This window comes from Aphis gossypii, chromosome X (assembly GCF_020184175.1).
Source record: "Aphis gossypii isolate Hap1 chromosome X, ASM2018417v2, whole genome shotgun sequence".
Classification (NCBI taxonomy): Eukaryota; Metazoa; Arthropoda; class Insecta; order Hemiptera; family Aphididae; genus Aphis; species Aphis gossypii.
Genome location: NC_065533.1, coordinates 18383007 through 18455095, shown reverse-complemented (window position 1 = coordinate 18455095; position 72089 = coordinate 18383007). Strand labels below are relative to the sequence as shown.

The 72089-nt window shown below is 26.4% G+C and overlaps 3 protein-coding genes, 1 long non-coding RNA gene and 1 pseudogene across 5 annotated transcripts; 3 read left to right on the top strand and 2 right to left on the bottom strand.

Moving 5' to 3' along the window:
• Positions 1 to 412: 412 nt before the first annotated feature.
• On the top strand, positions 413 to 5754 carry LOC126552406 (uncharacterized; annotated as a pseudogene).
• A 6866-nt stretch (positions 5755 to 12620) lies between these two features.
• On the bottom strand, positions 12621 to 17799 carry LOC114128043 (cytoplasmic dynein 1 light intermediate chain 2-like). The gene is made up of 10 exons (XM_027992453.2): positions 17566 to 17799; positions 17208 to 17281; positions 17035 to 17151; positions 16693 to 16923; positions 15740 to 15867; positions 15066 to 15295; positions 14798 to 14909; positions 14527 to 14736; positions 14347 to 14464; positions 12621 to 14269 (listed from the first exon to the last, which is right to left on the bottom strand). The coding sequence occupies exons 1-10, from the start codon at positions 17586 to 17588 to the stop codon at positions 14073 to 14075; spliced, it is 1440 nt and encodes a 479-aa protein (XP_027848254.1). The 5' UTR covers positions 17589 to 17799; the 3' UTR covers positions 12621 to 14072.
• A 4286-nt stretch (positions 17800 to 22085) lies between these two features.
• LOC114128040 (uncharacterized) lies at positions 22086 to 23966 on the top strand. The gene is made up of 4 exons (XR_003592723.2): positions 22086 to 22528; positions 22604 to 22668; positions 23013 to 23308; positions 23386 to 23966. It is a non-coding gene; the product is annotated as an uncharacterized LOC114128040 (long non-coding RNA).
• Positions 23384 to 28037, bottom strand: LOC114128039 (uncharacterized). The gene is made up of 9 exons (XM_050206761.1): positions 27777 to 28037; positions 27630 to 27710; positions 27274 to 27568; positions 26260 to 26572; positions 26076 to 26175; positions 25612 to 25961; positions 25286 to 25544; positions 24951 to 25118; positions 23384 to 24887 (listed from the first exon to the last, which is right to left on the bottom strand). Exons 1-9 carry the CDS (start codon positions 27837 to 27839, stop codon positions 24342 to 24344), a joined length of 2175 nt encoding a protein of 724 aa, XP_050062718.1. The 5' UTR covers positions 27840 to 28037; the 3' UTR covers positions 23384 to 24341.
• Positions 28038 to 37670: 9633 nt separating this feature from the next.
• On the top strand, positions 37671 to 71659 carry LOC114128042 (MFS-type transporter SLC18B1-like). 2 transcript variants are annotated; one of them, XM_027992452.2, is made up of 14 exons: positions 37671 to 37936; positions 55035 to 55595; positions 60981 to 61076; positions 61579 to 61652; positions 63887 to 64034; positions 64141 to 64209; positions 64313 to 64403; positions 64488 to 64642; positions 66092 to 66285; positions 67834 to 67929; positions 69137 to 69211; positions 69485 to 69578; positions 70661 to 70858; positions 70972 to 71659. In XM_027992452.2, the coding sequence occupies exons 1-13, from the start codon at positions 37880 to 37882 to the stop codon at positions 70847 to 70849; spliced, it is 1899 nt and encodes a 632-aa protein (XP_027848253.2). In that variant the 5' UTR covers positions 37671 to 37879; the 3' UTR covers positions 70850 to 70858; positions 70972 to 71659. The 2 variants fall into 2 exon arrangements, with proteins under 2 accessions (XP_027848253.2, XP_027848252.2); XM_027992451.2 differs by having other exon boundaries at positions 55032 to 55595.
• The last annotated feature ends 430 nt before the right edge of the window (positions 71660 to 72089 follow it).

The window sequence follows — 72089 nt, the reverse complement described above, 5'->3', positions numbered from 1 at the left end:
AAAATGTGCCGAATTTTAAGTAAACACAAAGATGGTATATTGTGTAACGACTTTATAAACGCTTTTTATGTAAGTATTTGATTAAAATGATTAAGTCATTTTTTGTTATTATTTGTTCATAAGAAATGTAAAGAAATTTTGTAATAGTTAAAATTACTTTAGTATTAGATAAAAGATAAAATAAATTATTTTTACTGATGTGAATAAATATTATAAGATTTAAACATCATGTTAAATTAAATATCATTATCTGAAGAGTCCAGCCAGATCATTGCCTCCAGGGTTACTTTGATAATGTATTCCATACCACTATTATATTGTTTTCTTAGTGAGCCCATTCACATTTTATATTCTAATGCATACTGGTTTTTTTCTCATTCATTCATTTTGCATACCCTACATTATATGCATTATGCATGGTGTACCTGAGTTGGACATCTCACAACTTGCTATGGGAGCTTCCTTACCACAGTATTCTGTGACAGAGTGAGCCAAGGCTGTTTAAGAAAAGTACATCTGCTACAGCTCCTCGTGAGATGCTAACTTATTTTTATTAAGCAATTAAGGGTAATCCTAATTAAAGTTTTGCTGCTATTTTATACAGATCTGCTTTAAAAGCAAACGTTTTGTCCATGTCATGTTTAGATATTCTGGTAGTTTTTCATTTTTTTATTGTAGAAGTATACAATATATTCTCTTAGGATTCAATATTGTTTAGGTAAGACTTTATAGTTTCTATTTTTATAGTCTCTGTCGTACGCCATGTCTACTTGAGCCATTTCTTGAATTGTACTCTATTTAATGGTATATTGTGAGAATATAATATATTAATGGGATTTTTAACAAGGATAGAATCTAAAAACATTTTTCTGTGTACTGCTCATTCCAAATATGGACTAAATATATATTGTATTAAATGTAGGTTATGGGTAATATTTAATAATTATTAATATCCATATCAAATTTCTATTCGTTGTTTCATTAGAATGATCATCTATACTAAATCCATCAACTAGGACTGTATGAAGTTGGCAGGTTTTATTATGTAATTGAAAGTCTTTTTGAATATTTCTTATAGCACATATTTCATTGATTATTAAACTTGAGGAGCTAATGGTTACTTAATTGATTATATTTATTTATTAGAAAATGGTTCTATTTAAACATGTCATATACATTTCTTTGCTAGTTAAAATTTATATATATAAATAGATATCTACATATTTTGTATCATTAATAGATATTTATTTTTGCTTATAAATTAATTTCATTAAATTTAACGATTAATAAATACATTCAAAGAATAATCTATTGGTTAATTATTTTACAGAATGAATATAACATTCATATTGATTTTTTAAATATGGATTCAGAAGTATCAGAGATATGGCATACAAATTACCATCTATATTTTATGTAAAAGTAACTGATGATGAGAATAATTGTGTTCTATTCGAAGCTGATAGACGAAGTGAACTAGAAGATATCTTAGAAGGTTAGTATGGTTAATGTGTGGGACGTGTGTATATTTTATGTGATTAAAATATAATATTAGCCGTTCAATGTTGTTGGTTATAGGCTATAGCTAACGATAAATATACCTAATATTAAAAATCAAAACATGATTTCATTCGCTTATTTGTATACTTAATTGGAAATGTATTGTTTATTTTCTTTATTATTTATAAAAAATGTATACCTATAAATAACATTTAAAACTCTATACTGGCAAAATTGCACTAGAAACCATATAAATACATAATTTAACAAAGTAAAATTTCTTGTGTAACTTAAGAAAAGTATGAAATAAACTTGTATTTTACTTTCAATGTTCTATGACTTACAAAATGAATATATATATATTTATATATGTGTGTGCATTTGCTAGGTCCTCTGTGCCCTAGTCATATACTTTCAGGCATGTCTCGTTTTGTATTTATGAGTGATATTTTAAATTTTGTCTGTAATTATAGGCAGCATCGTGTTGAATTGTATGTATTTCCTGGGCTTCAATGATCCAAAGGATAATATTTTGTCAGTGTTATATCGATAGTAGACTTACTATCAAACTCTACAATTACATTTTTTTTAATTTTATTATAATAGTTACATATAGTAGATATTTATTTTTATGGCTATTTTTTAGTGTAATCCAACAAACCAGTAAAGTTATTATATCCTATTAATTAACTTTCATCATTATTATCTAAGTATAATATACAAGATAATATACAAAATACATATTATGTAACAGTTTAAAATGTTAATTTAATTGTATCTCATCTTAATTGACTATCCAACCAACTTAACTATCTAATGATGCATCAAAATTTTTTCATTGTATTATAATACTGTGTGTTTAAAAATTATATTCAAGCCACCTCTGATGTAAAAAAATAATAATTAAAATAAATATGTTAATAAACAATTTTTTGTTTTCAGATCTATCACTGTATTATAAAAATATTCCGAAGACTATATTGTATAATCTTTCTCATTTCTTTAATAAGCATCGAAATGGTGTCAAATTCAATGAATTGATGTCTTTATACTGTGTAATATATTAAAATAAATAGTTTTTATTTACAACAAATATTTTAGTTTTATATTTTTTTTAGGCAGAATATGGCCGAGCTTATGAACCATTAAAGTATGGCTATTCTTCTGAAAAACACATGTTTGAATCTTTAGACAAAATGGTTGAAATAGAAAATAATCAGCTGTTTACAATAGATCCTTTTGCCTATGCAGAATGTTTTAAAAATAAAAATGTAGACGTAATAAACCACCAAGATAACAGTTCCATTGTATTATTAATGGTATGTAATAAAACAGCTTTTACCTTTTAAGATAATACATATTATTATGTTTTGTTTTATCTTTTCATAAAAAAAGTAAATCTTTTGATCTTCCAATAATTTTTATGTTTTGTTGAACAGTTATGAAAAATATTGAAAATAATAATTCAATTTTTATTTTAAATGATGTTTTAATCATTTTAATCAATATTTTGAACTTAAATAAATTTCAATAAATTGATTTTAAATGTATTTAATTTGTGTTGTAATTATAAAAATTTAATTTGAAGCTTTGCTAAATTGTTTTGTATTATGAACAGGCTGATGATTTTTTATTGCATTACACTGGAAAGGATATCTGCAATGGGAAATTTAGGTATTCTAAAATTAAGTTGAACGACCAAAAGGTAGCAAAAGTCATAGTTTCTGAAGTGTACAACCCAAGTTCATTTTATATTCAATTAGAAGCAGAAGTCAATAATCTGAATAAATTCATGGACACATTGCAGTTGGTTTATTATTTCATTGATTTGTAGTTATGTTGTTGTTCTTTATAGCTTTGTAACTTATATATTGTTAATTATTTGTTATAGAGAGTACTACGAAAAAAATGAAGAAAAATATGAAGTTATACCAAGGCTTATTCTTCCAGAATTGTCATGTGCCTCATGCTATGAAGATTCTAATCTGTGGCACAGGGCTATGGTTTTAAATATTGTTGATGAAGAAAATGTGAAAGTGACTAAGATTTTTATACGTTTATAGTTAATATTAATCTATAAGTTGATAACAATTTGTTTTAGTTTGCAAGTTAATATTTATATAAGAAGCTTATTTAGCTAACTTTAAACCATAGATCAAAAAATTCAAGTTTACACAATACACACTTATAATAAGTAATTAAATAAAGCATTGGATACAAATTATTAGGGAATGTGTGTTGAATACACCATATTTGTTAATAAAAGTAGGAAATATTAAATGGTCTAATACATTGTTCTTGTGTATAAGTGAACACTAGGACCATCCCGTTTTCAACCAATTTTCCACTTCTCGCTGTCAGCTGCACTGTTTCCAGTGTGTACCTCCATTTAAAGATTCCAAATATCGTAATGATAAATTAAATAGGACAGGTGACATAGAGCCCTCCTGTCTAAGACCTGACTTATTTATTTGCTTTTTTTCTAAAACCAAATTAAACATCTGGTATTTTTTAAGGTGGTTTTAGAGCATAGTATCTGGATATGTGTAATTAGTAATTGATTTATAATACTTTTAACTCTATATGAAACATGAAAAGTAAAATATAATGACAATACACCATCCATGAATATAATAAATTTTAAATAAAATATAACTAGTAGTAAATGGTTAGTACTACTAACTAAGTATTTCCATTTAAAATAATTTATTTGGCGTGGAAACTGGTTTTAAACTTTTGCAGAGTAATAGTTATAATTCTTTGAATACTTATTAAAGTTAATTTATTTAATCTTCTATACACTGTAATATTTTGTAAAAACGTTTGTTTAGGAATTACCGTAGCAACTATAGTCTTGATAGTACATACTCATACTAAAAAATTTCAGGAAGGAAAAAGTTCAGGATTTCAATAATATAATGAATCTACCATTCCATCTAGAATATCATAAATATTTTTTTTTTTTTACATAATATAATACATATTTTTATTGATATTTTATGTGTAAACACTATTTAAATTTTAAACTATTTTTAATTATAACCTACTGGTTCTTTTTTAATGTTGTTAAAAACCTATTGTTATTATAAACAAAATTCTTCATTTATTTGGCAAAAATATTCATGTTATTTTCATTTTTTTTTTAGTTATTATATGTTGATTATGGAACAATTAAAGTAGTATCAAAAACAAATGTAAGACTTTTAGCATCACAATTTGGAGCATACCTATTCCAGCAGTACATTGTGGTTTGTACAATTTTAGCGAATTGAATTATCCACGAGAGATAAGTGAATCTTTTGCTGAAATGACTGATGATCATGTGCTAGAAGCACAGTTTCATCACCCACATTTTGAAGTAATTTTTAAATAAACAAAGTGTTAATGAACTTTAATTTAATTTAATTTTTTAACAGGATGATTCTCAAAAAATGAATGTCACATTATTTTTTAATACTGAACACGACAAAATTAATATAAACAAAAAATGGTAAGTTATACAATTTTTAATTATTTTATTTCTATAAAGATTAATTATTTTGATATTGAATAAAATAATTATTTTAAACCCATTAATAATTTTGAAATGGGTTGTGGGTTATTATTATAATTTTGTCTTTTTGGCTATAACCATAAAACAATTCTTATATTTTCTAATAAAAAACCATTATTTTATTAATTTTCAATGTTACTTTTAGTTTTGAAGTAATCATGAATCAAATAACACAAATCCAGAATAAATTGGAAGAATGATTTGTAGAGTATTGCAAGGAAAACAATGGACTTTAGTTTAAAAAGAGAAAAGTAAAGCAACAAGAAAACAAAAAGTTCTTCGTTTCCCAGATACTTTTATTTTGATTTTAAATTATATTATTTACCTAATGTATAATTGCCACTTGAAGTGTAATTAAGTACAAACTATTATATATCTATTATTATAACATAAAGCGATTTTTTGAAAGTGTTTTTTATGTATGTTTATAATTCCATATACTATGCAAAATGTGATTTATTGTAACTGGTATTTTTAGTTGTTAAATTTTTTAAGAGGGCTTTGCACCTGCATGTGTTGTCTTCCTCTTATATATGTAAGACATATTAAAGTTTTGTTCACCAGTTTCAATAATATGCTTTTATTTTTGATATTTGAGTAAATTGACCTATTATAAAACTTTTAGTAAAGAAAATTATCTGTGATCTCTCAATGGTTTTTTAAGATATTTTATTTTTCAAGTGAGTTATGAGTATGATACATATTTAAAAATAATAACTCATTTAAAAATTAAAATATTATAAAAAAACCATTGAGAGAACACAAATAATGTTCTCAGCTAATATTTAAGACCTATTTTTTTTTTTTACCTATAATAGGTCAATTCACTCCAACATCAAAAACACGTTATTCTTGACGCTATTAAAACTGATGAACAAAAATGTACTATCTTATGTACTATGTGTGTAAGATGGAGACAACACATACAGGTGCTACGTCCTAAATAACTGTAATTAAAATTGATTTAATATTACTTTTGTACTTAGTTATTTTTATTGTGATATTAATTACAATAAAAATGTTCATAATGGTTTAGTTAATTAAATAAAACATTGTCATTATGGTACTACTGGTTTCAATTTTCTCATAAATTGTATTTGTACTATAAATTATATTATTTTATTATTTTTCAGTTGGCATATTAAATATATTAGAGTCACATAATTAGGTATTAAAATTTCAAAGTAACTGATATTCACAGAGATATTCATCTGACATAATGTTAATTATAAAAAATAAACCAATTTTTAAATTTATGTAACATTTATATTTTATTGAAATCAAAGTATAAGAAGTCTAGTTGAATGCATTATATTTTTATTACTGTTATATTCCATACAAATTGTAGTATTATTAATAATATAAAAATTCATACTAACATATTTACCAAAAGAAAAGCCAAAAGTATCTAGACAATTATAGATTTGTCTTGAATGCTAAAAAATGTCAATATAGTATATGAAAATAAATGTTAAGTATTCAATTTTAACTTGAATGCCTATAAACATTGTACTTATGTACCTACTCGTATACCTATATATAAATTTTTTGTATGTTGTACTTATGTTCGAATGGGTAGAACACAATTCCGTACGTTTTGTACCCAAGAGTTCAGTGCAATGTTGCCAGATTTGTCTATTTGACTTAGGCTGGGGCCACACATAGCGGTTGAGCCGCAGCGGCTGAACCGCCAAAAAATTTCGAAATTTTTGATTTTAAATGTAACCGCGGTCCGCGTTCGACCGTGTCATGTTGCGGTTCAACCGCTATAAGTGTGACTATACACGGCGTTTTCCGCCGCGTTTCGTACGCTGAGTATTCCGCGGCGTTTTCCGTCGAATTGAAAGTTTATATCGGAGTAGCTATACACGACGGACGTAATACGCCGCGTTCGGCCATAGTTATAGCATTTTATCTACGTTTCACGTATACTTAACTATAAGTAAGGGTCCAAACAAACGGTTATATTTTGCCAGCCGGCCACCTTGTTCTTCCAAGTACAGTATGCCGGAGCCGGCGCCCGGCGTACTAGGTGAACTTACTGATTCCAGCGAAAAATGGCACTGTCAATTTAAAAATTTTTTTTACACGAATTAACAATATTAAATGGCAACATTGCACAGACAATCGTACGTAATCGTGTTGTTTTTGGGGCCTTTTTGACAATCTATTGTTTGAACAAAATCGTACGAAATCGTGTTCCCAAAAAGGTAAAACGTACGGAATCGTGCTTTACCGGTTCGAATATGAAAAATACATAGGTTCAATTATTGACAAAATTATTAATTTTTCTCCACTTAAAACTATAGGAAAATGGTAATTCTCATAAATAAATGGTAGGTAACGGTACTGGTCTGTTATCGCCCTGCCAATTACGAACGCGGCGATTACCTATCGCTTTGTTTTATTAGTTTTAGGTAATTTTACGGTATTTATCGGTTATCGCGACTACCTAACAAAAAATTTAACCGCCCGAAGAAATATTAAAAATTCAGAAAAAAGTCAAAAATGTGACTGCGCGTGTAAGTAGGTCTGCGCTTAAGTAGGTCACAGGGTAAATTATGTCGTAGTATATGGGCAGTGATTACCCTGTGACCTACTTGAGGTGGCGTTGCATAGCAAGTCAAGGGATATTTTCGATTTGTGCGGAGCGTAGCGACGAGTGCCGAAACACGCGCAGTCATATTTTTTGTTAGGTAGTCGCGATAACCGATTAATATCGTAAAATTACCTAAACTAATAAATTAAAGCGATAGGTAATTGTTGTAGGTATAAATAAAATAATATGTTCGAAATCGCCGCATTCGTAATTGGCGGGGCGATAAAATTTTTCGTTCCCGTGGCGGGGCGATAACAGACCAGTACCCTAATAATATGTGTCGTAGTATTCATACTTAAACATATCTGTCAAACCGATGATTTAATAAAAATTTATTCTACTGGTACTTTATTTTAAATTTAAATTTTTATAAACAATAGTACAAAATAATTTGTAACCATAATATTTTGGTATTTTTTTGGAAACCTACCTATGTATTTTAACGTTTTAAAAATTATAGTGCCAAAAGTTTTTTCCGGAAATCATTAGTTTTCGAGTAATCGAAAAAAATATATATGCTTATTTTTAAATACATTTTCAAAGGGAATTAGGGGCCAGCAATGCCACTCGCTCGCTCGGACATTCAAAACGAAAATATCCCTCGATTTGCTATGCAAAACCGCCTAAGGTAGGTCACAGGACTAAAAAACGATGCCCATAATTTTGCTAACAACGACCAAAAATTTAACCAATTAATCGATAACGACGTAAAATACAAAAACTATGTATACCGCCACTATGCGTTTTGCGCATGCGCAAGACACCGAAAAATGAAAATCGTGAACTTATCGTGGTTATAACTATAAAACTAATGGGATTTCCGGAAAAAAACTTTTTGCACGATCATTTTTAAAACATTAAAATACATAGGATTCCAAAAAAAATATCGAAATTTCGAGGGATTGCTAAACTAGATTTATACCTAAAATATAAATATAAAATAAACAATAAATAAGTTCAAGTTATGGCCCTTCTGGTTCATTAACACAATATTATAATATGAGAGCAGCTATTAGAGCTGCAAGCTAAAATACCTAGTTGATATAAAATATAGAAAAAGATGGCTACTTTTGGTTCAATAAAATAAATGTAATAATAATATTATAATGATAAAAAGATAAATAAATAGGACTCACAGTTTTGTCGGAGCATTGCTGGCCAGCTGCTACCTACACACTCAATAAAATTCACACACAACAAAATATTTAATATAACTACAGTAAAATAAATAAAATAATAAGATGGCGACAAATTGTGACACAGAAAATAATATATCAATCAAATACGAACATGGCGATTCGTGCACACGTAAACATAAAAAAAGGCCGGTAAAACAAAAATACATGGCAATTAGCACCTCCGCAATGTATTATGAGAACATAAGTGATATAAAACAAAACTACAAAAGTATAAGCGGTGATTAGCGTCAGCGAGTCACAATTTAATTTAAAAAGACGACGATTTTCTTAAGTATTTAATATTAATCGCATCGGACTAACTCACGGCGACTGACGGGAAAGACAAGAGTAGGTACGGCGGCAGCGCGACTGTAATAATCAGTGCGCACCGGCAATCGGCATGCCGGTGGCGGCAGATAACACGCCGATTCGTATTTTTGTATATTATTATTATAGAACTCACAACTTACTGCTGACACAATTAAATACAAAAATAAAAACAATAATATAATCAATAATCATTGATTATAAAATATACAGATGAGCCGAGCTATAGGAATATTTGGAAACCGTATTTTTAGATTTATTTTATTCCAATAGACATCGCTGTTGTATTGATTGTACATTGTTATTTATAAACAAGTTATTTTCTGGCATTTTCTGGAATTCCGGCAATATCGGCACCACGGACTATGATAATATTATTTAGGTAACTAGGCCAGAGATCGGAACGGCGGATTGAATTCACGATAGGCACCGATTACGATTACGATTACGAATTATAGATTTTAAATATTTTTAACTATAAAAGTATATTAAATAATAAAAATACACAGAGGCGTTTTTGAAAAAGTTAAGCCCCAAGACAACGGAATTTGGATGCCCGCACCTTTATCCAAGAAAAAAATATTAATAATATAAGTACACGTAAACAATAAAGTCAATAAAAAAATTCAATAATTTTCAAAAATAACAAACGTAGGTAAACTTAAATTATTAATATTATGCGATGTATAAAAATAATAGTAAAAAATAATAATATATACACGTAAACCAAATAGTCGATAATTTTCAAAAATAACACGCATAAACAATTAGGTACTAATATTAGACGATGTAAAAAAGTAAAAATTAATAATATATACGTAAATCAAATAGTCAATAATTTTCAAAAATAACACGCGTGAACAATTAGGTAACAATATTAGGCGATGTATAAAAAATAAAAAAAATAATAATATAAGTACACGTAAACAATAAAGTCAATAAAAAAATTCAATAATTTTCAAAAATAATAATATTTATAGGTATTTTAAATGTGACTTAAAATTTTTAATTTTTCAATTTTTGCTAATTTTGATGTTGTTGCATAAAGTTTAGTTTTTTTAAATATTTTACAAATTAAAAGCTGTTCTATAATATATAATTTATGTTCAACACAATCGGCATTAATTTCAACCCATGCTTTAATTTTTTCATTAGTTTGTAATTTGTTGATTAAATTATGCCTGATTTTTTTTTATGTTTAACGTTGTCAAAATATTTTTCAAAAATATTTAAAATAGTATCGATTATAGAATTAAGCATTTTCGTTGGTGTCTTAAGGCCTGTGTTAAATGAAGAAGAAGAATTTTTATTTATAATTAGCATTTGATTCTTATCATTTAAATCTTTCTCTATAATCAATTCACCCTTACAATATTCACAATTAAATTTTTTTATACATTTAAATGCTAAATAGCCGGCGAAGTATGTCACTGAGCAATCTTCTAATGTAACTGGTATTGTATTTAAATCCTCTGGAACCGATATATCTGTATCATTTACACTGCATTCCGAATTTGTATCTGAAGATTGATCATTTTCATTATTTTCAATATTATTTATCTGTTTTCCCTCCAATAAAATTGATACTTCTTCGGTTGTTTGTTAATCAGTATTTTCAATATCATTTTCACAATTTGCTCCTTTAGAAGTACATAATGAAAATATACAAATACTTCTAAATAACGTTCTAATCGTTCTTGCTGTAGGATTCTTATTGTAGCCACCCTTTTGTCGCATAATACTAAATAAATTTTCTAGTACGTCCTGATTCAACCGATTAGTTAATATAAAACTGACTTCGTTGTTAATTGATTTTGCTTCCTCGAAAAAACTCAGAATGCCGGTTATTGTTTGAGTAATACCTTTGAAACAAGGAGGTTTAGTAATTTTGCCTTTTTTGTTTTTTTGTAGATTTATAAAATATGTTGCAGGCTTGCAGCATTATTTAAAAATGGTTTTTCAGTACCGGAATCAGATAGTCCACAATTGTATGGATTTGAGCTATACAATGTTTTGCTGTTTAAGCAGTCAAACAATTTATTTATAAAATCTACAAAATCGGCTGTGTTTTTTGCTGTCTGACTTTTTAATTCGTCGGTTTCAATGCATGTACGAATAGTAGACGCCATAATATGACTAAAAAATTGCACGGCTAATTTGACACTCATTTTTTGAAATGAACTTGGATAGATATGAGCTTCAGTAATTTTTAGGAGAGATTTACTTTTTATATTATTTTTATCTATTTCATACGTTTTTGTAATATCACTAAACGCTGCTACTGTCATATTATCCTTTTCAAAACTACAACCTATTAAATTATTTCTTTAACTTTTTATTAAGTGCGGGGAATCAAAAGTTGAAAATATTTTATTATTTTCAACAAAAAAATAAGGTTTATTTTCATCTACGCCTAACGATTTTAATACACTCTGATTATTTGTACCTTGGTCACACACTAATATTTTAAGATACAATCCGTTTTTAAATAATTCAGTTAAGACATCAATAATCAAATCTTTAAGTAATTTATGTTTTACTTCTGAATGAGCCAAAAAGTACGCGACTGGAAATTTCCATGGTGAAAACAATCCTCGAGCTATAAACACCATAACGCAATTAGCACTTTTATTTGTCCAAAATAATGTAATAATGTAAATAATAAAATAATTTATAATGTCCAAAGTTTTCAAAACCTTCAATAAAATCATAATTTTTTGAATACTCTAAAAATTCTTTAATGTACATTTCATCGAAACTTATACTTCACGTTTTTTCTTTATTTGTATATTTTATAATCAATGGTGAAAATCATTGAATAATTTAGTATTTAATGATTAAATGAAATATTAAATTTATATATATACTCGGACGTGTTGTCTCTGTCAGTAACTAATGCATATCCAGGGCCGTATTACCGCTTAGGCTGTATAGGCTAAATCTTAGGGTGGCAAATTTTAACGGTCGAAACGAAATAGTAAATTTTACCTATGTAAAATAAATGGTAAATTCATTTTAGCCTTTGGGCGGCAAAAACCTTAATCCAGCCCTGTGCGTATTAAAATATTAGGTATACATTTAGCAGTTATAATTTTGTGTGTTTATTTTAAACAGATTATTAAAGTGAAATTAACCTATGAAAAAACTTAAAAGAAAAACATTACCTATCTATGTTCTCTCATCAGTTTTTTTCGGTACTTTAATTTTTAGCTACATTTTGATTTGAATTCCCAAAAACATAAATTTAAAAAATATGACTCTATCGTAATTTAAAAACAAATTATACATAATTATGCATAAAATGCTTCCAACAATGTATCTACACACACTAGTACAACATCCTCTTAAACAGTTTAAATAAAGCCATTTATAACAAATCAAAAAAATTAATTTTTCAATTTTCTTGTATAGTTATTGCTATATTTAAAAGTTATAGAATACAATTCATTATAATATCAATATGGTTAGTTGTAGTTGTATTTATTTTTATATTACAATTGATTTATTCTATTAACAATGCAATACACTTGTGATTTTAAGTAGCATCAGATTATACATAAAACTATTAGATTTTATCTTGATCATAATTAAATAGTGTAATAAATGTGTACAAAAAGTATTACAATTATTCATATAAAAATTTTAAGTGCATGTCAACCACGATAACAAAATATAATATAGTACTAAATAATAAAAAAAAAAATACAAATTTTATAAAACTATATGTGTATACAAACATAGATCATAGATGCTAGTTAAGAAAATGTTATACCCGCATGTGTTGTCTCTGTCTTACTAACGTTCATCATAGCAAATTTGTGTTCAGCAGTATACATTTTGTGATGCTAGCTTTAATATTAGAGTAAATTTACCAATTATCAAATTCAAAGGTAAGAATATTCTTTCGGAAATGTTGTGTGCTTTAATTTATGAACATTTTAAAGTTGTAATATTTTACATACCTTTATCTCTTTTTAAAATGATAATATCCATAAAAGCATATGCCATTTCATAGATATTATTCTTACCTTTAAATTTAAGAATAGGTAAATTTACTCTAATATTAAAGCTTACATCAAAAATGTGTACTGCTGAATGCAAATTTTCTGTGATGTACATTACTAAGACAGAGATAAAACATGCAGGTTTAACGTCCTTTTAAAATTGAAAGCAATAGTCAAGGGGCATGTATTACGTATTCAAAACTATAATTAACTTTCAGAACTTGCAGTATATACACATATTATATTGATAATAAGTTATGTGATGCTGTATTCAAAACCCAACTTATAAGTTGATATGATAGGAGCAATTTGTTTTAAATATATTTAACCTTCATACATTTGTAAAAAAATTAATATTTAAATTGATATAAAAAATAGATCAATATAAATTAAATGTAACTTTTTAAATTATAATTTGCCTGCATATTAGAAAATTATTACCCACATAACCGTTACACTATAAAGACCACACAATTTTTTCAAAATTAAAAAATATTTTTTTGTTTGAATAAACCAAACAGAATAATACAATATTAACTTTAATAAATTTGAGATTTTAAAACAAGTAAGATAATAATAATCAAAATTCAATGTCACAATATTGTGCCTCATCATTCATATGCTGGGGACACTATGTCTCTTAATTTGTTTATCTAAGTTTGGTTCAAGTTACACAAGAATTTTGTAATACAAATGTATACCATGCAATAATATAATAACATTTAAAATAAAATTTAAACATATTAAAATAATAGTTAAAGGATTAATATAAAAAAATAAATAAATATAAATAAAATAAGTATTGTTTGTTCACACTAAGCTAAAAAAAAAATAAATAAATAAAATTGCACAAAACGTTAATGATTATTAGGTTATCACAAAAATAGGAAAAATAATTTATCGACCATAAATTAACATTCTGACGATGATTTTTCACCAAAAGTAGTTGAGATTTGTTCCTCAATTCTGTTTTCAGGCAGATTTGTTTCAGCAGAAGTTTCATGTGATAAATTCAATGTTCTCTTAGCCAATCTATTCAGTTCGGCTGCTGTGTCTGCATCATATTCAGTTTTCTCCAAAGATAGAGATTTTGAACCAGATAACTCGCCTATTATATACAATTAAAATAGTTTGGATTCTTATAATAATATAAAAAAAAATTTAGTAACAAAAATATGAAATTACTTGTCGTTTTGGTTAAAACAGGACTTTGAGTGGATTTTTTATGCAACAATGAATTGAAAAAGTTAGCCAAGACTCCTTCACCTGGGGTTGATGTGTTAGCTGATTTTATTGGATCAATCTATAATATAATAAACGGGTATAAAATAAAACCATTAAAAATTTTTTAAGGAGCTATCTGACCTTTTTTGTTGGAGAACCTTGCCCTTGACTGGTTAAAGATAGACGCCTATCACCTGACTTAGAAACACCTGTCAGTGATCTCATTACAGAGTCTTGTCTTGGTATACCAATGGCTGACTGTTGATTTGAACTCTGGTTCAGTAAACCTAATTGTTTGTTCAAAAATACTTGTTCATCTTCTGCTTGGATTTCATGGTCTTTGGCAAAAGCCTAAGAAAAATACATGGTTAATAAAACAAAATGTTTGTGTAAAATTCCATACAATACAAACCTTTCTTGTATTAACTTTTGTTATAACAGAGTTATAAAACTCATCAGGTCTTATGGTCTGCATGTTATCATAGAGAATACTTATCTTCTTCATACTATCCCATCCTGCTGGTCTGCAACAAAAAAACCAAGCACTATGCATGTTATAAAAGTTTATTAAATTCAGCATTCATCCCATGTCTTAAAATGGAATTATTAAAATTCATAACTTTTTTAAATTACAATTTAATAAATGCTTAAATTTTAAACAATCATAACAATAAACCTACATGAAAACTGCATCTTTTTCGACAATTAATGCTGGTGTTTTAAATGGGAAATTATAAATTTTATGAGTAAGGAATTTATATAATAAATCACAGTTTTTGTCTTCCTTGGCTGATGTATAAAATAGTGATGCACCATACTGTAAACAAAATTTGCGTACTGCTTGTTGTATAAAATCAAAATGTTCATCCTTGTAGTCATTTTCTTTTTCCAAAAAGCTTATGTAATCAGTCTATAACAAATAATAATAGATGTATCAGTTAACATTGGATATATAATAATTATTTTAAGAAGATGACATACCTGCATGTATTTTTTTATTGACACATATAATTAAAAAAAAAAAATAAATAAAAGAATCTATTTTACTCTTATTTCTTATACTAAAATTAATTGCCCTGTTATTAAATTAATAAAAAATAAGAATATTATCCATGGCCTCATGTAGATATTTTTTTAAAAGTAAGTTATGAGTATTTTAAAATCTGTATATTTTAAAGCATATCTATATGTGACCTTACATAATATTATTACCTTCAAATTGTATAAAAAACTATTTACGATATTAGTTAACAGTGTGAAAATTTTCTTTGTTATGCTAAAGTCTTGAATGTTTGCCGAACATTCTTTAAATAAAAATACTTATACTATCAATAATACCAATTAATATACATACCATCGTAACAACAACAATTATATTTAAACCTAAATTTCTTGTAAGTACTCCATCTCCAAGTGATGGTTCCCAATACCCATTTTTATCACCAACATTTTCTTCAATGTATTCGTTCCATTTCTTAATACCTATGAATAATAAAACAATGTTTAGTTAGGTAAAAGAATAATGTAAGAATAAAAGTGAATAGTTGCATAAAAATGTATCTAATATGTTATTATCATAATAAAATAAAGTAAACTTTTATACATTCACCAATTGATTTGTTTCCAACAGAAGTTTTGAATCCACATTATTCAATTAAGTGTATAAAAATTAAACAGTTTGTGTTTGTAATTATATCAATATATATCAATAAGGTGAAAATTACATTATAATTTATGTATACAGCCATATAAAATAGTACATTATTAAGTTGGAATATTTACAATATTTTAAAGTAAACAAAATGAATTATGTTCGAAATTTCCTACTTTATAAATAAAATGGTATAATACAACTTGTATTATATAAGTAGCATACAATGATTTTAAGTACTGTAAAGTATAATTTTAGTTTTAACCAGGAAATGTATTAACTTATTATTAATATAATATTATGATCAAATTTATTAGGTATCTTGCAACTTGATAATTATTATTAAGTATGTTAAATGTTTGTTTTTCTCTTTTTACTTTTCTAATAAATAAATAAAATAAAAAAAATAAATAAATAATAAAGCTAATGAATGTATTATGATCAAATGACAATTAATAAAAAATTAAAGATTAAATGAGCAACATAATATATCTGGTGACAAATATCATACAAGAATAATATAAATTTACAAGAACTGTAATTATTTTTGCTTAGAATACAAAAATGTAAATAAATAAATAAAATTCATCAATTTCAACAGTATAAATTAAGTTTTAAAAATTGTTTGTTATCTGAATTCAATAATTAATACTTACAATTGTGTCTATATTCTCGAAGTTCTTCACTAGGAATTGGTAGATTGTCAATGTAGTCTTGCAGTAATGTTGCCCAACTTTCTAGTTGATCCATTATATTCCAAGGTGTTTTCATAGAAACAACAAACATTATCAATGTGTTCTTAAAGTTCTTCTCTGACAAAGCAAATTTTAATAAAAACGAGTACTTAGGGTTGCCATCTTGTACCCATACATTTAATTTTGTATGATCTAGAAAAAATATTATTTCATATTGAATTCATAAATATAAATTTCCAATAAATAATTGGAGATCATATTTTTAAATATCTAGTTACATCATCACCTGATAATACTACTAACCTTCTTTATAATCATCGCGAATATCAATATACGCATATTCCAGTCCAATTCCCTTTGTCAGATCGTCAATACCCTGCAACTTTGCAACAAGAGTGGTTTTACCGCATTGGTTATCACCTAGAAAAAATAAATGTCAAACAGCCGAAAAAAATTATGATTCTACTATGATTTACCTATTATGATCATAGACTTGTCAGTTGGTAACCGGGTCCCGCCCTTTTCTTTTAATGAGATCAACATAGAGTTCCTGCAACAAAACATAGAATATTGAGTCTGTAAATTTGACTGTATATAACAATTAGTAAAGATCAACCAATCATTAAGATTTTATGAAACAATTATGATTGAAAGTTTACATCATAATAACATTCAAGTTTAAAATGTCATATATGGTTAACAAACTCAAACGGACGTTATTATAACCAAGCACCAATGTTTCACTGTTGCGATCATACGTTTAGTATTATAGTTGTAGCATATCATTGTGTTTATTTTTGTTGCTCGTGCAACATAATGGTAACGTTTACTCACCATAAGTTTTCTTCTTCTTGCATTTTACAGTAAAAAATGTAATGCTTGACGTTTCAACAGCTGAGTACTGTCAGCTCACAGAGTTATAAGTAATAATAATAAACTTACACTAATATTAACACGACACGAATTTAATTCAAGTCACTATAATTAAATAAAAAAATAAAAAATCTATTCTATCATTACATAATATAAAATATTATTACTAGAATTGTTGTTGTTTTTTTATTATTATTATTATAATTATGTTTTTGAGGTGATATCGTTGATGTGATTACGTTAAAATCTTATCACACTACAGTACGTGATAAGAATACCGTAGATTACGCTCTTTACGCTTCGTAATATTAATGAATGACCGGAGTACATGACAACTACTGTGCTGTGTATGATGTTGAAATCGAGACCTCGGTACCAGGATCCCATGGTCTAGTCGTTAGTCGTTTTTCAGTCAGACGTCGTCGTCGTCGTCCGTATCGGCTGCGGCTGCTTATTCGACGGCCATCGCGTCGCCACATACGTTCCTGTTACGTATGTTTCGATCTATCGCGGTTTAAACGGTATTGAAAAGTTTTTTTTTTTTACGTTTTCCGCGTTACCTATTCGACGTGCTTGTCAACCGTATGTCCGTATAATATACGATAAACATGACGTCTGTACATGCACTGAAGCTGCAAGTTGACAAGATTCATAGACAATATTATAAATAACAGATTATCTATATTGGCAAGTTGGATCGGTTTTTTTTTGTTTTCATATACCCGTAAATTATTGTATACCCGCTCGCCTGTGTGGATCTTGGAAGCGGACACCGACGGGTACAAAATCCCGTCACGGTATAGATCAATAAATCGATGTCCTGAATATAATATTATTTTAAAAATTAAAATGAAAAGGGTTGGTGAAAAAAACTCTTTTAGTTCCTGTAATAATTATTATAATTTTATTAAAAACACACACGCTAAATCAAATCGATGTACTTGGATCTATTCATGTAGGTACTATTAACTATATAGATGCATTTTATTCGCGAAGGAACTTACGTACCTATGCATTATGCATACCTAGTAGCAAATTTTTACTATAATATTATTACGGCACTGTCTTCACCACAGAGCGTTGACACGGTCAAAGGCGTAAGAGTAAATAAATTGATTTTGGTACTTGGTAGTAGGTATATTAAAATGTGTACCTATATTTATAATATATATATAGGTAGGTACATAAAGTATGCGTGAAGGTGAATGCACTTTAAAACCCAAAAGTTTTTATATGGCAAATTTTGAAAAAAAAATCAAAATCCACATTAAAAATAAACTATTAAATGTTGGTATAGGTTAAAAAGTTTTTTTTATTTATAAATAGTTTTTGCATTGTCCAAAAGCCGAATACTGTATATAGTACTAGTTCTTTTAAGTGAGCATCTGTAAAATTTTTCAAGATAGCTACTACTGATATACTTAAACGATTTTAAATATTTGTTATTACTCAAAAAGTATAAGTCATAAATACTTGAAAATTTCACCAGTTATTTATATTGACATTTTTTTTAACAAAATATAATTTTCAAAATATTTCGCTTATTTTAAGGCTATTAATAGTTATTTGAAATAATCGTTTTAGTTAAGTTTTTTTTTTATAAATATCTATAAAAGTTTTTTGGCTAAGTCAAAATACTTGAAAATGTAATACAAAGTTCCTCATAAGTCAGTTGTGTAGTGATTAAAAAAATATAAGAATACATAGGCACAATTTTTTTTTTTTTATTAGCGTTTAAAGTTCAAATATTGGCAAAAAATCGTCAAAATCATAAACATTTGCAAATTATTTTTTAGTTAAAAATGTATAAAAAAATGTTGTGTAAGTAGCTAAGAGTTGAAAATGTAATACAAGGTATTTCATAAATTTGGCTTACAATAATTTTATTATAAAAGAAGTTGAGCGTTGGCCATTATAAAAAAGTTTTATCTTATGTTTAAATTTTTACGAAAACAAAAATTCACGCGTAAAATAACGATTTACTAACAAATTATTTTAGATTTTTGTTTTAGTTAAAAATTACTAGTCGTAAAAACTTGATACATACATTAAACATATATAATACATATACAGTGCCGTATAACTACTCTTCATGACGAAAAATGTTCTGCATTACAGAGGATTAGAGATGGTGGTGAATGGGGTTATGTGGAATTTATGCATTTTGCATAATATAGGTAATATGCTTAATAAATACATTTAAGCTGTTGCGGCAAAAAATTGTGCTGTGGGCGGCTATTATATATCTACTATCTAGTCTCGGAGTGTCTAGGAATACAATTTATTTTGTCTTCACACATATTTCAAGATCATTATTAGTTATCATATTATACAGTAACAGTGCGTTAGTATGTGTGTTGGGCGCATATCGATTCCGCCGATTTTACATCGATTCCGCCGGCTATTGACTCCGCCGGCTACCGTTTATAATATCTACATATCGATTCCGCCGGCTATTAATTCCACCGGCTACTGCTTATAAAATCTACATATCGATTCCGCCGGCTACCGTTTACAATGTTTACACATCGATTTCGCCGGACACTGTTCATCCCCCCCCCCTTTGTATAAGTATTTTAAAATTTATAGTCTATTTAGTATAATTTAGACAATATATTATACAACTATAAATTAAAATATTAATATTTAATTAATATGTGTATGTGAATATATTATATTGTTGATTGTATAAAAATATTATAATTGTACCTATATAGTTCAAAATTAAAGTGTATAACTTTTGGTAATATTTGAAAACAATTAATAAATGAATTTATAACTTTTATAAAGCTATAAATCTATTTTTCATATCGTGCAAAATTAATGTTTTTACAACCATCAGGTTGCCTATAATATTATGCGTGTACATCGGAACGTACTACAAATAGCTGTGAGTCTTTCCACTCAAAATTAAATTCTCAATTCACAAAAGCTCATCCCAACATTTTCATATTCACCCATGTTTTAAATAAAAAAATACAAACTGACACTTACATACATATAAACGGAATAAACATCCAAAAAATAGCAAGAATAGTGCTTTTAAAAAAAACAACAAAGTATTAAAAATTTATCAAATGATTTGAACGATAATAAAATTTCTAGGTTCACTTATTTAAAACGTGTGTCCGAATATTATCAAAAGTAGTTTGATTTATACCTATATTTTTATTTCATACTTATATACTATTATTATCATTTTATTCAATTTAGACATGTGACCAAATATTATCAAAAGTATTTACATTTATACATTTTTATTTTATACCTACATAGAATCTTTTATATAATTTTATACAATTTAGATTATACATTTTACAATATCATATATATAATATTAATTTGAAAAAAATGATTTACATTTATACATTTTTATTTTATTTTTTTATTAAATATACTAATATTTTAATTTATAGTTGTATAATATATTGTCTAAATTATACTAAATAGACTATAAATTTTAAAATACTTATACAAAGGGGGGGGGGATGAACAGTGTCCGGCGGAATCGATTTGTAAATATTGTAAACGGTAGCCGGCGGAATCGATATGTAGATTTTATAATCAGTAGCCGGCGGAATTAATAGTCGGCGGAATCAATATAAACCTTTTTCCTAAGCAGGTAGTTTCGGCGGAATCAATAATTCCCCTGTGTGTTGGTTTAAAATTCTGACACGGCAAGTGTTATGAAGTAGCATTTTGACGTAGGTAACAATAATAATTAATGATGTGCATTAGGTACCTACCTACTGCATTAACGCATAGTAAGTTACCAGTAGGTGTAGTGACCATACAGTATGACAGGGTTTCTTAATCGGTGTGCCGTGAGACCTCCATAGGTGTGCTACGAAATTTTGGTAATTGGTTAAAATATAATAATAATATTTTTTTTCTATCCTAAATAATTTACACTATTTTAATAATTTTAATAATTAGGTAATAAAAATTATGAAAGCCTACTATAAAAAAAATATGCATACATATATAAGTCAGTGACAAGTGTGCCACGGCTAAATATGGATTGGAATAGTGTGCTGCGAAGGAAAAAGGTTGGGAAACGCTGCAGTATGGTGTACACTTTGTACATCTAAAAATAATTATTATTCAATATTATGATGTGTATACTGTTAACTCGGCGATAAGTAATTACAAATAACAGTTTGGTCTTTATAAATACAAATCCAAGTTTTGACGGTGCTAATTAGAATTTATGTATAACACCTAAAAACCTTCTAAAACTACCCAATTTTGAGCAATTATAAATCGCCAACGAATCAACAAAAGTTAAACATGAAAAAAAATGGTTTTATCAATTAATGCAATTAATAATTATTTATACAAGTTACTGTTTGAAAATCAAGTTGATAGTTTTTTTACTGTTAAATACTTAAATATAAGAGTGAAAAAAATAAAATTTCTATACAATTGTACAGATCTAAAAATCTATCTAAAAATTAAAAAAAAAAAATTAGAAAAATGTCTATACTTTTTGAAATAATTAGTGTTGTTTGAAAAAACAAAATCAACTCTGTAATCTGTATACTAGGTAACTTTAAAATAATATTATATTATTATCTAAATTTTGACGACAATATAATATAGTGATAAACTGATAACTGATAATGATAATTACTAATTAATATTATTTTAAATGAATACTAACACTAAACGACAAAAAATATAAAAAATAGACAATTATTTGTAAAAATTCTTAAGAATTTGAGACAGTACTGATCGCCGTTCAGCCACAACCATTTTCAAAATGTTATCACATCGCCATTCGCCAGTCAAAGTGAACGCTATATACCTCGAGTACTCATCACCAGCGACTACACTAGAAGAATGTCATGATTAGCTAAGTAAGTTAATCATGGAGAATGTTTAGGATGTCGACCGTTGCATTGAACGTGTGAAAAATCAGAAGGTACATATTATAATTATTTAACATTTTTCGTACTATTTCTTGGGTTAGTTAGTAAATTATTGTTGATTTATCTAGATGAACGGGCCACATATGAGCAACTGTGAATGGATGTTGTGAAGTAGAGGTGAAATAAATAAATGGTAAAAATGTTTTAGAATGTATTTTTGTTGTTATGTTAGTCTCTGATAAATGATATTCTATCGCAGTCTTTGATTATAGTCCTATAAAGGTACGTTTTCCCTACAGTGTCAGACGCATTGTTACTAGATAAATGCATTTTATATGTGACTGTTTTCCTATTTGCGTTTAATGCAGAGCGTTGATAAATATAGCAGTGCGTCTTGATACACTACTAGTCTGGACGCTGCAGGGAAATCATACCTTAATATATTTCTTTTATTATATTGACATATAAGGACAGCTCCTGGTCTTTTCCCAACTTCCTATGTTTAAATTCTTCATTATTATTATTCTGTATTTCTAGGCCAAACGTTTTTTGTACCTACATGACGTATTGTACTTATTATAAGATATCAGAGCATGTAGAATATTGTAGTACACTCGGAGAGACCCAATAAATACCAACTCCACTTACAGAGAGAGTAAAAGTATCACTACTATCATCTACTGCACTAACAAGTACAGCCATAAGTTTGCATATTATAATGTCAAAGGTGAACTAGTTGTTTCACGCTGGTTTTGATCTGTAAAAATAAAGTGTGGCAAAATTGAATAAACAATCCAGGACTAGATTGTTTTTAATCTAACAACATAACTTAGGTTTGATATGATAAATAAATTAACTGAATTGATGTTTGTGATCACAAATTAATAATATTCTATTTTATATATTAAAGACAAACCAAACAAGACGACACAAACAGCTGCAATGCAAAAATCGAGGAAACAACCTATCAAGCAACACAAATCAACAAATCGATAAATCAAGGAAACTACACAGCGAAAAAGAGGACATATGATATGATCAACAAAATATTATTTTATTTTTTGTTAAAAAACCCGTAAAATAGCTCTTCCATTATACAATATTACTTTATATGTAATAATATGTTCCTATAAGATTTTGGTAAAATTAAAATAACCTTAAAATTTTCTAAATCTAAATTTAAAAATTTTTTTTTATATCTTAACGAGTATACTCAATTTTCATTTTGAATTGTTAAAAATCATTAAATTTTCTTCTCACACATTTGAAACATTTGAAATTATTACCATTAGTTTCAGGATAAAATGTATACCAATTATTATATCATTTAATATGAAACATTTTCATTGTAAAATTTTCTTAATCTAAGAAAACATATTTTATATCTCAATACCTCGAGCATACTCATCAGACAAAACCATCTAGTTATGATATTATTGTATTATCTAATTTATATATTTATATTATAATTATACATTTACTAATTTAATTTACAATTTATTGTTGATCCTAATTTTTTATCATTTGATGAATTCTGGTTCTACATACAATATTTTTATCATTTAGTATTTACATTAAATTAACAATTACTTTGTTTTAATTTTAATTTTGTTGGGGAGCTTACGGAAAATTTTAATTTATGAATTTATAGTTTATTAGAAAATATTAAGTATCACAAAATATATATTTATATATTTTTTCAATAGATATTTTATTTTTATTTTTACAAATGTGTACATTCATAAAAACATTATTATGTAAAATATTTTATGAATAATAACAAATGAATAATATTACAATATCTACATTATATAATCAAAACATTAGTCTATGTACTGATTTAAGTTAAACATTTGACTCAATACATTACAAATCTTTAATGTTAAATTTCATTGCTTCACAAATATTATTTAAAAGAGATGAATACTCTTTTAATCTTTCCAACTCATCTGCTGTTATTTGAGTTTTGCACACAATATCATTCAAACAATCAATATCTGTTTTTAATGTATCCAATACTTTATCTAATTTGCCATTAAATGTACACATGTGTTGAAATTTCCCACATAAAGACAATTGTTCGAAATATTGAATAAAATCATTATGAGTATAAGTATGATTGATTTTCATTTCCAAATAATCTTTTATAATAGTTCTAACTTCAGATTGTTTAAAAAGCATAGAAATTAAGTTACTTTGACCTTCAGTAACGCTAGAAAAATATACTATAGTTTCAATGGTCCATTGTTGTACTAATGGATGATGATCAAATAAGTATTGAAGAAAGATATCCATTATCAATTTTTCTTGAAACCGTGGCATGTGTAATAATATTGATCGGATCAAACGTAGTCTGCATCTCTTCATTTCTGTATTATCATCATAAGTACAGCTACTCAATATTTTAGTAGTCTAACAATAATAATAAATGAATACATTATAATATAATTTTAATATTTATTTTAATTTTTATACCTTTGGAATGATTGTTTTTAGTAATTTTTCAGAACCAATACTGACTTCAACTAATGCACTTAGATATTCTGGTGGATATTCATCTTTAATAGAATTCCATAAATGTATTATTTCCTCATTTAAGTGTTCATAATTTGTTTGTTCTGGTAATATACTTATGATTTTTATCTAAATAAAAAGCATGACATTTTTTATGATTATATAATCAATTAAATTCTATGAACATTCTACACAAAATCAATGTAGACAATAATTTTAAATTGAAATAAAATTTAATAAAAAAATTCAACTTAAAAAAAAAATTGAAATAGCTAAATTGGAAAAGATTTTAGTACCATTTCTGACAATTGATTATATTTTGAAAGTGTTGAAACATGAAGTATTCCAATAGAAGATTTCAGACTTTGTAATTTTAGTTGAGGACAACAATTTACTAATTGTTTTTTATTAGTTACTAAAGAGAAATGTCTTTTCAATAACATTTCAATATAAATGTGCTGTGGACATTGTGTAAAACATGGAAAAACAACTAATGCTTCATAAAGTTTAGCTAATTTTGAAAATTGTAAGATACATAAATCTGGAGACAAATATCTAAAAACAAAAAAAAAAAAAGATTTATTTAAAAGTATTAAAATAAAAAAGAAAAATTAAATCAAACCTCATAATTATTATCCATAAATCACTACTAAATAAGGCTGGCCAATACTCAGTATTTAGAATATTTTCAATTAAAATATTTTCAACATTTTCAAATAAATTATAATCTGATATCAGAATTACGGATGCTACATTAATGAGTAAATCTTCGTAGATATCTACATTGTAACAACACATTACAGAATCTATAGATTTAATCAAATCAAAAACAATGCATATAATCTGATGAGCTTGTTGGTCACATGGAGTTTTCGTCAAACGTTTTATGAGCAGCATTGCAATGTACATTGCTGACATCTTTTGACTTGAAGAGTTGTTATTAATTATTTCTTGAGAGCTAGACTGAAAGGTCTAAAATAAAAAAAAAATAAACTTTTAATTAATAAGTTTTAAGTTGGTTTTTTTATTTAGGATTCTTAACTATTTTTTGTTGATTATAAATCCATAAAAATGTATTTTAATTACCTTGACAAATGTATCATCTGATAACAACACTAACTGATCAACAAATTGTGATAATCTATCTTTGACAGCAACAGCATCTTGTGTATCAGATAACCAGTAGCTAGAATGACAAATAAAAAAATTCATTGAGCATAAAATGATACAAATTGTACTTAATTACAAATATATAATTATATATTCACACCTGTTTAAGAATAAAATAAACTCTAATACTACGTTATGAGATTTTGATATACGGCCATATGAACAAAGCTTAACTAAAACACTCATCATATATGTTGATAACTTTAAAGAAGATTCATCATTGAACTGGAAAGATAAAATTGTTTTCTTAATTTCTGAGCACAGAAAATCAATTGGTTCATCATTTATAATATAATCTTTTAACTCCGCAGCATATTTCTTTGAAATGGTGATATATGCTTTCCAATGAGAAGCCATAATTTTGTAGCTTGCATTATATACTGCTTTAGCACCATACCAAATATACTGCAATACTGTATAGACACACAAATATTCAAATTTTTATTTTCATTTTTGTACTGTTTTATATTATATCATCATCATGAAACAGTAAATATATTGATACTTATTAGTTATTGAAACTACCTTGAGTATACAATATTTTAGTAAATTCAATTCATCATTTTATTGAGACTACTTCATATTATCACAGTCTTGTTATTTTAAGATAATTTTATAATTCACAAGACAAAATAATATTATAATAAGTAACTACTTTACAAAATTATCTTAAGAAGATAGCAATACTATTTGTTTTCTATCTCACACATAACATAAGACTAAATGATGCATTCACATAATATCATTTTTATATAAATAATATATACATATATAAGCCATTTAAGGGTTTGACATACTAATTTGTCTAAATTGTGTCTCAAAATAATTTGATATGTATTAAAATTTACAAAAAGAAATATTAATATCAAACATAAAAACAATAAGTTAAACCTTCAAAAACTGTTAAAAAAGTTTAAAAAAATTAATCTATGTAAATGCATTTTGTCTGTGTTAAGAAATTGAACTTAAAATAAACAGAAAACAAATATTGCGCTGAAATTTTTTTTAAATAATAAAACACACTGTGTTAACGTATGTTGGTCAATAATCACAATAATAGAATTGAGTTTATCTAAAACTTGTACAGATAGTCACAATAGCGAACTTATCTTACCTCTAAGCAATAAGCTTAAGTCTTTTTTCAGCGTAAAATCAAATTCCACTTTTTCTACGATACTAAAAAATAATATCTGTATTTCAGATGCCTTTTTGAATAATTCGGTAAGTAATTGCTTTATATTCATAATTAAATTGCCATAGATCAAATTGCTTTCTGAACAATGTTTAAACAAAGCAATTATGTCTTTTTCATATGATAAGAGATCAGTAACTATACTGCTTGATGTACAAGACCCTCCGTCAATACATTCCATGGAATTTTTCTCAGTGTTCAGTATTTCAATGCAATCCTAAAAGTCATTTAAATATTTTTTATTTGCTTCCTTAGAAACTGTCAAGATATTACAGTACCTGCAATAATGTATGTATGGAGGGTTCTTTACTTCCTTCGTAGTTTGAATCATTGATTATTTGTTTTACATCATCCAATTTCTAAAATCAGTTAAATAAATATAATTAAAACACTTTAATTCATAATTAGGTAAATGATTATAATACTTTCATCAGGTCTGTGTTATGAAAATCATCTAAAAAGTTCTCTTCAGTACTGTCATCCATCATTTTTCTTTGGTATTTTATAGTGTAATAGATTAATAGAATAGGTACTGTTTATTTTTTAAGTTTATAAGTTTCAATAATAATCACTTAAAACATAAATAATTAACAACTTGTTAATTTTACAACGAAACAACTGTATAATATAATATATTGTATAGTGTTATACTACACTACAACAGAATGACTTACGTCAATAATAAATTGGCGCGATATGTTATTATCACTAAAAACATTGAATGATAATAGTTTAATCTATTCTGTGATAATTTCATCAAAATATCTGTAAGATACCTACACAGTACATATTATACATATTCCTGGACATTCATCATCTTATAGTAAAACAATTGTTTACCTTTCTGTAATAAATATTAAATATTTATTTATAAATTGAAACTTCTAAATTAAAAATAAAATCAATATTGGTGCATAAACAATAATTTATAGCTTGAGACGTGCGCTTGACTTAACAAACATTAAAAGAACATGATATTAATATAGGTATTCACTATAATTGAAGACAATATCTAGACTAGAGGATATATATTTTTTAAATATTCCAATGACGTTTTACCATTATGTTCATTTTATAATTTGATATTTTTATGTATTTATGTAATATAGCCATATAGAAATATATACCTACATATTATGAATAGGTATTTATTTCTTGTAATAAATATATTTGTTTGTTTTTAACAAATATTATATTCTAAATTAAATTTATTTACAATTATGTTATTAATGTCTTAAAAAATATATAAAAAAAATAAAAGAATAATAATAATATAAATTATAAATATTATGTATAATATAGTTAACATTTTTGTTTGCGAATGTTGAAGAACGTAAATTGCACAGTGGATGCTGTTGAAAAAACAACTGTAAAATACATTTTATTTTTAAAGTTTTTTCTCGTAAAAACATTTTATCACACAAATCAAAAAATCGTAAATTTTAAAATTTCATTTGTCTATAGGTATAAAATATTATACAAATAAAGCCAAACAATTTTGAAATTTATATATAATATGCTAATATAAATATTTAATGAATTAAAACAATAAAAAAAAAATTCAGTTTTTGTTTAAAAATGTCAGTTTTTTTAAATATTTTTTTGCTTTTCATATTATTTTTAAAATTAACTGTAAATATTTTACATTTGACAACAAAAGTTGGTTGTTTAAGCACTGGTCATGCCTGTATCATAATTCATAACATAGTTTAAGCTAAACTTATTATATACTAATAATTACTTATCCATATTTATAATTTCCAACATAATTTTAAGTTCAATACACTATTCTTTCGTATATTTTGTAGTATATTTTATAATTAAATACAATTATAAAATATGATATGACTTTGCTTTAAACAATATTTTTAATAAAATAATGACGTGAATACGTGACCATCTAACAATCTAAATAATGCATTTTTTTCCCCGTTTAAAGATCCTATAGAGAAGATCGTTGTACCTATGTACTAACGTTTTGGTGGGTCTGGGTACACATCTGTTAAAAATAACACAATATGTGCCATGACGACGTGTTGAAAATACCTAAGCAATAATGCAACTAATTTTTAATAATTCCCTCGTAGACTTAAGTCTCATTTCCATTTTTCTTATAGACTTCGAACAGTTCGAACGTGTATCGTAGGTATTACATTCGCTAATGAAATTATTAAAATACGACTGAAGTACCTAGGTTAGAATTAATAAAACGTTTATTGTATTGGACAAATTTATTCGCTGCTTGTCAGCTAACAATGTAGTGCGCACTGTGCGAATGAGAGTGTGTGTATAGTATGACTAGTCCGATTACTTACACTTGAGAGTAGATTTATTAGCTCGATTATTCGTTCAATATAGCGACTTGCTAGCTCACCATAGTCTTTAGATTCCCTATCGGCTATCGCCATACAGTAAAATGAGAGGCATCAGAACAGCTTAGATCAAAACAATTTTATTTTATTATATGAAACATTTTAGATTCTAAAATGTAGGATCGTATAAAATTTCAATTATAAACGGGCCCAAACCTGAAAAAATTATCCGCTAAGTGACAACATTCTTTTTTGACACGAATAATTAATGTTTAAATAATTTATTTCCAAACGTAATAATATTTACTTCAGTAAGTAGAATTTCATAATTATTTTTTTACAAGTATGTAGTGTGCAATTCGTAGGGATTTGTACGCCTATTGTAAAAATTCGTACGACCCCCCTTACAAGTTCTATAAGCAATTTATCAGCCTTGTTAAGTAATTTGAATATTTGCATTTAAATAAATACTTATTAAAGTATACTTTTATTTCGTATTTTTATTCCGGAGTAGGTACTAAAACTAAACACTTATTTTTCGTTTCCTTTACTTTTTTGTTTCAGCCATGACCAGTATTTTCATATTTTTATATTTTAAATTTTGTTTTTAAAATAATATTTCATAATGGTTCTAAGAACTTTTTATAAGATTTAATTAAATACCTAAGTAGATAATTGAAAAAATAGCCGAGTTATTCTCGAATCTTAAATTCTTGAAGTTATTAAAATATTATACTGCAGATATGTGTCATAACTATATTTTAATTCAAATACTTCTAAATAGATTTAAGCACCTATTTGCAGTAATTAACGTACATATTATACATCAATATCAAATTTATTGTGCCTACTATAAAAAATTATTTATTTTTGTATTCAGTAACATTTTTGAAGGAAATTATTCGAAATGTGTATTTCAAATAGAAATGACACTATAAGTATTTAATATGTAATATGAATATATCTGAAGTATTCTTAACAAGACTGCGATTTATATACATTTGGACATTTGGTTATTTTGTCTAGCACCCCCAGCTAGAATCGAATATGTAACAGTATTATATTTTTTTCTAGTTCGGCAGTTTTCAACCTTTTTGGGTTCATGGCTCTTTTTGATTTTTGAAATTAAATAAATGGCTCCCATACAAACGACGATAATAATAAAAATTAAAATAAACAAATTTATATCTAGCGCTCGTGACGGTCGTGGCGCGAGATAAGTAAAAAATAATAATAATTAGCATTTATTCATAATACATTAATATCACATCTTTATTGTGCTTAAAGTTTTATTTTTTTTGTTACCTAGCCATTTTTGACACGTAGTTAACAACTTAACGAAAGGCTTTTGTTGTGATATTATATTTTAATCTAGCTTTATTTAATGACGAAATAAACATGTAATTACTCTCTTTGCTATTACTCATGTCGCTAAAAACATTAATAGACCTAATTCACGATTATTGCCGGCTGATCTGTATCGTACACACACATACACACACACACACGCGCGCGCGCGCGCGAGAACAGCATAATGTATAGGGCTCGTGGACTTACACGGTCGTTAAAAAAAAGATAACAACAATTTGCTTTTTTTTCAGATAAAACTTACAATGGAATAGGTTTATTCGCGTGAGAAAATATTCTACAATTTTAGAGTTATTTTCAGTTTATACTGCGAACACAACTCCCTTGATAATAACCGACGACGCCCCTGGGAGTTGTGACGTACAGGTTTAAAACCACTGCAGGTTTAATACATAATTCGTATTTATTTGTATTTATAGTTAAATGGGTGGATTAGGTCATTTTGGCAGCTGTGCTGTTAATTGTATTCAATGTTTTAATATTGGTTCTTCCTTTGCCTCATTAAACTACTATAAAACACTGCAATTAAAAAAAAGTCAATAATATTATACTTACCTTACCTATTAGTTGTTATAAGTGGGTATAGAATGTAGATCATAGATTGTATGATTTTCTAAATAAAAATGTTTTAAAATTAACCATAGTAACATTAGTACCCTATCATTATACATAATCACTATTGATTAAAAAATTAGCAATAATATAGCAATTTATTACTATATGGTGTATAATTTTTAGATTATTAAAAGCGATTCCGAACCAAGACGGTCATCAACCTCCAATAGAGACTTAGTCTTTTAGATGTGTTGACAATTGGACGTCAAAAATATATTTAAAATATAAATCAATCAATAAAAATATTTTTAGTAAATAAAAAAATATATATTATTATAACACTCTCAATAGATCAGTATTAAAAATACATAAAAAAAAATTAATAATTTAATATTAATTAAAAGTAAGTAAAATATTTTGGGTGATTTTACTTAAAAATGATGTTTTATAGTCCTAGTTTATATATATTTATTAATTATAAATTATAAAATGAAATATTTTATTAACTTTGAAGTAGGTACTATAATAAATATAATTAGTATAAATAACTTCTATTTTTGATATTGTTTTTAAATTATTGGCGTACCTATTATAATAAAAAATTATTTTAGATTATTTTAATTTTAATATTGTTTATAATGAATAATTTGTTTGGATATTTTATATAGGTATATTTTGATAGCGTTATTATATAATTTTATTGATTGATATATATGTATTTATTTTTGACGTCCAAAAGACTACATTTATTTGTCCTAGAATCTAGATCACATCAATTCATACCTATGTATATAAAACAATTCGCAATTTTAATGCATTTCGTCAACATCTGAAAATTAAATCGTATATATATATAAAAAAAATTTGACCATGTGTTTTCGATATATTTTGATATTAAGATTTTCAAGTATTTTATATCATACACAAGGAACATATCTAAAAGTTCCCTACTGCTCATTTTATCATGACTTATATACAATTCCCCACCCTTCACGTAAAAATGTGTACGCCCCTGGTAAACAGTAATCGAGACTTATCATTTGCTGTCACACGTGTCTGCTTGCAGGCTTACTGTTACAGACTCTAACCTTTTAACATATTATAATGTTATAATTATATGAAAAATAATCGTAATACGTAACAATGCGCAAAGGGAATGAATAATTATATTACATTATTATTATGTACCATAATATACTCCACTCGTAGAGCCACATAACATCGTTTCATTATGATTTATCATATAAATCACTAGATGAGATGTATAGTGATGATATACAGACAATATTATAATGACAACTATAATGACGATTGACAGGCCGAGTGTAATAATATTAACGTGTTGACTGTTGAGATAAGCCTTGTGCGAAATAGTCATACGCAACCCTTTAGGCGGGTTCTGCTAGCAAATAGGTTGATCAAAAGAGCAGGGTCCCACGCAGACCTCTCGTTTCCGATGATTATTATTGGTATATAGATACATACCTATTATTGTTATCTATAATAGTCTGAGATCTGAGCACTTTCAAATCAGTCGTCACGATAATAATTTGTTTCTAGACACTTAAAAATGAATAATTTTCATTTGAGAATATGTATAATATTACATATATAGGATTGCCAGGAATAATTTTATTAGTTTACACTTAAAATATTCAAATGACATTATTATTTACACTTACAAAGGTATAATAATATGTCATTTGATAATTTGAACTGCATTTCATTTAATATTGACTAAATATTTAAATGTTAAATTGTAATAAACAATAATAAAGTATTTATTTACAAATTACATATATTATTTTATTATTGTTATAGATACAACTATACTCATTCGAGTTACTAGCGGCGTAAATATAATTTTGGTAGAATTTAATCGATGAGCGAATAATAATATACGTGTGCTTGTAAAACGGTAAAAGGACTTGAGTACTTGACTTTATATTAAAATACCTTTATAATATTTTCATAAATAAGAAAATAAGAAATTATATTTGCCTTCTTTGATTATTAAATTATTTTTGTTTATTTTTAAGAATATATACATCTATACTAGCGATTTGTTTGTCTTCAAACAGGTTAAGGAAAAAAAGTTTTATGTACCTAAGTATTATTAAAATTTAAAATTATTAATATTTATAAAAGCATATTACAAAATGTAATAGGTAACTAATAGGTTTATGCATATATGGTATATTACGGCAAGACCATATATTGATATGGTATTACATAAATAAAATATACAAACATCGAATGGTAGACCAAATAATAATACTGTAATTATCATGTTGGACTGAAATATGAGTAGCACACGGACAGTAAATTACTCCAAAATATAAAAATCTTTTAAATGATAAAAATGATTGAATTTGGCAACGTTAGAAAAAAGACGTTCTCTGCAATCGCAATACCCCCTGAAAATGTTGCTGCTACGATAAGGACCAAATATACTTAGGTACAGAAGGAAGAAAATTACTACAAAAGAAAATAGTAAGTACCTACCAATGATAATATATATTATTATTTCTGTTTATATGTTACTGAAGTAAATATAATAATGATCGATGAACTTGTATGCCTATACAACGTGTATTCTATCTAATCTTATTTTGATTATTATTCATTTATATCATACAAATACAAATACATGTAGGTGTAAACAATAGTTATTGAACTTCTGAACATGTATTGTAATAATTGATTAACCTTTCTTATTCACAATCATTTAAATAAGTACTCAAAAAATTATATTCTGTTTAGCAAACCCGATAGGTGGGTACTGGGTATATTATTTACCTAAGAGTGTAATATATTACCTCAATTTATTTATTTTACGCCAATCTTTTGGTTTATTATTATGTCATATAAATCTATGTAAATACAACATATAATATCTACACTCAAGTACCAACGTTTTTACAATAAAAAAATAATTCACAATAAATGCACTATCATTGTTGCCTATTTACAGGTTAAAACAACAGTAACATTTATTATTTTGTACGATTATCTCCATTTCGATGTCAATGATTTTTTTTTAAGAAACACCATACAAAGCATACAAAGCAATTTGACATAATTGTTATTCTTGAATATCCCGCAGTCATCAAAAATGATGATTTCTTTCTTTTTTCTCTAATTTCATTCGAGTTATATAAATTTGGTTTGAAAGTACCATCTGCGTCTGACTTTTCAATTTACGAAAATGCTTATATAATGTCAACAGCAAATATTAATTTAAAACTGTATTGCGATTTAATGCAAATAATAAATAAAATTGTACATTTGTCATTTATATTATAATATACGCGTACGTTGACCTAAATGGGCAATGGTTATTTATAAGGACACATCAATGTATAAATGCACTGTACACCGTATATAATTATATGTACACTTCCGAATTGATATTAAAACTCGATTGTTAAAAAGTAGTATCATATTATTCTGTCGATTTGTCATTGCATATGCAAAACAATGGAATAGAGTTATTGTTATTATATTATTATCAATATTGATTCATCGTGAGGTGCTCATAAAATAGTATATACGTTCAAACGTGTGTGCACAGGTAGATACTATTTTATACAACATTAACAAAACACAATTTCTAAAAGTTGTCAATACGGTTATAAATTATAATAATTAATGCGCGAATGTCAACAGTATAGCAATTATATTATTAGTAGATGATGAAATATCTACTGTTTTACGTGATCCTCCTCATATTCGGAAGAATAAATAAGGTACATAATATGTACACATATTAGGATAAAATGATGTTACGATTTATAGTTCTAATTCCCTATAAATGTTGACAACTCTTATGAAACACCGTATAATACCGCACAGGTACAAATTATGATATATTGCACGCTTAGTATGTCGATATCTAATCTAATACAAATATTAGATTTGGTCGTTTCATAAAACGTCAATTGATCCGCGATTAAGCCTTAATTCGAATCGCGTAGTTCAAATGCACCCGAAGGCACACACAAAGGAAAAAAGAGTAACACATTTACAATATTTCGTTAGCAAAAATAAAAACATAACTTGTAGGAAATTGCGATATAATAATTTTACCTTATGTACCTAATTTTTTTATAATGCACCTAACCTATGTACAGACGTTTTAATTGATTAAGAACGTGTGCTAAATGTAGACAATATTATATAGACTATATAGGCAATAATAATCATGCATTATAAGTAAACTCCTAGTCTATAGTGTAATAATTTTTTAAGTTCCACAAATCGATATCAAGACATTTTTATATTAATATTATACCTATAATACGGCTATACACTATACACTTATTATTTTTAAACCGATTTCTTGAAACTGTTTTCCCATTATTACCTATATACATTTTTATTGAAGCCAAATAAAAAGTATATAGGAGGTACCTACGAATAATGTCAAAATACATTTATGACATTTATATGATAATGTATAAACAGTTTGTTCCAAAAGTGAAAAATCTCATATTATTCAACCCTAAGTATTTCAGACTCTCGTAATCTCATTACAGTATTGTCTTTGCAAATATATTTTTTTATCCATTTTTGTTTACGCAAACCTGAAAATAATCACTATTCATTATAATATGTATATTATGTTAAATTGAATTAGAGATCCACATTTTTGTAGTTTCAAGAACAAAAATTTGTTTTCTCATCAAGCACTTGAAAATATGAAATGGTAAATGTATACAGCTAATTTATGTAAATATTCTTAAAACTGAATAATTTAACGTCTCCATTAAGTGTACAATTATTTACTAGTTTCAACTTACAAGGTGTATATAGGTGTATATAATTTAAATTAACATCATGAACTGCAGTTGGGTGTACTATATAGAGGTGAATATACAAGTAGGTACAATATTATATTATTAATATATAATATTAGTAGTGAGCAGGTGGACAACGGTGAGTCATCGCTTATATTTTTGGTCGAATCAGCAACTTTTCATCTAGTTATATGGATAAAACAAAATAGAAACATTTTCGAGACAAAACATTACATTATATACATTATAATATGTGTACAAATGCAATTTATCGGATGTAGCGTCAACCTAACCGTAGTTGAAATTAAATAGAAATCAACTAAGACAAATGTTGCCGTAGACAGGAACAAAACAGAAGCCCTTTGATGTATACGGTACACTATTTTTGAGTGGACGCGAAAATGTCTCCAGAAACACGTACATCATACGTATAATAGTGTCGTCAGTTTGGTTAATGCCTCGTAAATGCTTCCATTTCGTCTCCTTTATTTATCACAGATTCGTCGGGGGACGGAGTGTTGCTGTTTTGTCGACACAAACGCATAATATATAATTTGAATACTATAATTTAAATATGTTAACCGCATCTGTTTTAACACGGTATCTATAACGTCATTCGTTTGATCACGGTTTTCACGAATAATTGCTGCACTCCTAACCTATTAACAATCTCACCTAGATAGGTACCTATCTATAATAAATGGTAAATACAAGATTTATTTAAACTTGCAGACAATAATATTGGTACTTGGAATGCTCGAGCCTTGTAATTAGTTCTGTATTATATATCGGCCGCATCTACAGATATTCAACCAAAACTACTGCTTTATTATTATACATGGTCGTAATAATGAGTATAATATATTATATAGAATAATATTATACGTACAGTGCCCGTTTCATATATATCGGCGTATGTCAGCTGTACATAATAATATACGTTTTTTTACATTATCTTTACAGTACTTATCTATGAATATTATTATTGACGGAATAATGTTTAAATCGATTTTAATGCAATAATTATAACAAACATATAATATTATATAAAATGTCTATATAATCCCGCTATAGTATTATACTATTATTAGGTACCTATATGGCTTACAGTAGGAATATCCAATAATATGCATTATTATGACACTAATTATTATATTATAACTACCTATATAGTTTTGTACTTTGGGCCTGTGTCACACTTAACGACCGACGTTATCTCACGTGTTTTTATTGGGCGTATTTTATAAGATAATAACTAATGCCGTATTATTGACTATTTTTGCTTCTAAGCAATCGTTCAAAACTCTTCAGGCACTTGCGACCTGTGATCATCAGTGATCTAACCTGTAACTAATAAACCTACTTATACGTTCATTACAATCGAATTAACTGCTTCTGATTCTTAGAAATATATTATTTTAGTATTTTTTTTTTAAGTAACTAATTTTTCAACTTATTTTCAACAAACGGTGTCCAATAAAACCACGTGATATTATGCTCTTCGACGAATCCAGTAAACCCAGACGTCAACATTTTACCAATCATATAAAGGTAATAAATACGTATTAAAAGATTTAAAAATCGTAAAATAACCAGGCATTGATTAACAATAATTAATTATCCAATATTACATAAATAGATAGGTATTAGACAATTCAAATTTTAGTTATTACGCTATCTCGGCTTCATTTTATTGTTTTTATTACAAATTAATTATGAAAATATTATATTATATCCATTTGTAAAAAGTGTTTAATAGGTCTATGCGTGTGTTCGTACAATGGATGTAAATTTAGAGACTTATCTTTTTAAATTATTATTTTTTTTGGTATTTTCGTATTGCAATTTTTTTCATAATATTCGGTATGTATGTAATTTTGTTTTCGATCAATTGCAGATCATTGTTCTCGACTAACTTTTTTAATCATTAAATATTTTTAACGTATGTCCTCCTACACATTTATTCACTAGTCACCAATGTCTGTTTATATAATGATAATGTAAAATAAAAGGAAATTATTGTTTGTATATTCTACTATCAATAACGTATCAACAAATGCGTATCACTGAGTTTATTTAAACAGTCAAATCAAATAGTACAATATTTAATTACATTGTGCTGAAACGATGCATAAAAGACGTATTATGTAGTCTTTGATACCTACTCAAAACCCCAAACAAAGACTAAAGTTCACGTTTACTAGGCATGCTATGCACTTCATGGCTTCATGAAGTTAATCTATAATATGTGTTTGCAAAATATTAAAATAAACGCTAATAATATTATAAATGTGTCATAATATGATTCTCAAAGTGTATTTATTAGCAATAGTACTAGATAAATAGTGGTCAATGATCGTTAAAATATGTAGATTTGATTATTTATCTTTAAAATTAATTTGTACACGAATTTTAAATTTGCATAGGAATCTGTACATTATTATTAATCATTATAACACTATATAGGTACCTGTTATATTAAATATTCAAATATATAGTGTTTTTCGAAAAATGTCAATTGGTCCTAAAATTGTCTATAAAATTAAAAATATATTTGCATCAAATAATTTGGTTATGTGATAAACATATAATAACTTAAAAATTATTAAAATAAATTTGGCCGACCGTCAAATTGAACATAGTACGTTACTACACACTTATTTTTGATATATGTAATCATATTTTAGATTCTGAAAGAAGCGATTATTATAGTTTTATGGTAATGCATGTACCTATTTTTAAATACAATTTTTATTTTTAGTGTCTATCGTCAACAATAAAACTGCTTCAATTTTCAATTTTGGGTGTAGTTTCTGTAGACAAATTGTATTTATTTTGCCAAAAGTAAATATTTTCCCTGTTTTTTTTTCAAACCAATCAGGAGGAATAAAAAGGAATTCTTATGCAAAATCGGTTTTCAATAAAATCTATCTTAATTTTTTTATTGTAATCAAAAATATTTATAGAAATTTGAAATTAAAAAAAAAAAAAATAATAATTAAATCAGTATTTTCTAGACACGATGTTATTATTTAGTCTCTCTTGTGTTATTTATAAACATTTTAAATTGTGTATGAAATAACAACGATTATAATGGCGTATATAAGAAAATAAAAAATTATAATCATACCTACATATTATTTCAATTTCGTATTTAGGTACAAGCGATAATAAGATTAAAGTTTTATTTGATTTCAAACACAGAAGGCAGCTGATATTATTAGTACTATTATTATACATTGTAATTGACCCACTATAATACCTATAGTCCTGCGGTTTATTGCTATTGATTATGAAGCCTAGATTTTTTTTAATGATAATAGTTTCACTTGGGTACTTGAATCTTCACAAAAAAGTTTTATGGGTAGGTATCACACAATTAATTTATAATTCAAGTATATAAATTTAAATAATCACAAATGACACTTCAATTAATCGTACAAATTGCTGCAAATTTAAACTTAAAATGATTAAATCGCCTTCAATGTAATCACGTGTTCAGAACATCAAATAATATAATATATTGTACCTACGTTTTATTCGTTGTAACAATTAATAATGCTCTAAGTAGCAGTTTTCGATTTTGCATATTTAATTTTGCTGTTTTAGAATAAGGTATCTACTTACTTATAAACTTTATTAAAATAATTATTACGTTTTAAAAAACATTAAAATGTGCAATGTACATGTAACGTAGTAGCATTATAAAAAAAATTATTAGTTACAATCTGATACAGATATTATATTTTTTATATCGTTTTTATTATGTATATTGTTTACATAATATGTTCCGCAATATAATATACAAATATATACATTAGGTATACATATTGAATTATGTTATGTTTTTTTTTTTAATAAATATATTAATATTGTATATGCCGAATGCCGAAGTATGTTAATACTTACCTATTTGATATTTCGTTTTAGTTTAAATACAATGAATAATGATTATTTACTCAATTACATAAAATGTGTAATCGCCAATTAATAACCACACAGTTGATACTTCAAACAACAAAATGGTTATTAGATTGAATAACAAATATAAAAAAAGATAAAAACGTACATAGAAATAAACTAAAATCATCAAAAAGTATTATGAACATTATATTATACATTATAGTTGTCAGAAATATTCACAAGTCAAAACCAGAATAGGTAGAGAATACTGTATAAGGTTAATATTACTTCCTTTGAAGTTTAATATAAAGAACAATTGAGTAAAATGGACCAAGATCGTGTTTAATATTATTGCGAAAAACATAACATTGTGAGTAGGTAATAATTGTTTTTGTATGATTTTCGAACTATAAATTTTGGACAGCAAATGCAATTTAACACGAATTTTTTTCAACGGTGCAAAACATGATATTGATTACAACATACAGTTAATAGTTAATAAAAATAAACCAAATTGTTAAGTTATATTTTACTATTTTTACTATTAACCAGTAACCAGTAATTAAACTAAATAAAAATGATTGATTATTTGATAATTCAATTAAATAAACTATAAAGATGTACATACCTACTACATTAAATTTTCTAATTTTAGTTTCGAGTCTAGGTATATCTTAATACAAAGTAAGACATGTAGTCGTATAAATAAATATAAATTATAATAACTTTTTAAATAATTAAGTTAATGTTTTTATAAGGATCACTGTCGTTGGTATTATTATTTATACTATAGATACATAATAAGAACCTTATAATTTTTTTTATTAAAATATTTCTCTGTTATTAAATCAGTAAAACTAGTTTAGTAGCATCTTCCATCACTGATATTATTATTAGTTTACACATTTTTTGTATTTTATCAATTTAAATTACAGGAATAATATAGTTGTATAGCTTAGAAGTACCTACCGAATACTCAGTATATAGTTAATAATTTAATATTTTGACGTCAAAGTTCTATAAACATTTTAACTTTATCGGGAATTTCAGTACACAATTTAATATTTATGTAGTAGATACAGTGATACATTATCGAGAATAGGATCATTTTTATAACAAGCTTCCATTTCTTAATATGATTTGTTGACGTGATAAATAACATAAAATGTAAATAAAAACAAATTTTTACTGCAATAAATGTATTAATTATTTTAAAAATAGCGTTGATCTGTAGACACCTCAAGTTATGCACCTACCAATTTTCAATCTCCTAGTCCTAGAATATACAATTTACACACCTATGTTTAAAATTTTGTTTTATATATTTAAATCTTAAAATTTGTTAAGTATTTAAAATTAAAAAGTTGAATAATTTTATGATACCAGTGTTATTGCTCTGTACGTAGGTAGTCAGTAATAATTATAATTTAAGAGAATCAATCAACAGCTATACTTGTATTACTGTAAAATTATTATTTATTGATGATGTTAAAAAGTTAAATGCCAATTATTGAGAAAGAAATTGAGTTCAATATTGCACTGGCCTCATTTAAAGATAAAAGGGTGATTATCAAGTCTTTTTAAATACACCAATTTATAAATGAATATAATACGATTATTGAAAATTGCCTCTCTCTTGCATGCATCCCTTCGTGTAACACACGTTCTGTCGGATCCTCAGCTACTCGTAAGGAGGGAGAGAGTTTGTTCATTACTCTGGAAATCCCCCGGGTAAATGTCCAAATACAAAATTAATTGATTGCAATTTCACGAGCAAAGCGATTGGTTTTGATTTAGTTTGTCATATGCCACCAGCAATAGAATCCATAGAATAACATGTGAATTGACGTCACTATAAGACCTATCATCCCGACTCATACAGTATTACGGTATTATAAATTATATTATTATTATATTGATGCCAAATGTTGATAAAGTAAATATTATCATTATTAGATACTATAAATCAAAGCACGATTTGAATAGTGTATTTAGGTAAATATACGGCTAGACTTCCATGTACTAATTTAAATAATATCCGCGTGAAATAGTTTATTACAAGACTATTATTAATGCAATAATGACCAATGCGTATAATTTAACAGAGATTAACATCAAGCGGTATAGGGTAATATATGCATTATATATATATATATATATATATAATATGTATTTACCACTATTTCATACTATAAAGCTGAAAAGTGTGTAGATACATTTGAACGCGCTATTCTCATGAACTACCAGTCCGATTTCAATAAATATTTATATCAATAGATTCTGTCTGAGACTCCGAGGGTCAACTTTTAACTTCATTTTTCAACGCCTATATATATTGCTATAGTGGTACGTACATGAATTTTGTTTTGGCACACTCAAATCAAATAATTATATGATTATATTATATATATATAGAAAAAATATTAATTTATTTTTTTTATTATTTATATAACTTCTAATGTAAAATATGATAGTCTAATAATTATTATATAAATTATACAAGAATATTAAATTTATTGTTTGTAAATAAATGATTAAGATATACAACAATATCTTTATGCTTATAGCTTATAAACTCCAATAATACTCGACCGATTTTGACGAAAGTTTCAGATATTGCTCTTATAGATTGTAATAAAAGTTCTGAGAGTAGCTGAAATGAACCATGTTCGAAAAATAAACCTGAGTGCTATATCCAATCATTCACATGTCCATCCAACCATATCGGTCGAATTAGTTAAATATACGAGGTACACCCGATGCCGATTTTCCGGTTAACTGAGGTACACACTAAAACCGAGATAGTTCATACTTCTAAATACTCGTAGTACCGTATTTTAAATTTGTTCAATTTTCCTGGGCAAAATTAGGTTATACAACCAGCATACGGGGTGATCCATTTAACACGAGGCACACATTATCTCAGAGAACATTAACGTTTTTGAAAATGTTTCTTTTACACAATGTTTATTAAGTCGTTATAAAACAACATTTTTGGAAAAAATTGTATTTTTATCTTTATATATATATTTTTTTTAATAACAACATACATTTTATTTATAAATGAAATTATGCAGAACATTATTTGGGGTATTTCAATTTATGAAATCAAATCTCGAATAAGTGGTTTATTAGTTATAACTTATAACTTATAGGTAAATATTTAAAGTTCATATTAGCAGAATGGACTAAAGTTTTGTTGTTTTGTAGATAGGGTTGCTACTCGTCCTTGTCCACTCTGAAATATTGCTCATCTTAACTTTAAATACTCATAAGTTATAATTCATAAATAACTTGTCCAAAATTCGATTTTTATATATAAAGTACTACGAAAAATATTTTCTTTCTCTTATTTTATAATAATTTTAATAAGGAATTATAAATACATGTTATAACTAAAAAAGCATCATTTTTAAAAATTATTTTAATAAAAATACAATTTTTATTGAAAAATAATATCAAAAAACATACACCTACGTATATTGTTTTTGAAAAATTATATTTTTTAACTAGTTAAAATTATATAAAATACTAGTGTATATTATACCAAAAAAAGTTTGGCCACCCCTGGTGTATAATATCTTAAAGTTCAAAATAGTCAAAAAGAGCGGATAAATTTTAATTTTATTGGGTATAATTTGAATATCAATGTTATTTACTTAAGAATTATATACTAAAAGTATTTAAAAATATTTAAGACAAATCATAGGTAGATTGATTTTTCGAAATTTTATAATTTATACGTTATAAAATTATAAAGCAGCGGCTCCCAAACTGTGCATCGCGAGCACTTTTTAAGTGGCACCGTTCTAAACGGCTCATAATAAATAATTTAAAATTTATAAAAAAATGTTTGGTCTGTCTTTCATGGAATTAACAGCAGGGCACCGTGACTGAATTTATTTGATTATGGAAATATGTTTGGTATAATAATTATAGTGAATTTCATTGGATTATAAATCGAATAAGTAAAGATATATTGCGTTTTAAAAAGGATGCCACAAATTAACTTTTTAATGGGTTTGATGTCAACGATTTTAATTAAATTATATGAAAAATTAAAATGTTTAATATATTTAAACACTATAGGTAGTAATATAAAGTAGTTTATAATTGGTTCTATTCTTGTACTATTTATAATATAGTTGTTAAGTAACTATAAAATTATATAGAAAAACCAAATCACGTCAGAAAGAACCGAAAAGATTACAATGATGGCTAATATCATTATTCCTAATACAAATTTAAAAGCGAAATTATCACGGTAAAAAATAAGTACATTTTTAAAATGCAATATTTATTTTACCACGATTACGAAAAAATATTTCAATTTTTATAAAAAATATAAAATTAAATTAAAAGAAAAAACATGTTTTTTATTATAGTAGTGAAAAAATAAAAATGATATTACAATATTACATAGTTTAGCTGTCAAAGTTTATTTTTATGGTGAAAATTTTGTTTGTAACTAAAACTATTATAACTTTGATCTAGGGTGTCTCTTGTTCTTACAAAATGGTATTTAACAGACAATTTATGGGTGTGTCAATGTGTGGCGACCTTTTAAAGCTTAAACTATATTTTTAAGGATGGCACTTATTTTATTTTATTTTATTTTTTTGTTAAGATGCAAATAATGGAAAAACAAAATACCCTTTAAAGTAGGATCACTGTTTGTGAATTTAAAATTTTAAACAAATAAATTTAATAATAAATGTATTGCTCTAATACCTACTTACGATTTTATTTTTATAAATAAACATTTTTCTAGGAATCATTTGCTATCTTTGATATTTCTCTAAATAAACTTTGAATAATGATTAATAATCAATATTATATATTGTTTTATTATACATAAATACATTGTCTTGTGTTCTATATTTTAATGTTCTGTGGACAAATATTTTAGCAGCTTGTTTTTAAAAATTTCCGAATGATATAAAAAGTAATATCACTGTCTGTTAATAAATAAGCAAAAAACTGTTAAATATATTTTTATTTTAATCTAATTGTTATAAAATATATTTTTTTATTATTTTGATAATTATTGCTATAAAATATTTATTGCTGTAAACGTTATGAAGTGATAATATGTTTTTTATAAATATATTCTTATACTTACATATTTAATAGATCATTGTTATGATGAAGTTATGAACCAATTTAATTTAATTTAATTATATTATAATAATTTGGTTAATATTCTTATAGATATATATTATATATGAGACATTAGTACATTAAATTAGATACAATACCTTCCATGAACAATTTAGCAACGTCGATAACCGCTGAAAGATGTTATAATATATTTTATGACCAGACATTATAGTTAATCATCATAAGTAATTAAAAACGAGGAACGGAACTAAAACTTGTAATAAGTTAGAAATTATTATTTGAAAAAATTTTAAGCCCACTCACGTTAAACTTGTCATTATTATAATTATGATTTGTAGAGCTCTTTTAATAACAGTATTATTAATAAATATAATAATTTAATTAAAAATTAAAAATCCATCGAGCCCCGAAACGTCAGACACTTGTTTGTTCCTTTCAACTTTCAAACTTCAAACCTTCTTTAAAACATTTTTAATTACTATTTTTTTACGGTTGTATATAATTTTATAATTGTCTACTGTTTAAATTAAAATAAAAAAAAAACAATTATTATTATTAAGACGAGCAAAATAACTATGTAACATTATATTTATATTATTATTATACTCAATACCTACTCATAATTATATTAAATATTAATATGCAATTATAAATTCTTTAAACAAATAAACTATATTAACTATAGTCATCACAATCACTGCATTAACAAATTATATTTTAAACGTTAAACGCTAATATAAATATTGTTATCTCACAAGCATGCAAGTTAAAAATGCATATCAATTAATATGTTAAATGGTTGACGGCAATAAATAAATAATAATTATAATAATAATAATGAACAACTGAAAACGGTAATATCTGTTCGTTTACACTGATTCACAAACTTAATTATGTTGTTATCAAATATCTGCAATTTATCATTTAGTAATTTTTCGTTGTATGAACAATTAGCAATTAGAAATTAAATATTAGTTTTTGAAATTAGAAAATATTTTTGCCAAAAATTGTTCTATGGATGCTGGAAGATTCAATAGTTTCTCTGCTACATTTGCTAGATCTCGATGCTTATTATTTTTAGTCAAAGACCAAAAAAAACGCTACAGGAGTTATGTGTCGGTTTTTAAAGCCAGCAATTTCAAAAATATCGGCCTCTTCTTTATATTCGTATCAACTATACAATCCATATCAACACATAATATAGACAGTAGAAATTCCTTTACGACAATAGATGCTATTTTTTAATTAAAATAAAAAAAAAAATCAAATTATATTATGAATAGGACGTATTAAATACGTTCGGGTATAATTATACGTTCCAACCTTGATAATAATAATAGAAAAACGTTCAATCGATTTATCTCGATATGCTTGTATAATACTTTTTATAATATATTTTAATACCAACGTAATATCCATTTCTACATTTTCGTTCAAAAGTTCTCGGTTTACGAATACGTTCCAGCAGAAGCCGTAAGACTTTCGTACCTCTGGAAATTTAATACAGCTTATGATTGAGAAGTTCTCTCGTGTACATTTATTATTACGGCAGTAGTTTGTCGGTTTTGTTTTATTTTTAAATAATATATTATTATATAATACTTAGTGGTGAGCTGACATGAAGAAGAAGCAGAGTTTTATTGTTTCTATTACCTAGTCGATATTCTTGTTCTATACCGCAGGCGCCTGCCTAGCTACTTACGATATTTTTATGCGTATTTATACGGTATAATTAGTGTTTTAATTGGTTTCATTCAAGTTGCTGCAGTAAATAGAACAATTACGAACAGGTACTCGAGCCAATGTAATTTATAATTTTAATTTCATACGGCTTCATGTACGAATTATTGTTGGCGCTGTGCAATTTCATTGAACGTTATCTTCTTAAAGTACGTAAATCACTTCATTGATTTGATTACAGTTATCTATACAGTCAACTTAATCACAAACCCGCGGTAATGCCCTAGCTGGGCTCAATGTTTAAAATACACGAGGGCCACGGTAAAAAAAGTACTTATGTCTTAATGTCGTACACGTTAGATCATCTAATTTAATCTTTACGAATTTACATTTTATTTGATTAACGCTAATGTATGCAGCCAAAAGGTGAATTTCGGATTAACTTATTACTGGTTTTATTATGACTACCTTAATACTTAAAACGTGACGACAACAATAGGGAAAATACTTACAAACTTACAAATCTCGAAAGCACAATTACTGATATATTATAATTTATGCGTGTCATATTATGTTTACCTACTTTAAATTTCCTAACATAAAATATCGTCCGATATAAAATCATTTTATTAAGATGTCATACGTGTTATATTAGTTTTTTTTATTTTTTATGTACCGAATGTTAATAATATATCAGTTTAATAATATCTAAAATAAATTAGAAAAAAAAATACTTATTGGAAGTTAGGAAAGATACAGGTTAAACATAAACTGTTGTAATATAAGTCTTAACTATTCATAACCATATATTATACAATCGTTATACTATTATTACAATAAAAATAATCTTATTAATATTTTTTTATTGTGTAACCATATAAATTTACTAGGCAAGGAATAATGACTCTATATTGCCCATTGCCCAACGTTTTTAGTATTTACATTTTTAATTTATGGTTTACTCAATATGGGATTTACTTAATGTTTTAAAAAATAAAAAAATATTGCATGACCCTAATAAATATTGTATTATATATTTATGTTTGTTTAATTTTAACAGTTTACATGGTTATAAAATACAAAATACATTCCAAGAGTGGATTATATAAAAAATGTTCGATAAACATAACACTATAACTACGATATTATTCTACTTAAACTATTTAGCCACTATTTAATATAAATTATTTAAAAATATTTACTTATTCCGAATTGTATGTCAATATTAGTGGTTAATAAAAAAATAATAATAAATAGTTGAAATTTAGATAAAATATTATAGAGGTAATAACTAATAAGACGTAACATCTGCGAATGTGATCACTGATCACAAACCGAAATATATACTATTTATTTAAGTTTCATTAAATATTTATTTGAGCATTAAAAAATAATACTTATTTTCAGATAAAACCGAGTTTCATTAATTTAATCTATAAGTGAAAAAAAGAAAAGAAAAAATAAACAAATAAAAATAATAAAACTAGGTACGTATAAATGAATAATTACCTAATAAATATATTAGCCTTCAAGTACCTCTCCATGAAAAATATTAAATTACTAAATAATATGGTACTTCAAAATTATAATGATTAGTACATGTAGCATGAATAATCTCTACCTTATCGCTCGAATAATATTTTTGATGCGTAAAAACTAAAAACATAGGTATCACTGATTTGACAGTTATAAATAGAACGTATAAAATATTATTGTGTAACAAAAAAAAAAAAAACAATCAATGCTTGCTCCATATCTGCCTACAACAAAATAAAAAATAAATTATTTTTCGAAAATCTCTTTATTTAAGTAATCCATTTGTTGACTTATTGTCTATATTTACACATCATATTAACTGTATTTCAAAAGGTAAACATAAAATAGAATGCCACCCGATGCAATGTTTAGAAAAATATTAAATCCGTGATGTTGTATTTTAATTTTTAAATGCGACCATATTAATATCTATGTATCGGTCCAACATACGCATACCATTTGAACACGGTTATTAGTTAATAATTATGGTTTGTGGGAATGGCAACATAACGATGATAGCAATAATATTATTATATATTTAAACTTCAATTAGGAGCAATGAGCATGCTACACCAAACATCAGTATTGTAAAGGCTACTTTTTTTTTGCATTTATAAATTCAAACACTTTTTTGAATAAACGAACAAGTTACAGAATACCTTGTCTTGAAAGTATTGAGAATATTTATTTGAATTAAAATAGGTACATAAAAAATTATTCGAACATTATTTTTTAGACATCATGAATTTTAATCTAATCTAATAATCTAACTATTTTTTTTTTTTTTTGTGCAAACTTAATTAACTACCTATATTAACTTCTAATGTGTTGAACTGTTGAATATTGTGTGAAAAAAAAGAATATATAGGTAATATATCTAATTTACCTATAATATTTATTACGTTTTATGGACATTTTGTCATAAAAGAGCTTAAATTCAGTATTCTATAGGATTAAATGTAATATAATTAGTACTTTAAACTTTAAATTTTTCAAATTATTTTTCAAAAATAGCGTTTATTATTTAATAATAACGATGATTGCATTTTGGTGTAAAATACTATGCATTTTGTTGGACAGACACAAATCTTATTTTTTCACGTGAAAAAAAAAATTCGTTAAATACGTATTTGTATACTTCATCTTATGACGAACTAATGTGTACGATAAATAGTATTAAAAACATCACATTATCTTCAATCTTTTTCGTGCATATATACAGTAATAAATAGTATTATAAACAACGGCAGCTACAAAAATAACTGCAAGTACGTATTTTTATTATCGTCGAATGTTTCATCGCAAAAAAAATAATTCTTAACTTTTTTGAGACGACCTTCGCGAAATGAGTTTATTCGAAATTAGATTTCAAATCGATTAAAAAAAAAAAAAAATACACGTATTAACACACGACATGTTCGACACGCGTACTACACCGTATGCAATTTGACGTAATATCTACAAGCTGAAACCCCACAAAAAAAAAAAAAAAAATTAAAAACCAATATGATTTTATTGTTATTCGATATATTATGAGTATTATTATGAATTCCGTAGTATTATAAATATATATATATACTTTTTCTACAACGCGTATACCTATGATGTATACATTAAATAATTTAGGTTATTTCTAGTTAATCACGTTTGTACATAATTATAGCTAACTTTTTTTTAGTAGTTATAACTTTATTGTTGTCTGTTAAAAGCAAAAAAAATATGATATTTTATTAATCCCTTTGAATTTTTTCTCGATAAATGTAATTTTTCAACGAATTTATAGGGATATGGGGCTGCGGGTATTGTAGGAATTCTTGTGACCGATCGACCGGGGATCCAAGGATCACAAAGGAGGTCTGTGATCGAATTCTGTATAGGGCTGAATGTATATACGATGTATAAGTACGGTTAATTTATTGCCATTAGGTAAATAACTTGTGCAGACTTGTGGATATATTATAATAATTAATAACATCCGAATATTCCATTTATTCATATAATTTATATATATATTGTTATTAGAAGTACCGACCTACATCTCAACTCACAAAGATACAAAGAAAAACTTTCACGTGTGTGTGTGTGTGCATGTAATGTAATACGTATCAGTCATTATACCAGAGTAATATATTAATAATATCGTGTATATAAGACTTATAATTTATAAGTGTGTTGTGAAATAACGTGTACAGTGTACAAAACATACACGAATAAGAACATTACGACTCGGGCAGAGCCGTATAGGATGACTGGTAGGTACATACTGGTATGGCGATTAAGTTTATGTATATTATACCTAGATACATGGATTTTTGTTTTTGTTAAACACGAACGGCTTATTATTCACGACCACTATACTGTATTTATCTGACAAAAACATACTTGTGAGATGTAGAAAATATATTATATAATATATACATATAATCCACAATTATCCATGATTAAATCAAAGAACGTTGCAGATAATTCCAGAGAGCATAACGTTTGTTAAATTCTATTCTCGAGTAGGTAACTATATATTATATTATAATTGTTTTTTTTTTTATTTATTTTCAGCGAACTGAAAAGTCATGTACCTATGTATATTATATTTATGTTACGGTTAATTTAGTCCATCCGGATGATTTTAATTGTGAATGTGAATGAGAGCTAATTATTTTTTGTACTCGATTTCTTATTACTAACAATTATGATATCATGTTAACTTCTATTGTGTTATTGACGGAAAAGATAATTAATATAATATTAATTATAATTTTATTATTACCTATTTATTATATTCTGAATATTTTAAAACAATTATGTTTTGAAATCCAAAACAGGTGAATGTCTTGGATTCTTAACGGAGCGATAAATATATCAGTTATTATTATAACTGCATTTCATAAAATAATATTGGTTGCTGTTGTATTATAGGTACATTAACCCACATACTTCAGTGGCTACTATGACATCTCAAAAGCTAAAACTAGTAAAACTATTGTATCGTAGTTCTTATTCGTGTAGATATTATTTGAATATTTTTCTTATAGTAATAAAATATAATATAATATACTGTACGTACGTAAACACAACACTCGTATTGAATCAGTACACGCTTGTATAAATACAGATTTAAATGCAATAGCGTGCACTGCGATCGACTTAGGAATTTATGGTTTATGGATATTTATCTAACGATTTTTTCATGGAAGTGTATAGATAAAGACTTAGAATATAGGCGTACGTGTGACTTGTGCGTATACGGTACATCGATATGCTCCATACGTATGTACAGTATGTACACAATATATAATATAATAAAACAAGTTAAGAAGTCATGTCATAAAAAATCGAAAAACAGCCCACCATGGGATTCATAAGCGAGCTATAAATAAATATGCATGTGTTTCATTACTATTATATTATATATTTAACCCCAACAAAATTGTTATTGCCTATATTATTGTCATGTATATATTATATATGCGTATCTAGAATTGGACGTGTTTGTTCACTCCGTATATCGTTTTATATTTTAAATACATTTTCGTTATTGAACTGTTAAATGTTAAAACAACGCTAAAAATTACGTCCAAAATGTATTGACTGATTAACTAATATTGATATAGTAAACGTTTTCAATGGAATTTTATTCATAGTTGATAGTTGTATACATTTATAAAAAATGTATCAATATACATATAACACGTAATAATACTAATATATGATTAACATACCTATCGACAGAATATAGATAAAACTGTAAACGTGATTACAACGAGGTGGATTTCTATTTTTGAGCGATTATCAAAGTAGCTAGGTATTTTTATTATTCCAAAATATATAGTAGGTATATAGGTACGCTAGAAATTTCGAGAACTAAAAATTTTAAATTATTTAATTAAAAAAAAATGCAAGCTAAATAAAATTGTATTTTACCTAGGTTTAATTTACCTAGTACATTTTTAGATTACAAACTACGTTTCAAATTTGCAGCTGATCTTTCAATTTTTTCTTTCATTCATTCGTAGAAGTGCATGCACTTTTCTCGGACCTTTTATACTGTATTTGAATAGGGTTTCCGTTTTTAATCAAACCGTATATTGTATGTGTTCATCGTAGAGTAAACTAATATAATATTACAATTATAAAATATGTCAATATAATCACGTTAGATGCTTGAAGTGCTTGAACTTCAGACTGTGAAGCATACTAGTAGGTACTATTTCTGTTCCGAACAGAAAGGAGGTAGTTTTCCTAGGTTATATTATGTAACCCCTAATGGTTTCCTGTATGTAGTAAATAGGTAACAATAAGGCCAAAAATATGAAATTATGTATCTATTTTAATTAACTGCTAAATTATTATTGTAGAAAGTATCACCAGTACAACACCACCCTGCAGCATAATATACCATATTGTAATAGCACGAGGCCGCTGATCCCAAGAAACGGCTTCCGAAGTTGATAATTAGTATCAACTTATACTATAATAGTATCTTTGAATCCGTGCTCTGTTTTAATTAAAACGATTAGGTAATAGGTAAAGTTCGAAACTCATGTGTATATTTGAGATTTTATTAAAGAAAGTAATATATTTTGTGCTCTATGTATATATTGTAGAAACTTTTCGTAAGTAGTGTAACTACTTGGTTACATAATTTATTTTAAATCAACCAGATTAACAATAACTTAAGAGTATGTATAAATTGTAAAACTGAAAACTGAATAAGAAAGATTTCGTCGTTATTAACTGGTAAATCTAAGTTTTAAAATATATAATTAATTTTTTAATGGGAAGTGTATTATAGGTACTAGTTACTTTTTGTTTAAATATGTATATAGTTTAAGTACCTAAAAGTATTTTAATTTATATATTTAAAATGTTGTTTAATCCTAAATTTAGTTCATGACTAAAATGAGAGAAATTTTACATTTTTGTTAAATTCATATAATACACATAGGTATTTATATTTATTTACGTATCTACCAGACATCAGTGACGTACTTATGAATCTATTTCGGGGAATGGGGTCAAAAATCTTAGGTTTTGTTATTTTAGTATAAAAATATATACTTGTAAACTCATTACGTTTCTTCACATACAATTGTAAAAAATAGGTACCTGTTTAAGTTTTTCTATTGTGTGAAAAATAAATATGAACAATTGGTACTTTTATTTTAAAACAGTTAAGTAATAATTTAAATTTTAGATAACTATGTACAGAGAGATCCACCAAGCATAATTATTAATTATCCCATTTTTTCACAATAATCTAGTTATTGGATATTTATTAGATATTGGAATTTTTGAATAAACTTAACAAATATATTATTTTGTACTACTTGAGAAATTTTATTTAAATTTTTTGCTCTAAGCTACATTTATAAGTGGGTAATGGGTATTTTACCAAAAATCCAGAAATACTTATCCAGTAGATTATAATATAGAAACTAATTTGTTTGAAAAAAAGAAATCTTTCTAATATTGCAGGCTATCACTTTTACTTATTCAAATAATTTTGCCATTTTGTTATCACTTAAGTCTTAAGTACTTAATTACTTTATATAAAGTATACAATATAATATGCTTTTAAAAACAAGTGAGAGGTCTACCCAGGTCCCTTAGGAATAGATCAACTACCAAATAATTACTTACATTGATACTTGATTCTACTTGATAGCTGCATAAAATAAGTTATAAAATATCATTCTCGAGATTCAAAACCATTCATGTTTTTTTTACTTTCTGTCCAGTTGGACAATACCTAACCTATAATTTAAATACCTTTAATAGCTTTGTTACTTGTGTATTATTTAATAGTTATACTGGAAATATTAAACAATATTTGCATTTTGTATTATAATCATCTATAATATAATATACATTATAAACACAACAATTATAATACATTTTCAAATTTCATTGTAATTTGTAATTTGATAATTTATATAAACAGTAGCTAAACACACACATATTTATATGTTAATGCATCATGTACATAATAACTGATCATTGTCACAATAATAATACGTACCTACTTATTATCAGATTTTACAATGCACAATGATTTATACATAATTTCCGGAACAAAATACAATTCAGTGGCATTCACAAGACACAAATATAATATAAACATTATTCATTAATAAAAATACATTTTTAATGATAGGTATATTATATAATATATATTATTTTTTTAATTTCTTTATGTTATATTGTGTAAAGGTTTATATTATATTATTTTGACCTCGGACTCCACATATTCTTATATGATCAAATAAGACGGAACATGTTACTTATAAAAAGAAGGCGCAGATTTCCACCTTCTGCCGACTTCCTTTCTCCCATAACTCCCAAAACTTTAGCCACTAAAAATGGAAGGTTTTAAAACTTTTTTTTTTGTTTGCTTTTCACGCACAAGCAGTTCCAGAGCCTGACAAACTTACCATGTGGTCTGGAGTCCAACAACAATATAAACACCGCGGGGGTGAGCATGGACGAAGAGGATGGTAGTGCGGACGATGACGAGCACATACGAACCAACCGGTCCAACCACGATGATGACTACGACGATAACAATTTCGTTTCAACGTCGTTTGCTGGACCGTCCGAGGCGACAGCCGGTAAAGCTCTCATCAATGGCATTCGAAATGGCGGCGCTGGGGGCGGCGGAAGCGGAAGCGGCATCGAAAAGTTCCGCATCGATTATCCGAAAAAATTTCATAACGCCCGCAGCATGTCACTGTCCATGGAACGGAACGCTTACTGCGAACTGTGCCGTTTTTCGCGCAGCCCCGTGCCGTTTGACCTTGGTGGTGGCGGTGGAGGCAGCGGCGGAAGCGGTGAACTGGACGACCGCGACAAAGGCGCTCGCCGGTACTTTGGGTTTACCATCAAACAGTACATGGCGCTCGGTTCCCTTGCGCTGGTCGACTTTCTTGGGTTTTGCTCCATGTCCGTCATGGCACCGACCTTTCCGAAAGAGGTACATATATATTTTACACTGATACTAGATACCTGCAGCCTAATGTACACATTTTAAACGAATAACATATAGTTTGCAAAAGTGCAGTACACTCGCACATATAGGTGGGTACAGGGCTTTTGTGGCAAGGGGGTCAAGGGTTGTAGTTTGGGTACTCGGCACCTAGACAATGTGTGCACGTGTAGAATTTCAACTGCAGTGAATGAAATCGACGATTATCTCTTGGGAAAGTCGCAGTGGCTAACTTAACTTAACCTTGGATGATAGTATATCGACTGTATTATTTTATTAATATTTCAGACATTTAATAAATGTAAGGTATACATTGTTATATCGTGTTCCACAGTTACTTCGAAGTTCGAACGCATGTCATACGTTTCTAAGACATGTAAAATAGAACTCATAAAACTTTTTCATAACAGTTTAACAACCCAGTCACAAAACTGGCTCTTGCATAGGGCTCTTGCCAACCAACTATTCCTTAACTGAATAGGATTACAAGTATTGCAGTATAAGTATCGAGAGCCACTGGGTTTGAAAGATCGAAAGAACGTGTTGCACATCGACAAGTATATACTTAATAGTTCGGCAGGCGGTAACTATACTTGAATGTCAATTGATAACGCTGCCGGTAATGTTGACTAATGGTTATGCTTATGATACAACTCGGTCGAGTGTGTGATTAAAATAATGGGCCATTTTAAGTGAGACAAATTTTGAAAAGTTTTGTTGCTGAAGGTATATCAGTTTTATTTCATCGGCATAAAACAAATCCCATATAATACTGTATAGGGCACTTTAATAGGTAGTTAGAATTCTCTTTAATCTTTCCTTTCCTAATTAAATATATATATTGTATTTAAATTTTAAATTCCTTTTTTGATTCTGAATGGAGCTAGGGAGTTAGTATAGTTTAACAATGATAACGTATTTGTTATTATTATCATACTTTTTTTTTAACAACTTTTTGATCTTAAGATTTCACTCATACGTACCTATCTAAAAATATATAAAAATATTATCTTATTTGTATTTGTAAGAGGCAATTTTTTGATTTTTGTATATTTTCAATTAATGTAGGTACCTACTACGAAAAATTATCACATAATGACGCAAAACTTATGAAAATATGATACCTAAGTTAAGTTATTTCTTTGCAGTTCTAAAAATGAATCATTTATTAAATCTTGAATTGTGTATCTAATATAGTACGAGTACCGGAGTACTACATAATATTTTAAAGTAATGTTAGTCTCAAACATACTTAAGATGTTCCTATACGTATATCCGCAACCCACACATGTTATCTCCGTTTTACAACCATCGAATATATCAAAATGGCACCGATTTTGTGTGGTTAGCTTTAGTATTAGATTAAATTGACCTATGATAAAACTGAAAGGTACAGCAATTATTTGTTATCTATCGTCGATTATTTACGATATTTTAAATTTTAAGCTATTTATGAGCATTTTAAAGTATTAGTATTTTAAATAGGTACTTATAACTCGTTTGAAAATTAAAATATCATAAATTATCGACGAGAGATAACAGATAATTTTTGTACCTTTTAGTTTTATCATAGGTCAATTTACTCTAATACTATAGCTAACAACACAAAAACGGTTCTACTAAATGTCAATTTGTTATGTTGTATACGTTTGTAAGACGTAACTACATATTATGTGGGTGTGGCATTCGTAGGTAGTTAATTGTTTAAACTATACACAGAAATTTCGCTCAAAATCATGTTAATTAACGCAATGCATTCATCACTTCATTCAAAAGCAATTCATCTTTTACAGTTTACCTATTTAATGATAAAATGTGCTCAAAATATACTATAAGTACAGCAGTAATGCAGTATGATTCCCTGAGTTTTTCTTGCATTTCGTATATTCTGACGCCTACGTTTAAAAAAAAAGTATTTAAAATGTAATCAAAATACTTTTTTATGGTTTTGTATTCAAAAGTACTAAAAATAAAAGTCAAAATACCTATACTTGTATGCGCAATTCTGTATGGTAATTTGTACGTATATGCTACTTAATAGGTACTTTTGTTTCTCATTAATAAATTTAATCATTATATTAAAAAAAAAAAATCCGCAAACATTCCTATTCCGAAGAGCTCTCAATGATAAGTAAACATTATTTAAATACGCATTTGTCAAATGTAACTATATTTAAATACTTATTAGAAAATGTATTTAAATACGTTTCAAAAGTTTTTTAATATGTGTACACCCATTTCCGATGTTGTTGTCGCATTCAATTTCCGCGGGTTCTAAAACTTAGTCATTTAAATCGTAATATTATATTAATAATATGTAACCTAGTCTTATAATAAGTATAATATACTCACGTCGGCAGACGTTCGTGCGTCCGTATTATTTAATATAAAACGCTACCACGTCGTTATCGTGGTTGTTGGCTCTACAGGTCTCACGTCAGAAAGACGCGGGTTTACTATTGTCTTTGCGGTCTGCTGTATACATATACCCACGTTCACTCGTTGACCACCGTCAACCCTTAAAATCCTGCACAAAGCACAACCGTATTATTATTTATATATACTGCGCAATACATTAAAGTTACCTACATTTACAGTTTTATGGGATTTCGTGATGGGTTTATGTGTACACGGACTACACGGAACGATATCTATCCTCTTTTAGCGTTCTAAAACGTATAATACAGCTTACCGTTTCGTTAGTATCCATGGGTAGGTATCTACATAATAATATACTATATACATATATATTCTATAGTCGTATAGACATATAGTATAATGTAAACAACTGTACAATAATGTAAAAAAACGTATTGCCCGACGGCCGAGATTTCACGTGACATTAACTAATCGATTTAGCCGATTTTTGGCTCACGTTTACTTATTACAGTACCGGTATCAAGGAAAAATAAATCACTAGAGCCGATGTTAATAAAATATAATATAAATGCAAATATGTGGAAACTATAGTAATACGTTATTATCCGTTACCCTATATATAGGAACAAACACAGCATGTCATTACTCGTTTAGTTTAAAATTACGATAGGTGTACGCCAAAGGTGGATTTAACTATTTGATAGTGATAGTCCTTGGGTGGAATATACTGTGGGGACCAAATAAATAAACTGTACAATACATTTTTTGATTATTAAATAATTCTTTCAATTTTAAATGCGTGTAAAACGTCAATTCGTTAACACTGTTCGCTAAATGGCTATAAATAATAATAAGTATTTAAAAAAAAAAATAATAATAAGTATTAACAAATACTTTAGCTTATGTAGTATCTTGACTAAAACGTTTTACTTAGTAAGTTAAGTGTAAACATTTACTTTTCGTTGCGCTACATCCGACGTAATAACGGTGATTGATATTATCGTTAATTGGATTCGACACAGTTGACTACGTTGTTGACCGACGACCGTATAATATAACTATGAACTTTTACGTATATAATTCCCGATCCATGTACGTATATATTTTAGAAACGCTTCGAAAGATAGAAATTATCGAATGCGTACGGCTATCAATCACGAACGGTACGAAAAACCACTTGATTGAACTGAAACAACTAAAACACCACTTTATTTAAACTCATATTGGATACGTTTAAACAATAACGCATTAAATTGCAAAAATATTTATCATTTTTTTTACGAAAAATAAGTTTTAAATAGAAAAATAAATGTCCATATAATATAATTTTTAATATTCGTAAATTTAAATAAAATAAATTTTTGTATATTTATCGTTAAATAATTATAAAACTGTGGGAAAGTTAAAATGTAAGTATGTATGATGGTCAATAGACTGCAGTCCATTTGATTAGCTTAAATCAGGCCCTATGTGTACCTATATGTATATTATAGATTAACCACCCATTCTATTTCATGACTTACCTACTGATGTAGCCATGTACCTATGATGTGAATTAATATTGTTTAGTAATATTTACCATTCTAGGTACGTTTAAAGTTTAAACCTAGCTTAAACTATAGAGATTAGGGGTAGTTTAAAAATTCACAACAATAATGACCATGAATTTATTAATATATATACATATAAATATGACGTCAATTTTGCAATGTATTTAGATGGCAGGGGAGTGGGGTAGCTTTGACTCCGGGTGGTAACATTTTAAGAATGGAATATTTTAGGGTGATTTATTATTATGTATATTTACTTTTAGTTATTTTATTGCAATTCAAAAAATATTAGTAATAGTCACTTTAAACTTTCCTCTATTATTTATACTGTTATTTTTTACGTACAGTTAATTTTTAAAAAATATTTCAATAATAAATTATTCTATACAAATTTCATCTTTTCACATCACATTCTACGGTGTGTCGATACTAATTCGTTTGCGTTTTTATTGACAACAATTATAGTTTGATCCGTTGAATTAAAAAATTGAATAATTTATACTGTTCTCTGAAATCTAGACTTGGGGGAGGGGGGAGGTTAAATCGACGACCGGGAGGGGACCGCTTTCGCATTGCTTCTTCCGACTTACCCACCTACGTTTGTAATAATGTAAATAATATCAAATTTGTAAGTAGATTAAGTAGTGCAGACAATATTATATTATTACTAAATACTATTTTCATAATGCAGTATGTGTACGTACGAGGGTAGTATGTATAAATATTTGTGTATATTACACATGAAAGAGTATGTATTGATAACCTATAATATAGGTGGTAGGCGACAGAGTAAATAGTAGTATAAATACAATATATCCACGAATACAAAAGAGTCATCCCAAACTCATGACGTCCGACTATTTTACAACAGGTAAAGCTAATATATAAATAACTTTAACGTGACCGCCAACTCACCAATCTTCTAAAGGGGTATAGTTGTTAATGGGGATGGGCCTGATCCTAACCGCTGATTAATATTGTAGTGCTATTGAACAAGACATAATAGGAAGTACAAATACGCGTACAAAATATTATAATGTTACATTTCTATTAAAAAAAAATATATTTAAAACAATATCCTAAAGTAGCCTAAGTATTAAAGTTTAATGGTAATTGTTTATATGATTTTCAACCAGTCCTTGTCCAAACCGCACTGATATTTTATAAATATTTTTTTAAGTACAAATGTGACTATTGTAATATAATATTATCTAATACCTATAATAGATGATATTAGATTATATCAAGCATTTTATTAATTCAAGCACAATTCGGATTTATTCATTTGTAAGACCGCAATCGTGTGATTAAAATATTAAATATAATAATACAGCTTAGGTGTGTAAACAGAAGTGTTTGGTAGGTAATGATTATTTTACTGAATGTCCAATAAAATGTGTATAATATGCAAATGTGATAAACATACAATATTATTTTTTTTCAGGCTGAAAAGAAAGATATGACAGTTTCTGAAGCAGGTCTTGTTTTTAGTTTTTTTGCTTTGATAATGTTTTTACTCTCTCCAGCAATGGGATCGATAGTAAGTACAAATTTTTTTATACATAAATATACTTGATATTGATAATGTTTGATAAAGTGTCACCACCAAGACTTTTTCCTACTCTAGATTTAAGTGACATTTTATTATATATAATAATTATATTATAATATGTACCTACTGTTTTATTTTAACAATAATGCTTAAAAATTGCAAAATATTTATTAATACTAACAATATTTTTTTTATAACTTTAACATGAAACGGATTGACAGATTGATAAATAAACAATAATACTACAAGTTCCACTCCTACTCCCCCATGAAAAATTCATTATTATAATTAAAAAAAAAAACTGCAAGGTTTTCAAAACTTTATTGTTATAGCAATAAAATATTTAACCTTTTTTTAATGCGATTGTTTTAAATTAAATCGCTTTCTGTTATTTGATTTACACGCTATTCGTATTTATAAATAAAGATAAATATAAAATACTTTTATTAATACCATAATTCCTATTATAAATTTTAAATGTTTATTTTAGATGCCCATATTCGGTACAAAATGTTTGTTTATATCGGGAGTGTTTATATCCGGAGTATGCAATATGCTGTTTGGGTGAGTACACATTGTGATGCATAAAATATACTATGATTTTTTTATTTTGTTTATTGTTTCGAAAATATTATTTTTGTTAAATAGTATAATTTACAAGGCTATACATAGTTGTAACACAGATAAAATATAAATAGTACTGAGTAGGTACAATATACTGTATAATATACTATAATATTATACTGAATTTAATAATATTAAGAACTCCTTACGACTAAAGCAAATTGCAAAAATTGGCGAGACTATTAATTAATTAATCATACATTAATCTTAAATTTCATATAGTTTTAAGCATTTACCAATGGAAGTATAGAAATGTTTGTAAACATTTTTTTTTATTTAGTAGTTATAATAAAAAGCAATATTTATATCTTTAGAGTGAATAGAATTTATTTAAATTTACTCGATATTTATTATTAAATACAGGCATATCGAATCGATTTTTAAATAACTACCATTTTTTTATTGTGTCAATAATATATTTTGACCAATTAGCGTCTATCAATTTTAAATATTCGTGTATAATAAACAAATTATAAAGTAACTATTTAAGAGTTAAGCTTAAGACACTATAAATTGCGTTAGATTATAGATACTTATATAAACTAAACGTCTATGCTGCTACGACAAACTATTTAAATTCAAGTTTTCTAATTTATCAAAAACAAGTAAACAAACTATTATGAAGTTTTAAGTTATTTAAACTTTAAATATTAGGAATAAATTGTAGTTCACGTGGCCCAAATGTATTTTTAATGTTTTTTGTGTAGTTCTATTTCAAAATAAAATATTTCAACTAACTCATTACTTAGCTAACAATTTATATTTGTCGTAAGATTGATGAAAATTACTTCTAGTGCAGACCATCCTTAAAAATCAATATTACGTTTGTAATACATTTAAGTACATGCACCGTGGACCGATGTCGTCGGTAAGGATGCTAAATCACTTAACTTCTTACAATTTTTAGATTAATATATTACTTTAATTGTTTATATTTGCCCATTTTATCGGGAAATTATGTAAGTGATATAGGTACTTTGAACAAAAAAAAAAAAAAAAACCCGTAGCTATATTCTATTTTAAAATGTATTTTGAAGTTTAATAAAAATGGTCAAGTCATTTCATTAAAATACTACTTCAACATAACAATATTACATAGGTAGCTTTTACATTATTACGGAGATATTAAACATTTAAACCACTCTAAATGTATAATAGTATAACACATCATTATTTATAATAATAGTTCAATACTAATATGACTATTGCTTGTAGGTACGTAAGTAGTACATTATAATACTATGTATGCACTTTTTTAAATCGACATATTGAAGGAATTAATATAAATTATATGTTTTGAATTTTACCATTCAAGGATGTGAGCTAATAAAATTATTTTTATTCTTCATATACTCACGTTTACAAAACTTTTGAGTTTTTCATCAAAACTTCGATTTGAAAGCAAAAATATAGATTAGGTAACTTATTTTATTACTAAAAACAGAAACATGAAACTAACTTAAATAAGTACATATACTTTATACATTATACCATTATTAATTTATTGAAATTTAAGATGTTCAATTTTCCTTAAACTAAGTACTTATAAATGTTATTTGAGTACCATAATAACTGCTATAGCTTATTAGCCTATAATTGCTAAATTTTATCGAACCAATTTACGAATTCAATGTCTAATGCTTTCTGATGCACAATCTATACCTAATATGTTTGAAGATAATAATACAAATGCACTTATAGGATATCACAATATGATGTAAATAATTTATAATAACCACAAACCATATAATATTATCATGTATGAATTTATATTAGATTTTAAATTATCAACATGTTTAACATCTAATTGAACTTTGGTTAAAATCAACTCGCTGGATCTTATATTAAGCTATGGAATAAAATTTACGGAACAACTTATACGTGCCAAAATTTTTAAAAATGTATTTATTTTTATGTATGATAGAAATTGATGGAAATAATGTAATAATTGTGTTGCTAATGTGTAAAATAATAAAAGAAAACTATTTATGATAATATAAATAGTATTTAATAAAATTAAAAATTGAATATAAAAAATAAACATTGTTTAGGTAATGGAGGAAGAACATACAATACCTATAAATAAATGATAATAGATTTTTGCTATAATTTTTAAATGCTCGGACTTGTCAATAATCAATAATAATAGTTTTTTCGGTGTCATTTTATTACAGATTGTTACCAATGATACAAGATAACTTCCAATTTAAAGTACTATGCTTTATAGTACGAGGACTGGAAGCAATCGGTGCCAGTGCATTTTCTACATCAAGTTTTGTTTATGTCATTCAACTATTTCCGGAAAACGTCAGTAGCGTTTTAGTAAGTTTTAGTCGTATTATAATTTTTTATTTTTTGAAAAATATGTCATGAACCATGAAGTGTTGTGTACCTACCTATCAGTTTTTTAACAATTTTTTTTTCTAAGGGTATACTAGAAACATTTGTCGGTTTGGGTATGAGTGTCGGACCTGCAATAGGAGGCTTGTTATCCTCGGTAAGTAATAAATATTCTAATTTATAGATATTATCTATATATTAAAGACTTATTTTAAACGAATTCTCACACTTCAATTAATTTAAATTTTTTTTCCACAAAGGTCGGAGGTTATGCAATGCCGTTTTTCGTTGTGGGACTCTTAATGGTGGCTACGGTACCACTGCACATTTATCTCATGCCTCCAATTAGAGGTAAGCAATTCGCCTTTGTTTTTATGTACATTACCTAAGTGTAGTTCATATAATATGCGTTTATATATTGAATTATTAAAATAGATGATGTAAAAGCATCGCAAGCTGTTGGCAGCCGATCCAAAGGTATAATTAAATTACTCATAATCCCGTCAGCTTTTGTTGTCGGCGCTGTCATTACAGTCACATCCAACTTTTGGGCGTCACTCGATCCAACGCTCGAACCACACTTAAGAGAGGTAAAATATAAATACAATTATTCCGTACATGTCATTGTATTTCGTTATATTATAGCAATGGCATTTTAAATTCATACTTTTGTCAACTTACAACCCACATGCATGATTTAGGTACTTTCTGTTTTGTTTGTCGAGTCAAACAAACAATTATTGTCTCGGGAATAAGACTTCGTCACAGTGAGGGCGATAGTAGGTATATTTAATAATAACTACGAATAACTTTTATGAAACTATATCGAAGCGAATTCATTATTTCTAGTTAATTTGTAATTTATAATTTATACATATTGTACGTTCATATAATATAATCAATAACTCATATAATAATATTATATGTCTCGTACCTATAACATATAAATTATACACTATTAAAGTATAAGTATTTTTCTAAATATATATTGTTATACCTTATACTATATAGTAAGTTATATGTATAGAAACTATACAGTGAAGTACCTATTTTATTATTTCGAATTATGACCTAATATGATGTATATTATTTGTAGTAAAATTATACATTATAGTACCAACTATTGAAAGGGTCTCAATGTTTTTGTCTTCATTAATTTTTTTTAAACTAATATTTTATGATTTTGGATCTTATACTTGAGATCAATTTATCACCCTAGACTACCCCTAAATACGAACCTAATTGTTCAAAGTTTATGAATTTATTTTAAATATTAAAATAGTTATGTAAGTTTTAATATTAGACAGGAGGCAGGTAGAATAACTACTATAGGTATATCATATACTATAACTATTAATAACATACAATGTATACTTATATACTTATACCTATCTAAAGTAGTATTACACGCACCACCCGCTTATAAACTCATATAAATATATAATATAATCATTATACATTGCTTAAACTTAAAACATACTATATAACTACTAAAATAATAATAATAGGAAATATTAGAAATTCAAAGCTCAATTTTAAATATTTACGCAGATTAGTTACATAAAATAGACTACCAGTCTGAGATTTTTTTAAACGCATTTTTATTTTGAGTTAAGGAATTAAGATACACATAAACATACTAAGAATTATGATAATTTTAACTCTCTAATACAGTAATGTCAAAAAATATTCATGTAAATTATTGCAGAGTCCAACACCACGGTAAATGTGTGAAACAACAAAACAACCAAATAATCAACGATAATACAAATATAATTGTACTATACATTTCACTCTATAATAGTTAATGACAAATTGACAAATCAATAGTTTGGTGAATTGCTATTTATTTTGAGCAAGTTTTTTAAGCTTTTTCCGAATTAAAAAAAAAGAGATAAGTTATTAAGTATAACTTACTTAACTTGAATAAATTCTGAGATAATAAATAAATGAATCCAACTTTTTATGGAACAATAAAAATTATTTGATTAACTATAGATTTATTATAAAAAGTTTACTAAAGTAATTCAATTTCACAGATGGGCTTATCAACTGACGAAGTGGGACTTGTATTTCTGTTTTGTTCAATATTGTACGGAGTATCAAGTCCATTTTGGGGTTATATTGCTGACAAGTACAATAACCATTGGTCAATGATGGCTGTTGGATTGTTTTCATCAGCTATCGGGCTATTCATCTTAGCTCCTCTTCCATGGTTGCCAGTGAATAAAGAGTAAGATAAATAATAAATTTCTACAATCATTGTATAGGCAACCGGAAAATATCTTTTTGCAATCTAAGTTAATAAAATATAATTAATTTTCCTTTATCATCCTACAACTTTATACCTACATAATCATGAATAATCACATAAACCTTAGAGCTTTTGATTAATTTTTAAAACTTTTAACTATTAATAAAATGATTTTTATACTGTTGTTGTACATTATAGTTGAATAAACTATAAAAGATAAAATTAACTAAAAACTAAAAATAATATATGAACAAATGGGAGTATTTACGTGACACAAGTTTTTGATGAAATCGGTTTATGTTATTAGTTATTATGTAATTAAAAAATGAAGAAATAGGTAATTGAAAAGTCCACACAACTATTTATTTTGTAATTTTCAAGACATGATACCTATAATTTTCAAAATATTTTTACTCTTTTTTTTTGTGTTATTACTAAGAATTTGAAATATATTTTTTTTTAATTTTTTTTTTTTTTATATATAAATGTTGATAACAATTTCACTAAACATTTGAAATAAAATTTTATAATCAAACATAAAAATAATTTTTTTAACGATTTCAGTCATTTTTTTGTTATTCAATTAAAATAATTCGTATAGTGAATTGAAAGTTTTTTCCATTATCTGAGTATAATATTATTTTTTCTTTATTAACTTATTTATGCATACATGATACATAACATTGACCTATTCCTTCACTAGGTACACTGAAAACTTATTTTAAACAGAAGAGCGACTCTTCTGATATTTTTTTTTTAAGTTTCAATGAGATATTTAAAAAATAATAACTAAGCTAATAATTTATAGGTTTCTTCCCGCAAACTAGAGTATACAAGAGTATAAAAAAATAAATCTATATTCCTCTTTGTTTTTTTTTTATTCTTAGTTTGTTGTTACATCACATTTATTATTATTACGACAAATTGGCAAAACTAGTACAACCATTTAGTAGCAAAACTATCTTGGCTGAGAGAGATTTGTCGTGTATATAGTACAGTGAATGTTTTCAGTTTTGTGTTTTTATCACAAGTAAAAGAAAACAATTGTGTATGGAACAAAAAGCTAATATTATTTGAAGACTAGAATAAACACTTATGAAACATCTAGAACCTTTGAAACTTTAATTAAATTCGCTGTGTGATTTAATGTAAAGCTGTACATAAAACAAACATGGTACATCTATATAGTTTCAAAATTTAGAATTGAATATTGAATATGTTTACTCAATATAATAATATTATAGTAAGTTGTACAGATCATGTACATAGTCGAATTACTTAGACATACTGTTAGTATAAGATTATCTTTGTATTATATACAGTTGGAATCGTCAATAAAACTGTTAAGTTAAAATGTATATTAATATATAATATTTATATAATATATTTTAATAATTGTGTAAAAAATACAATAAAATATTATAATAATCTACTATTTTGTAAGTAATACATGTTATAGATTATACATATGTTATATGTTTAGATTGTATATAATTATTTTTAAAACAATAATATTTTACTTTATAGTGTCTTATGGCTGAACCTCGTTGGACTTGGGATTTTGGGCGTGTCTGCGTCATTAACGATGATGCCAGCATTTAACTTCATCTTATCAAGTGCAATGTAAGTTAAACATAAAGGCATAATATATTACTCATTTAGTCATATGAGTAATCTCAATTTATTTGAGTGGGCGGGTAGGATTCTGAACAAATGTAGGTATGCCAAACAGCCAAGTCGTGGTGAAATTACTATAGGTTAGGTGCCACGTTTTTAATGTATTTTTATATACTTATTTAATAATAACTGAGACCTGTCCAGAGAGAGTGTGTAGGGATTGTACCCCACATACCCATCTACCATAAAATAAACTATAATGACAAGTAAGAATGATAGGAAATAGTGATGGCTAAATCAAAAAGAAAATAATCGGTAATGGATGATACAACGAATTGAGATAATATTATATTAAGATATTAGTACACTATATATAATTGTTTTCTCTCTTAGACCCACTCGAAATATAGCAAACTTTCGTTCGACAAAACCAATCTATAGTAGTATAATAGTGTTGTTTTCTTTAATATTAGATAGAATTGACCTATTAACAAACTTAAAGTTAAAAACATTATCTGGGTTTAAAATAGGTTTTTTTACGATACTTCAATTTTTCTGTGACATAAAAACTATTTTTAAATTGTAATTTTTTTATATCTTTACTTATAAACTTTCATTACAATTAAAATATTGTAAAAATACAGTTACAAATGTTCTTATCGTTAAATTGAAAAATAGGTCAATTCTCTTTAGTATTAAACTTAACACTGGACTGATTTTGATTAATTCCATCAAAAAAATACAACATTTCTATTTTTAAATGATTCAGAGATAGAAAACAAATAGTGCTCTGGTCACTGACATAAGGTAAATATTTAAATTTTTTTTGTCAAAAATTTAATATTATTAAATTAAAATATAGTTACGATTTGATTAGTGTATAATAGATGTGGTCGGAACTGGTTAGGTAATTTTGTAATAGTGATGCCAACAAAAAAAAATAATCCTCATCTATTTTAAAAAATTTATCTCATAATTTATATTTAAAAAATGATTGTGTGATAACATAAATGATTTTATTTGTTATAAATATCTTGGGGGAATTTTGTGAGTTTTTGGCTGATAACCCGGGTGTACTTGACCATTTATTTCGCTTGTGCTCATAGGTATAGCGTAAGAAAACTTATCACAGTGTTTCAGAGTAATACATTTGTACACTGGTATACTATACAGTTAATAATGATTTAATTTTCATGGACACGTTTGTTTTCAGAGAAAATGGATTTCAAGAAAGCGTTTCTACATTTGGAACTGTCGCCGGGTTTTGGTCGTCGGCCTATTCACTTGGGTACCTATAAAACATTTTATTATTGTTATATTATGTTCAATAATAAATATTTTTAAAATAAAATTAGTTAAGACATGGTTTTATGAAGATCCGTTATTGTAACTATACACGTTTCGTTGGTATATTTAACAGTGTTAATAGTGTTATTGTCTATGCATAATAATATTTCTCTCCTTATTGAGCCATGTTCTAGCTTTATTGGCTACTATATATTTTTGTGTAAAGTACTCAAGAAAATAAAACGTACCTAACAAGTTTTTTTCATCGTTTTAGTGATATGACTGGTCCATCGTTGGGAGGCGTTCTTTTACAACATTTCGGGTTTTCTATATGTATGACTACAATGGGTCTGTTTTGTTTACTAGTGGTAAGAAAAAAAGTACTGATTTCAGTGTCAACAATTGTATTATTTATTCAATGCTATGTAAAAGGATGTTACATTAATATATCATTGAAGTTAAAGATAAATTATTTTTAAACGAAATATTTAAACATTGACGTTTACCTACCTAGTATTTAAAATGACTGCATGTATTATATTTTATAATTGTATTTTTGTGTATTTAGAAATACCCTGTGCCATAGCTGAAGGGAGTTTTGAACTATAATTAGTAATTACCTATTATTATTACCCGATGAATTATATAATTATGTCATGCGTAGTGCACTGGTGCCTGAGGAAAGCGTTTTCCTTATCGTAAATTATAATTGAATAACTATCCTTTAGAAGATTCGATTTAGAAAATTCGATTACAAAATATCGAATGTTCTATTAATTTTATTGTAAAGGAGCAATTCACTTATATTATTGTTTTTAATACACATTGCAATCAAAAATTATAACTCAAATAAGTATTTAAAATATTTCAATAAAATTCTAACGTTTATAAAATAATAAATTATAATTGGTTTATTGTAAATTTGTAATTAATAATGTGTTCTTTTAAATTATTGTTTTTCCATCAAATAGGTAGGTACACTATTTAATTTTAATCTCTACTTATCGTTTAATTATTTTGGATAACTGTTTAATTAAGTTTGGAGATGCTCAAGCATGAATAAATGTATAATCTTCTTATATATTTGTCTCAAAATTTATTATTAGTAAAAAGTATTTTAACCTTTCGTATTAAACGCAAAAGTATTAGCAAATATTTACTTAAGTAACCTTAACTTTTCTTCTACTCATAACGAAAAAAATAATGAAGATTAATAAAGATTAACAATACCATCATGACATTAAAGCTTTACATTTTTTATTCTTATTATGGGTGTGTTTTTTTGTTGCTTTATAATTCTATAAACACATAAGCTATTGAAGAATACGAAATATAATACATCAGTCTTAAAAATGAAATATTTTCAATTACTTGCATAATATTATACGATACGATTGTGGTTACAATTTATATATTAAGCATTTATTATTATTATTTTTTTTTTTTTTAGGGTATAATTACGATTGGGTTTTTTGGTCTTGTAAAAAAAAAAAAAAAACGTCCACGAGTAATGTCGGACAAAAGTCCGCTAAACGATCCAAAAATTGTTCATGCTCGATATAATTCACTGAACGACGATCGTGGTGGATCAATGTTAATTTCAAATTTTTCATCTAAAACCGAAACCACTGAAGTGTAAATTAAATCTGTAAGTAGTATATTAAGCAATATTTATTACTTATTTTTACGTATTACTATTTAAGAAAATAGTATAACAAAATATTTTATCTATAGGTTATTAATAACAATTTTGTATTTCAGGTACACCATTCTACCTGTGTCGAAAGTTCCATTTTGTATCTGTTCATCGTTTTCGGCAAAAGGAGGATTCATTAATAATAGCTTATTTTTAGAAACTATCCTTATTATTTTGATTAGTAAATAACTATAGTTGATAAATTATTATACTTAAAAAATAATTATACTTGACTTTTAAATTTTTTCGAAAAATACATTTATTTTAATTTAATTTTAAACAGTACAATACGGGCATGTGCCCAATTTACAATTGATACATATATATTTCATAGTATGTACAATTATGGATTTAGTATTAATTATTTTAAACTATATAATATTGCTAATTGTATGTGAATTAGATACTTAAGTATTTTTTTTAGTACACGTTTATTTTAATGCTATACTAAATATTGTATTTTAAATTGACTGATTTTATGAATCACAACAAATAAAACAATATTTTGTTTGTAAAAATAAATATAAATACATAATATTACTTTGTAATGTAATTATGTAATACTTATTATACATATTATATGAGATTACTGATTGTTATAATTTTAATTAATTTTAATATTAAGTACCTACGAAATAAGTTAAATTCAACAACAGCGTGAGATATAAATACATAATAAGGTATGATTAAAGTGTATAGATTAAAATTTGATTGCCCTGCGTCGTAATAATACACCAGTATTGCGTTATCGAGTATAGTCGTACTGTATCTTGATAGAATTAAATATATTACTAAAACCCCTAAAGTTGTTGCAGAAAACTTTCGAATAAAATGCGAATGTTTTTAACTTGGCTGCATACAGTTAATATAACAATACACAGTGACGAATATCTGTTGGGGATGTTGAGTGGATATTGTGGATCGCATACTCTGGAGGTTTTTATTACTTTAGTTATTGTTCTCGTATTATTATATACATACAGTTTTAACAGTTTTAAATGTTTTAATTCATCCCCTCTCGGCTCTCGGGAACATTATGCAAATCACCCCTGTTATAAATCATGTAGCAAATTATTTTTACGTAGGTGAGCGGTAACCACAGAATCAGATGTGTGTACAATGTACATATTTCAATGAATTTAAGTATAACACGGCGGCGTTCTCAATATTTTCTTCTCGCGAC

What these genes read in the sequence shown, in the direction of transcription:
- LOC114128043 (XM_027992453.2), bottom strand. Translation starts at nt 17,588, where the DNA reads ATGCAAGAAGAAGAAAACTTATG. An exon ending in CAAGAAGAAGAAAACTTATG is followed by an intron (nt 17,282 to 17,565) that starts GTGAGTAAACGT and finishes GTTTTGTTGCAG; the next exon opens with GAACTCTATGTTGATCTCAT. An exon ending in AAGGTTCTCCAACAAAAAAG is followed by an intron (nt 14,465 to 14,526) that starts GTCAGATAGCTC and finishes ATTATATTATAG; the next exon opens with ATTGATCCAATAAAATCAGC.
- LOC114128039 (XM_050206761.1), bottom strand. Translation starts at nt 27,839, where the DNA reads ATGATGGATGACAGTACTGAAGAGAACTTTTTAGATGATTTTCATAAC. An exon ending in ATAACACAGACCTGATGAAA is followed by an intron (nt 27,711 to 27,776) that starts GTATTATAATCA and finishes AACTGATTTTAG; the next exon opens with AAATTGGATGATGTAAAACA. An exon ending in CAGATGATACATTTGTCAAG is followed by an intron (nt 25,962 to 26,075) that starts GTAATTAAAATA and finishes TTTTTATTTTAG; the next exon opens with ACCTTTCAGTCTAGCTCTCA.
- LOC114128042 (XM_027992451.2), top strand. Translation starts at nt 37,880, where the DNA reads ATGCTCTTCGACGAATCCAGTAAACCCAGACGTCAACATTTTACCAAT. An exon ending in ATTTTACCAATCATATAAAG is followed by an intron (nt 37,937 to 55,031) that starts GTAATAAATACG and finishes TTCACGCACAAG; the next exon opens with CAGTTCCAGAGCCTGACAAA. An exon ending in TTCATCTTATCAAGTGCAAT is followed by an intron (nt 67,930 to 69,136) that starts GTAAGTTAAACA and finishes GTTTGTTTTCAG; the next exon opens with AGAAAATGGATTTCAAGAAA.